The sequence below is a fragment of the Abramis brama genome (assembly GCF_963993115.1).
Source record: "Abramis brama genome assembly, chromosome: 15".
In the NCBI taxonomy this organism is placed as follows: domain Eukaryota; kingdom Metazoa; phylum Chordata; class Actinopteri; order Cypriniformes; family Leuciscidae; genus Abramis; species Abramis brama.
This window is the reverse complement of record NC_139977.1, coordinates 29718941-29791029: the sequence shown is the minus strand read 5'-3', so window position 1 is coordinate 29791029 and position 72089 is coordinate 29718941. Positions and strand designations below refer to the sequence as shown.

Sequence of the window (72089 nt, the reverse complement as noted above, 5' to 3'; positions counted from 1 at the left end):
GTAAAGAAACAAAAGTAGGCTGTTTGACCTAAATGGAGTGTATAAGGAAAAGGGTAGGCCTACTTTAATTAATAAACGCTTGTTATCAATTGTACATTTTTTTTTATTGTTTACTTACAATAATAACAAGTAGTAGCCTATTTTGACCTGAGAATAAACATGACATTCCAAAAACTGCTATAATCACATGGCATAGCTGACAAGTTAACTCTCCTTTACAATGTAATCTTTAAGCATCTACAATGTGATGTTTACATTTCATTCAGTATTACAAAGACAAAGTAAATGAAGTCACATGTTTCTAAATTAATTTTCGCTAAAATAACGTCGAAAGTAACATGTAAATAACGTTATTATATTCATCACCTGAGACATCAGAGCTAGTAGGCTATCTGACGACACATTAATAACCAGTTTAACCAGCAGTTGTTATACAACTGTAGTAGCCACAATTATGTAGCCTACCATTGTCTCACTACAGAGTCCATGTAATGTGCTTTGAAATCATAAACCATATAGTAGGCTATATATTTTCTAAAATAACGGCATGGTGAGTTTTTGTAATAGGAAACACACAGAGGTCACAAGTTAACACGGGCACATTGTTTTGATTCGGACAGCTGCATAAAAATCACGCCGAGAATGAAATCGTGAATTGACTCCAACGTTCTGCAAGTAGGCTAACGGGTATTATAATAGTGAGATAGCTCAACACGTTTATCACGGTGTTCTCACGGAGTGATCTCTTTTCTGCGCGCGTTCGAAACCCGTGGAAAGATGACCTTTTTTATTTATTTATTTTTTAGATCATAGCAATACTTTGTCATCTTTACAAGAATACGAAAGGCATGTAACGAGCAAGTCTGCGTTTATTAGACAGCTTAATATCGCGTCAGTTCGTGCTTTCAGAATCGACGAATCTGCTCACATCTGCAGCGGATGACCTGAACAGGAAGTTGGTCACCAGTTAACACGGTCACCAGTTAAACCGTAACACCGGCAAGCCACCTTTCAAAATAAAGTTCTCTATAGGTTAAATAACTAAGAGTGCAAAGTAAACTTCCAAACTATAATAAACACAATATTACGAATATTAAACTAATATTAAGAAATATAGTATAGTATAATATAGTTAATTACGATATCAGAATAATATATTAATACCCAAAACTAAATAAAATAACTGAGGGTTATTTACACTCCCACCAAATCATGAGTGACTACAAATCTCAAATTTTAAGCATGAATGATTTCTAACATTCTACTATGAACTGTATAAATCAAAGGATATGTCAGGGAGTTCAGGCTGCCTCTAGCAGCAGGACCAGCTTCTGCACTGGGCGATCAACTATTGAAGGTTTGTTCAGACGTTTACCATCCTTCCCCAGTTTTCTGTCTCCAAAACGTATCTTCACTCTTCTTACCAAGCCATCCTTGCTAACTACAGTCTCAATAACTTCTGCCAAGCGCCACTCATTCCTGGGCAGATCGTCTGCCTTCTCCAAGACTATATCTCCAACTTGCATGTTCCTTCTTGGTGTAAGCCAGCATTGTCTGGTTGCAATGTTAGACACATACTCCTTCTGCCAACGGCCCCAAAATTGCTCTGCTAAGTATTGGACATGGCGCCATCTCTTGCGAGCATATACGTCCTCTCTAACAAACTTGCCAGGGGGTGGTAGCGCTTGGGTAGTTTTCAAAGTGAGTAGGTGATTTGGGGTAAGGGGCTCAGGACCTTTAGGATCATTCAGATTGTCTACTGTGAGCGGTCGGTTATTTACAATGGCCATAGCCTCATAGAAGAAGGTCCGAAGGGAAGAATCATCAAGCCTTCCAGAAGATAAGGACAGAGTGGCATGAAGAACACCACTCACAGTTCTAATCTGTCTCTCCCAAACTCCTCCTGTGTGACTTGAATGGGGTGCGTTGAAGACAAAGTCACATTGTTTGTCTGCTAAGAACGCCACCAGATGATTGGTGTCAATCTCTTTCATGGCCTTAGCAAACTCATTCTTAGCTCCAATGAAATTACTGCCTTGGTCGCACCTTATTTGACGAACTGCTCCCCTGATAGCGATGAAACAACGCAGGCCGTTGATAAAGGCGTCCGTGGACATGTCATCCAGCATCTCAACATGGACGGCTCTGCAACAGAAACAGGTAAAGAGAAGTCCATACCTCTTGTATGATTTACGGCCTTGTCTGGTGATGAATGGACCAAAAACATCCATTCCGCAGTACGTGAATGGAGGGGATGGATCTATACGCTCTGAGGGCAGGTTGGCCATTTTTTGCTCTTCTGTGGGTCTGCGAAGCTTACGACATCTCACACACCGACGTACAAAGGAGGCTACAGTCCTGTTTACTCCTGTTATCCAAAATCCTCTTGATCTGATCTCATTTATAGTTAAGCCTTTTCCTTGATGTTCCGTTTTTTCATGACAATCAGCGATCAGAAGTTTTGTAAGATGGTGTTCCTTTGGAATTATTACTGGATATTTAATGGAGTTAGGGACAGAAGAATTACAAAGCCGTCCTCCCACCTTGAGCAATCCGTCATGGTCGACAAAGGCGTCTAGATTGCATAGTCTGTTGTTGCGTGGGAGTTGCTTGCCCTTACGGAGTAAGGCTATCTCTTCTGCATACATCTGACTCTGTAAGTCCTTGATGATGATGCACTTAGCATCCTCACGTTCTGCCACTGTACTATGGTCACTAGACTTGTCCTTCCTGACTCGACGAAGTAGACGTGCAACTGCTTGGATGACCTTGGACCATGAGGAGAACTTCGTGAGACGGTTGGATAAGCAGGAATACTGTACCGTTTGCGTGTTCAGTGACTGAGCCTTCTTGACCTCTGGGTCTCCAATTGGAAGTTGTGTGTTAACATCCACAGGGGTAGGCATTTGCCTTTCCCACAAGACATTCGGTCCTCTGAACCAGCTGGAAGTGACAAGATCATTGACACTCATACCTCGTGATGCATAGTCAGCTGGATTTTCATCTGAGGGAATGTATCGCCACTGTTGAGGAGTTGTACTGTGATGGATTCTCTGTACTCGATTTGCGACGAACGTGTGGAAGCGGCGAGCTTCATTGTTTATATAGCCTAACACCACTTGAGAGTCAGTCCAGAAATATGCCTCTGCATCTGCAAGGTTCATTTCTTCCTTTAACATATCATTCACTGCAACTGACACAACCGCAGCGGTCAACTCTAACCGAGGGATTGTTGTGACCTTAAGTGGGGCTACTCTAGATTTTGCCATGAGCAAAGCACAATGGACGTCACCTTGTTCGTTCTCAAGCCTAAGGTATGAGCACTGGCCATATCCTCTTGTGCTGGCGTCCGAGAAGTGATGAATTTCTCTCTTTGTGATTCTCTGAAATCCAGCAGGCACAATACAACGAGGCACCTTGATCTTCTCTAGGTTTTCAAGATCGGCCTTACAATGCTCCCACCTTGGTCGCAAACTATCAGGTAAAGGATCATCCCAGCCCACGCCATTTCTGCACATTTCTTGCAGAACAGCCTTTCCTTTGAGCAAGAATGGTGCAAGAAACCCTTGGGGGTCGAACAATGAGGCCACTATAGACAGTATGCCTCTACGGGTTGCTGGCTGGTCCTTTAGGTTGACACGGAATCTGAAGTTATCATGTTCCAGTTGCCAGTAGATGCCCAAGGCTCTTTCCAAAGGCTGGTCAGTGAGGGACAGATTGACAGCTGTAACATCCACAGCACACTCAGAGGGTGGTATGCTCTCCAAAACTGCCTTGTTGTTAGACACAAACTTATGCAATCTTAAACCTCCAAGTGCACAAACCTGGCGAGCTTCTCGCGCCGACTGGATGGCCTTCTCTACACATTCAACACTGGAGACTCCATCATCCATGTAGAAATCTCGCATAATGAATTGTGAACCTAGGGGGTACAGATGTTCACCTTCTCTTGCAAGATGTTTCAGTCCGTAGTTAGCGCATCCAGGGGACGACGAGGCACCGAATAGATGTACTCTCATGCGGAATGTTTGAGGTTGTGAGTCGAAATCTCCATTTCTCCACCATAGAAATCGTAAGTAATCTCGATCTGCTTCGTCAACATGGAACTGGTGAAACATCCTCTCTATATCACACATCAAGGCCACTGGATACCGTCTGAACCGCAAAAGAATGCCAGTCAGGCTGTTCATCAGGTCAGGGCCTGTAAGTAGATGATCGTTCAAGTTGGACCCCTTGTATCTGGCAGAGCAGTCGAAGACTACGCGTAATTTCCCTGGCTTCTTCGAGTGATACACCCCGTGATGAGGGATGTACCATTTTTCTCCTTCCTTTCCTTCATCAATGACTCTCTCTGCATCACCATTCTCTATTACGTCTTCCATGAACTTCACATAATGCTCTCTGTATTCCTGGTCCTTAATTAATCTCCGCTTTAGATGTTGAAGTCTCATGACAGCAAGAGGCTCATTATCTGGAAGATAGGGTCTTTTCTTGAATGGAAGGGGCATTTCCAAATGGCTGTCTTTGTTCATTTTGATGTTTTCTTCCAGTTTATTCAAGAACATAATGTCCTCTTGAGACACCACTCTTGAGTCTTCTTTAGTATCCTTGAAATCTGACTCCAGCACTTTGATAACGTCAGCTGGCGTTACAGAAGGAATCTCCTTAATAGATACTCTGTGACACATGCTAACACCGCTTTGTGACTCATAATGTGTCAAGGAAGGGCCCACGATGCTCCATCCGAGATCCGTGCGAACTGCATATGGCTCATTGTCAGCTCCAAGAATCACCTCTCTGGGTGCTAAAGCTCTGGGACAATTATATCCTAATAATAGACCAACCTCACAGTCTTGAAGCAGGGGAATTCTGTCTGCCAGAGGAGCAAGATGTTTCCAACACCTGGCAGTCTCACTGGTAGGGATGTGGGCACGATCCACAGGGATACATTCCTTAGTGTATGCAGGGGGAAGTTCTAGAATTACCGTAGAATTAAAACCTCTGACTCGAAGACCGGAAACTCTTTCACTTGATATCAACGAATCTCTTCCAACCATGGTAGTGAGCCTAAGTGTCACTGGGCATGATTCAACCTTTAGACTTTGACTTACTGCATATTCGACGAAGACAGTGTCACTTTGTGTGTCTAACAGAGCATAGACGAGTTTCTCCGAGGCTGGGTCATTTTGTGAGGACAACCACACTGGCACAATCATTGAGGTGTTAGTAGATGTGCATCCAGATTCTACACTTAAAGACGTTGTCACAACCCTTTCATGTGTGTTCTCTGGGCTTTGGGCAGGGGAGAACTTCACCCTTCTTTCGAAGCTGTCATCGTGTAAGCAGGTAGGATGTCTTCCCTTGCAGGTATCACAGCTATGTCTGGAACGACAGTCTCTGGCACTGTGACCGAGCTTCAAACATCCGTAGCACAGCTTAGTATCCTTTATGAACTGTCTCCGCTCTTCAAGAGACTTTACAGAGAATTTAGAGCAATCATGAATCTGATGTTCACCGTTTCGACAGAACAGACATGGTTTAGAGACTTTACTAGTGTGCTTCGGATTCTCATGTTGTGTGATTATCTTTGTGTGGAAGACATTAGCTTTGTTCTTACTAACCTTGAGGTTATGTTTATCCTTATTAGCTTCAGAAGTGTGAAGAGCATAGAAGGAAGTGACTGGGTTGCAGGCTACCTCGGCCTCAACTGACATGAAGTTAGCGAAATCATGGAAAGGTGGGAAATCTTGAGTCTCACTCAGTGTTTGTGTAGCTTGACGATTCCAGCGTGCAGCCGCCCAATCAGGAAGTTTACTGACGAGTTTTCTGTTTTCCTCACAATCATTCAGTATTTCCAGTCCCTTAACATGAGGCATAGCATCTTTACACGCATTCAGGAAATCGGAGAAATTTCGGAGTCCTTCAGCGTCCTTGGGCTGTATTCTGGGCCAGCATGCGAGTTTCTCTCGAAATGCTCTTTGTACAATGAACGGCTGTCCATAGCGATCCTGAAGTCTTTTCCATGCATCCTTGTAAGCTTCCTCATCATTTCTGTAAAACATCCCTTCTAGAGTTTTCCGAGCGGAACCAGTTACATACTTCTTCAAGTAGTATAGCTTGTCTGCTGAGGAGATGTGTCTTTTGTCGATGAGTGATTGAAAAGAAGCCTTCCATTCAATAAAGTGAATGGGGTCACCACTGAAGACTGTAGGCTCTGGCATAGGAAGTCTGTTCAGCGTTATACTGTCTTGAACAGCCTGTGCAAGGTAAGACACATCAGCATTGAGAGTTGGCGATGATGTTTTTTCATTGAGTGTTGGCTTAATTGAGGATGAATACACAGGTTCTTGTGTAGGAATGCTTACAGATTTCTGCAGCTCGTGATTCTGATTGGTAGAGGAAATTATTTCTTCCTTGTCATACACTTCTAGTCTGGCTCTAGCTGCTCTTACCTCCTTGACTGCGTGTGATCTTTCAAACTCACTCCTTTGAGCATCAAGTTCTCTTTTTTGCCTTTCTTCTAGAAGTTGTATTCTTTCCCTTTGTTCCTTTTCCTCCAATAGTGTTGCATATTCGGATTCCTTTGCTGCAAGCTCTGCTTCTGCCTCTATTCGTTTAGCCATCAGTATGGAATTCAGTGAAGGTTGACTTATGGGTGTACTTGACTTGGAGCTGATACGTGAGACTGTAGAACCATAGACGGAGCGAGCATAATCTCGATCAAGCAATTCACGAAGACGCCCCTTTACTCTTTCACCGTCTAGGTCTCCATCAACACCTGAGATCCTCTCATAAGCAATCTTTACTATATCCTTCGTCACAGCGTCACAGGCATCAATCCGTCTTCTTGTATCAGTAGGAGGAGTAACATAACTTCGAACTCTCATGTATGCGTTCATTACATTGTCTCTTTCATTTTCCAATGTGTCTATAAGTGTTGCTAGCTGACTCTCAGGAATGTCCGTTTTCAGCTGCCCTCTTGCCTTTCGAGCCTCAGCTTTCCATTGCTCATATGCGTGCATGAGCCTTCTCTCTGCCTTTTGTGACTCCTCTCTCTGATATGCAAGCATCTTTTCTGTTGGAATTCGTGCACGAGTAGAGCGACGTACTTCATCTGTTTTTACCCCATCAGAATGATCATCTATCTCATCTTCAGAATCTCTGCTTTGAGAAGGTAGGATTTTTAAAGCTTCCATTTCTTTCACAGGAGTGCACGATTTGGATCCATGGTCTGTCATCATTTACATCAGCAAATGGAATCAATAGGAAAAGCTCTTACTGTAACAGCCCGGTTGAATAAAAGAAATTCGCTCTCTCACTGATGTTGTCTGTTTATTGTCCGTAATGCCTTCACAATGCCATCAGAACACCTTCACAACACCGTAAGAGCTAAAACAGACAAATTAACATTATTGGACTTAGTAAATAATTCACATACATATAAATGAAGCAAAACAGTAGTCAATATAGCAACAAAATTACGAAATTAGTACTAACATTTACCATAAACAACTTAAATTACTCATAAATCAAACAAACACATATAAAACCAATCTTAAAGAGACGATATGCTATGTAACATTATACAAATGCAAAAAATATAAATGATGTATACCTTGTACTCCTTTCCAACCAGGTGCTAAACAAAAAAAATAAAATAAAATAAAATAGCGACTAGATGACTAAATTTACTTAAAAGGTGACCTTAAAAACTATAATTCAGATCCGTGAATCCGTGACCGCATGGTTCCGTGTCTCCGTCTGTCAGCAATCTGTATGCGCGGCGCGCTCTCTGTGCGCAAGCGATCTGTTCGCCTTTCCGGCAAGCCACCTTTCAAAATAAAGTTCTCTATAGGTTAAATAACTAAGAGTGCAAAGTAAACTTCCAAACTATAATAAACACAATATTACGAATATTAAACTAATATTAAGAAATATAGTAGGCTATAGTATAATATAGTTAATTACGATATCAGAATAATATATTAATACCCAAAACTAAATAAAATAACTGAGGGTTATTTACAAAAACTGCTTATGGTTTCACTTTCACCCAAACCATGCGATCCTGCTGATTTGCCTTAACACCAGAAAGACCCGGCCCTTCCTATCGGAGCCACACAACTCCTTGGCTGTTTCTCAATTCCAAGAACGCAAAGAACAGACTTGCGTTCTCTTTGAGACCGGTCTTGCCAGCCGACCTTGAAAGAACGAACTTGGAAGGACGCGAGAACACAGAACGCATCTTTATGAGAACTGAGATGTGCTGCGATCTTGCTGCTTAACTGACCATCTCGGCAAATAGCGATTCACGACCAAAGCGCAATAAATACAACACAACATCACAAACAAATGTCACAACCTATTAAACATTTCTTTCATATTATTATAGATATTGTTTTCATATAAGTTGAGAATATGTTGAGATTCTTTTTAATATGCTAATAAAAATACTGCCGCTTTCTTAAGGTCTTTATCACTTTATTAAAATTAAGCAAAAGAGACCGACAAATGTAAACTTTCACGAGCTGTCACGTATATCGAGCTTGCTGCGGGAATCTCTCAAGTGAGAACGAGAAGTTTGAAGCTTACAGCCTTCCGTACTTCGACTGCCCGCAGCGTCTTCTGGGATTTTTAACGGTTCGATTCTCTCAAGTCTGCATTTGATTAGTGTTGCTTTCGTCAACGAAAATTATGACGAAATATTGTCGTCAACGAACCGTTATCACCTGACGAAAACGAGACGAGACTAGACGTAAATGCATGGTCATGTGACGATGACTAAAATACATGTATAATGCAATATCGTTGACGAATAAAAACGAGACTAAATGTGGTTTAAAAAATAAAAACTATGCTAAAATGTCTCTTCATTTTCGTTGACCAAAACGAGACGAGACGAAATGTAACGTCACGACGAATGAGAGAGTTGTGCGTGAACCCATAGCTTTGTCGGCTTTAAATTCTGGATTGCGATCTGGTCACCCGATTATCAGCGAATTTAACCATATATTACTCCATTAGTTATTCTATTAAAATGTCTCATTGATATATTTGACACATTCATAATCATTACTTTTGCTGGTATTGTGACAGCTGTTATGTGCGTTATTGGCAGCGTCTCTTGTTACATGAACACGTCACCGCATCAGCGCCAGAACATGGAGATTTTATTTTAGAGTAGATATAATCGCACAACCTATTCGATATTTTATAATTAAATAAACTAATCGAATATCCAAAAATCGTGACTCATCCCTGCATGGAATATGTTTCTTTTCCCAAATCTTCACTCACGTCACGTCTCACCCATTTTCTAAAGGTATTATAAACGTTTCTTGGTTCGCTTTTAATTAGGCCTATTATATTCGTATTCTTTACTGTGGTAAAGTAGAAAAACGCTGTAGGACAGATAGCCTACATTTGTACTTGCATGTCAAATTCTTTTTAACACAGTTGTGCTTGTTATATTAGACATTGGGCGCGAGTTTAGTTGTAAAGCGCGTTTGACACGTGTGGGTGATTTTTAGTTTCACTTTCTCTGGCAGCGCAATCTCAAACACAGCCTAAATATCTCGCCCTTGTGGAGGATAAAATTCGCTCTTCAAACCAATTTACATCAAGTAGAAAACACGAAGATATCATAAAGAGATCGATATCTTCGTGTTTTCCTGCTCTTGTCCCACATCCCTCTCAAAGCGCAGAGCGTATCACGCGTCTTTGTGTGGAAATATAAAACGAGTTGTTTTTTTTTAATAACCCCCCAACCACCGCCGGTAGTTGGTCCATTACCGCGGTGGTAAAAAAACCTGCCACCGTCACAGCCCTAAATATAGGCCTACTAAATAGCCTATAATAAGATAGCCTTGTTTGAAATTCTATATTGACTGGGTTAAATAGAATCGCATTACTAAAAAGAGACTAAAATACAATTTTCATTGACTAAAACTAGACTAAAATGTCATCAGTTTTCGTCGACTAAAACTAGACTAAAATGTCATCAGTTTTCGTTGACTAAAACTAGACTAAAATGTCATCAGTTTTCGTCGACTAAAACTTGACTAGACTAAAAAGAGTATGAATGTGACTAAAACTAATAAAAACTAAAATGACAGCCTGACACAAAGACTAGACTAAAACTAAAATTAAAACAGGCCGCCAAAAACAACACTACATTTGATGCATCCTCGATGTCAAGGACACATCCGGGCACTTCATGCGTCCTCTGTACTTGCGTTCTTGAGTATTGGAATTGAACTTCGACGGTTGATGATGACGTAGTACGAGAACACAAGGACACAAGATCACTGAAGAACGCATATTGAGAAACAGCCCTTGTCTAAGCTCTTGTTCTATCCAGACTGGACTATTGTAATGCTCTCCTGGCAGCTCTTCCAGCATCAGTCAAACCTCTGCAACTGATCCAGATGCTGCAGCAAGACCTAAACTCACTGCTTCAGATCTATGTGTCTCCAGAAGCTTGTGTTCTGCAAGTGAACAGCGCCTTGTGGTGCCATCATCCCAAAGAGACATAAAATCACTTTCACTGACCTTTACCTGGACTGTTCCCTGCTGGTGGGATGACCTGCCCAACTCAACACATTTTCAAGAAACCGCTAAAGATCCATCTTTTCATAAACACTTGACACAATAATACTAAATCTTTGTTTTAATAAAAAAAAATTGCTATGTGTACTGTGCTACACTAACTGGGACTTGTCACTGCACTTGTTGCTTCTATTGTTCTCTTAATTTTTAAGTCACTTTGGATAAAATGTAATTGTAAATGTGTAAAATAAGTTATATTAGAGTATAAAGGTATACAGCAATTGCCTTTTAATGTGGATATTTTTACATGTTCTAAATTATATACTAAGATTGTATTTCCTATCATTCACATATCTCGATGTTCAGTGTTTGTTTAAACAGTAATACTGTGAATGTGCAGGTATTCTGTACTTATCCGTTTAGTTAATTTAACAGAAATTGACTGTACATTTGCTATTATTAAGTACTTAATTAGAGATTGGTCAAAGTTGTGAGATTGGTCAAAGTTGTGAAATTTAAAATGCAAAAATTAAAACTGTAAATATACAAACTTTGTATTTGAATTTATGTACTTAATGCATTTTTATAAATAACTTCATAGTTATTATACACAGAAAAACTATATATTAAAAGATAATTACTGTATAGACAGCATTATTATAAAATAACTTTATAAAACCCTAAATTTACTAGTTTAACCTGAAAGTTAAATGTTTTTAATGTAATTTAATTCATTTTGACTGTAAAGTCAATTCTGTATTTTTACGGTTTTTGCCTGTAATTTTGTGAAATGGTTATTTGCCGTAATTGAACGGAATCCGTCTGGAAACTTTGCTGCCAGAGATTTACATATATATGTGCATATAGGTGCATATATGTACCATAGGTACATGTATGCACGTATATATGTACACAGGGTGCGATTTGTGAAAAAAACAGAGGGGGGGATGTTTTGAAACATTTTTATTCATAAAAATAAATCATGAGAGCATGAACTTCATTCACTGCATTTGCTCCTCTGGACCCTTTTCATTGTTCCCAGCTAGCTAGCTAGAGTTTTCGCGCTGAAAAATTACATAAATATTTGTACTTGGTGACATTCTGAAAAGCAGTACATGGATCAAAGCTAATGGACAGGATCAGATAAATCAGAGCTTAGATTCTCTGCCCGAGCCGGAACTTGACCCGACCCGGGCCGGGCCCTTGATCCAGCACTTGTGTTACAAAATGCAACACGTCACGTGTCATGCTCAGCGTCTCCTCCACTCGCACGCATCACACCGGCCCGGGATAATAAACTTTAAAAATATTTATTTTGTTTAAAAAATATTCTATATTCTAAAACCTTGTTGAATTAAATTAGAGTTGTAGCCTACTAGGCCTACTCCTCCTAGGCCATCCAAAGTTCATTCTTGTTCATTTTCTGTGTTCATCATTGTTCACGTTTTTTTATTTATTTTTTTGCGTTTCTTCATTCGGATACATTTGCGATCCATTTCATTCTGAATAAACAAACAAGGCAGTTTACATGATTTGTCCTTGTTGCATTATTCATTAAGATAATAATTAATAAATGCACGCACAATTATCTGTGAACTTGATAAATGTTGCAGATATGTTTTACTATGCACAAACAAATGCCTTTCAACTTATGTGTGCAAAATTCAGAAGCAGTAAATGAATGTGCAGCAATTTGTACAGAGATTCTGTAGGCCTACTATATGTGTTGTAGCCATTAAATAAGCTCATTTAGTTTCATATTTGTTACAATATTATAATGTTATTTTTTTCCATCTATGTTGATTTATGAAAAGTGAACAGCACAAGTAAGATAGGATGTGCAGTAGCCTATATCGGGAGACTTGGAGTGGGTCAGACATGATTTTGACCACTTCATTAAGTTTTGTTTTGTAGAAAACCTTTCTTTAAAGTGAATTTCGTTTTGTATAAATTGTATCTTAATTTTAATACATTTTTCATCAACGAATTGCATGTATTTAATAAATAAGAAGCAAATATAGCAGACATAGGCTATAATCATAGAGGTGCGCCGCGGTCACTTGCAGTGCACGTTAACTGGAGCGCATCTCAACATAAATTAACCGAAACTAAGTGTATGCCTCAAAGAGAATATTAAGAAATATATCTAAAGAAAGCTTGAAATGTCTTTAAACTAAACAATTCAAAACGAAAAGAAATAGGCAACACTCTGATGTAATCCATGCATGTATCCATAGGCTATATGCGCATTCACTACGGAGATGGCGATCGTCAACTTCATCTTTGCTTCATCTCAACTTCCCTGTCGCCACCCCTGGGTTTAAATCGGGCTCGGGCTCATAATTACAGTTAATGTGTCGGGCCGGGCCGACAAAGTCAATTCGCCTCATTCGGGCTTCGAGTCTACCGCGCCGCGCGAAACGCCTTCGCGCCCAGGACCTCTAGACGCGCGTAAACGCGTCTTTACATTGACTTAACATTGAAGTCACTCAAGAGTGAGTGAGTAATCAAAAAACCTTTGCGTTTAGCCTCAACTGAGTAAAACACTGTATGTGTAACTTCGGCCATTCTTAGTGGTGTGACTGGGCTGCTTGTCATCATAGAAACAGATAATCAGACTGTGATGTTTATTCCCGCTTATGCTGAATATGCGGCGTAAAAAAAGACCTGCAACCGTCTCGCAAGTGTTGATAGGCTATTACTCGTGAGGTGTAACCAATCATATAGCGCCGTGGGCGGGACATTGAGCGAGTCTGCAGAGTGGTGATTACAGAGAGGCTGCGGAGCCAGTCAAAGTAGCGCATTTTAAAATAAAATGGACTTTAATCAAACCACGGATCCGTGATAAGTTTTGTGATCCTCCTCGCCACTAGTGAAGTAGCACTGATCACTTTGAGGGGGGGATAAATTTATCCCCACCGGGGATAAAAATAATTAAGCAGAGGCAGGGATACATTGACCAGAAAGGGGGAAATCCCACGCATCCCCCCCGGCAAATCGCACCCTGTATGTACACATATGTGTACATATATGTACACATGTGCATATATGCACATATAATATAGGAAAACGGCCAATTTTATGTCATATATATTAAAAACCTATATTAAAACATATATGTTTATATAGGTTAAGTCTCATTGTTCATGATTTCAGAGAAAATGAAAGTTATGGTTCTGTTTAAACAGGTTGTTACATGTCCCACAATGTGTAGGTGACGTGTAATGTGTATCAGTACAACTGAATTGCTCTTATTGTAAAACTTTAATGTTGCAATAATAAAGTATATTGTTAACACCGTAACCCTAACCCTTACAATAAGGTTCATTAGTTACCATTATTTAACAAACAGTATTAACAAACATCAACAAACCATGAGCAACATTTGTTACTGTATTCTGTTCATCTATGTTAACATTAGTTAATAAAAATACAGTCATTCATTGTTTGTTCATGTTAATCAGTGCATTAACTAATGTTGACAAGATTTGATTAATGTATTAGTAAATGTTGAAATTAACATTAACAAAGATTAATACATGCTGCATAAGTGCAGTTCATTATTAGTTCAAACTAATTATTGTAATAGTGAACCTTATTGTGAAGTGTTACCACACTGTTAGACAGTTCTTGTAATTTTACAGGAAATTCCTGGCTAATAGTTGCCGTAAATTTACTGTAAACAGTATACAGGACTGTTAAAACAATTTTGAGAGGTAGGTTAAATAATAAAATAACTGGTATTTGGATGGCTGATGGCTGATGACTCAGTATGTTCCAGTACTCACCATGATGAGTCTAGTTATTCAAAGCCAGTCCAGAGGAATGCCGGAAAATCGGCCACAGGGTAAGTGTTCCAGACAAGTGCATTTATAAAAACCATTCTTAAAAAATTATTATTATTAAATTATTAATGGTTAAATTAAATTATTATTTAGTTTATGAATAGTTCTCTAAAAGACAGCAGTGCATAGGCTAATTATTGACAGCTTTCCCAAATCATAAGTCTGCTACGCTACTACATATTGATAATTAGTGTACAGTATCTAGCAGTAATGTTAATCTAGTGCTAGTAATTTGTCCTGCATTAGTTATTAATTAGTTTTGCATGAATTGTGAATTTTTTTCATTATTTCTCTGGGAAGTATTGAAAAATAGTAGTTATTGATTAGTTAATAGTGAACTACCACTTAAATCTCTGTGCTATTACTTACTAATTCGTTAATCAGAGTTACTTGTTAGTTAATTGTAGTTACTAGATTGTTAATATTGTGTTACTCATTTGTTCCTGTGTAGTTATTCATTAACGAAGGATCCGTATTTTAAAGTGTTACCAAAAATGGTCATTGTTTTGTCACTGAATTTCTGTATGTTATGTTTGCATATCACTATTGCACAAGAGTGATAAAGGTCCCTCTCTCTGACTTGTATTTTCTTTTTAATCTCAATCTTAATGTACCACATCCATTCACACAAATGACATTGCTCTAACAACATTTAATGAAGAGAAAAATATTATTGCAGCATATGATACTTGCAAATGATTATAATACTCTTAAAATGGAAATCTTTGGACTCCCCTTGCTTCAAAACTTGGTTGAATTAAATGTTATACAAATGGAGAGTATACATTCTTTTGAGCCTAACATTCATTGCCGATTTCAACTTCATTGTCGAATTCGTGTGAATCCGTATGAATGCCCTACCCCTGACCCCTGACCCCGCACCTAAACCTACCCATAACTGAGGTTTAGACAAATCGTACAAATTCATACGAATTAGCCTCGTTGTACTCACTCGTACGAACTGGAACATGAAAGTTATGGTTCTGTTTAAACATGTTGTTACATACAGGTCATACAGGAAGTCATACAGGTTTTGAATGACATGAGGGTGAGTAAATGATGACAGAATCTTCATTTTTGGGTCAACTATCACTATAAGAAGGTTGGTTTAAGTAGACCTATAGTACACATTGTAGTTTCCATATTAATCCGTTATTTGTCATTAAAGGGACACCAGGCAAGTCTGAGTGTTTTTTCTCTACGTAGCTCCCCCTAGTTTTCTGGTAGTAAATGCTTTCAAACACTCTGTCGTAAAAACGAACTGTTGTCCCCCCCCCCCCCTCGCCACGAGCAACCCAGCTGATCAGCTGTCAACCCAGCTGAGCAGAGGAACAGGGTATTTCAAAACCAGTTAGGTCTACCGAGGCAAGTAAAGCAATATTTTCTTTCCAACTGATGGCGATTTTTTATTTTTTTTATTTTATTGTGTTGTCATGCATACTATTATTTTTACCGGGAACGAACAATATGAACGAGGCGAACTACTGCTTTGGTGTTTGTTTGTTTTTGGGAGAATGGGCATGAGCATAAATATATATATATATATATATATATATATATATATATATATATATCGGAGGCTAATATTTGTCTAAAGTTATATTAGTAAGGTCTATAAGTTAATCTGGTAGAATGACGGTTTACCTTTGCTTGTCTAAGAAAACATCAGAACGTATTTTCTAGCTTGATCATGATATGTGCAACATGTTTATTGCCTATTATCAGACGCGTTGACTTAGTGACATAAAATAAAAGTGTAAGTGACACAAATAAAACCGACAGAGGAACGGCCAAACAACTACAGAAATCAAACGTGTTTGCTAATGACAATGCTAACATCAAAGTTATAGTATCTAGCGTACTAGTAAGCCCGTAACAGACAGCGATCATAATAAAAACCTTTACAGACAATAGCAAACATCCTGAGGTCGCAATTACTTGAAATTTAAATATTAAACACAGTTTATTCCAAAGATACTTACAAGTGCAACAGCAGGATCAGCATCCGTTTTGCAGGCTTCTGTTTCTCTCAGTTCTCCCCATTCTGAAAAAGCCGGTCCGATATTTACTCGAGTCTGACTTCTTGCTCGGTCAGTCTCCCGTTTCCTCTTTCATTGGTCCTCCGACAAAGATTTCCTAACTTTCTGCATCTTTTTTACAGCCTCAGCCATAACTCAATCTATCATTGCCCTTTGCTTATAACTAGCCGGTGCTTGAATGGGGGCGTGTACGTGTGCAGTGCCGTCAAGCAATTCGTTACATCGCGAGACCTGATATCACGCGATACTTCCTGACGCCGACCCGCCGGCCCAAAGTTGCAAGTGAGTTTTTTCCGCCCTCGGGCACCAGGGGGGTGCGAAACCACCACCATTCAACTCGAAATAAGTAATATAACCATTCCACTGACTCCAAAGCTGTTCAGTTAAGGTTAAAAAGTTACCTAGAGCACCTTTAACTGGCAAGTAAATGTTGTAAGCTGTAGTTTGTTTCTTTCTTTTTTTAATTTTCTCATGAGGATCCTCCCCTTTTGATAAACTATAAAATGGCACTGAAACAGACACATTATTTCATTCTCCTCCTGATCAAAGATGGATCTGCAAATCTCAGTTTTTCTCCTGTTCATTCTCTTCACTGCAGGTACGAAGACAAATAGTGTTTGTGATGTTCTTGATTACAAATACAGATCATTAGATGTCCTCTGTCTCACTGCATCTCTGTTTTATTCCTAAAGGACATTCTCTCGACTGTTATCAGTGCTCGAGTTTGACGGGTTCTTGTGCAGGACAAACAGTTAAAACATGTCCCAGTGGATCTACTCAGTGCTTGAGTGCAACAGGAACAGATATGGCACAAGTTGGTAAGTCCAATATGATTGAAATCTTCTGTTATATTTTACTGATAAAGATGCTGCTGTTATTTACTTGTTTTTCCAGCAGAATGAAAAATTTCAGTCACAATATATTTATTCTACATAGATTTCTGATATTTAATTTGTTTTCTCTCAGATTGTTATGATTTGTTTTTTATTTATTTATTAAAATGAAATAAAGTTGTAAATACATTTTCCAGTTTAATTGGTCTTTCTGTCTCATTCATGATCTTTAGGGGGCATTAGTTCTACAGTGAAGTATAAAGATTGTGATGGTGCTGGTGCTGATGCCTGTCAAAGTCTGTCCTATAATTTCGGCATTCAAAGGATGACTTATTCCTGCTGTAGCACAAACCTGTGTAATGCTCAAGATGCAGGTATTTGTATTTTACTTCAATGATCATGTGCAAATAACTTCTGTAAAGTCAACACTCATTTTACTTCCAAATGACATTCAGCTTGTCTGTGGTGAACTGACTGAATGGAGCCACAAATGGAGTGTTGTTGCATTATATATTTTGTAAAATAAAATAAAATAATATTCGTTTTCCCTCTGTATATCCTGCCCCAACTGGAAAGAAATGTTACTATTGTGGTGAAGATCAGAGCTGCTCAAACACAGTGGACTGTTCAGGGACTGAAGATCGCTGCATTGAAATAACAGGTGAGGATCTGGAAACGGAAGAAGATTAAAGTCATTATCATTTAAACTCTCTTATAGGTTTAAACATTTGACACAGATCACATATATCAATGTCCAGCTTATACTGAATCAGCCTTTGTTTTCTCTCTTTTCATCAGTGACTTCTGGAAATCAGTCATTTGTAAAAGGCTGTGTCTCTAAATCTATTTGTGACGCCACAACATCAAGCGTTAACGGGAACTTCACATGTTGTGCGGGGAACCTGTGTAACGGGGCTCAGAGTGTCACCCAGAGCTTCCTGTTCCTCTGCTGTTCTCTGCTCTCCTACTTCATGATGCACTGAATACAGCAGATCTTCACATTCTACAATCACACACACTGTATTGAATACATGTATATAGCTTTTCTCTGTACTATCCTTCGTGTTCTGATGTGATTTTTTTGCTGTGAAATTCTAATGTGACAATTTATGAAATAACCTTGTTCCTGTGGTCATATTTAATTAAGCTTTTTTAAAGAAGTTCAAAAGTTCCAATAATATTTCATTTCCTAAAAAAATTAATGAATCAACTTTGTTCAGAAGAAAAATGTTTGATAATTATTTAATTATTTAAAGAAGGAAAAATGTATCATTTCTCTTTTTGTTCCCTTTACTTATTTTGCACTGTTCTTTCCTTTTTATCATTATCATTTTGTTCACAAAGCAGGTGACAATAAAGTACAAAAAACAGTAACTGTGTTGGCACCTGCTCTGAGAGAATTTGAATGACTCAAAAGTACGAATAAAAGTTCTACTTCTGATTAGGATCATGCAACATCCTAAAATATTTAAAGTCCCCATGAAATCAAAATGTAGTTTTTTTGGCTTTTAGTATGAATATGTTAGCCTTAAGGTTATCTATATGCTAGTGAGCTCCAAAACAATGACAAAATTTGCATTTAGAAGATACAAGCGTTCAAAACTTACATGCTCTCACTTCCGTCCAATATGGATAAATGATTTTGATGATGTAACCGAAGCTATAGACTGTTGAACTCTATAGAACATAGATTCTGCTCACACCGAAATTCCCAAGTAATCATATTATATCTAAACAAAATGTGGTCAAAAATCCACCATTCTAAAAGACTGGAGTCTACGGACAGTGTTGGGGAAAGTTACTTTGAAAAGTAATGCATTACAATATTGCGTTACTTAGTTACTTTTTTAGAAAAGTAATGCGTTACGTTACTTTTTGTGTTACTTTTTTTCACCTGGGCTGCGGCTTGTTTTTTCTCATAACAAAAAAGTTATATTTTTGGGAAAATGTAAAGACCCTTTCAAAGCAAAATTGAAATAATAAGCCTCAGGCTGAAGGAAATGCAGATTCATGCATGTGCAGAGGGCGCAGCTCAACCAAACCTTTCAGCTGCTGCCATTCTGGATTAAAGAATAATAATAATAGGATACAGGAGAAAAAAAGTTTAACACTTACTTTACCAATAAAAAAAAAAATCTATAGTCATTTTTGCTTATTGTTTAACTGGATCAACGAAGGTCAGAAGCTACATTGGTCAATATAGTGAGATTATATGCATAAAAATGTATGTTTTATTTAACATATTTAGTTATTGGAGGTTTGCATAGTATTCTGATTCTGCATTTCACTGATTTTATTCATTTTGAGGAATATTGTATCTTTTTTGTGCAAGTAAGATTGGTAAATGCAGGTTTACATTTAGTCTAGAACTACAATAACCATCAGGTTTACACACAACACGGCACTTCGATTTGTCTCAACATGGGGACAAGAGAGCTGTCAGTCAATAAATGATAAAACAAAGTAACTTGCGTTACTTATTTGAAAAAGTAACTCAGTTATTTTGTTGTAAATTTAAAAAGTAATGCATTACTTTACTAGTTACTTGAAAAAGTAATCTTATTACGTAACTCAAGTCCCAACACTGTCCACAGACATGCACAGATTTCACAAACAATACAAAATCAATGCAAATTCTGAAATAGCCCTAAGCCTATACTACACCGTGTCCTAACCAGACGTGACGCGGTGCGTGAGAAAATGTCAGTTTTTCTATGTTAATTCAAGGTTTTTTGTACTAACCAGCCGCAACGGCGGTTTGCGACAATTCTGTTTTATAAACAGTTTCTATTTCAAAGTATGACAATGAAAATCTCAGGTGCAGATTATGTGCTTTATTTAACGTAAAAATAATTTAATATAAGTTTGAATATAATTTTTCATAACATTTATAGACACTGAAAACCCACTGAAAACCCACTAATTGGCTGTGCTTTTTGATTGATTTTGTCCCGTCTCGTTTGGACAAACAAATTGCTTGACACTGGAAATCTTAACGCATCGCGTCTGGTTAGGACTGTTTAAATTTGCTTTTCAAGGCTGCAATTTCTGCCAGAGGTCAACTCAAGCAACAGAACTAATGAGCAGCATCATAAGCTGTTCATTTCCCCTGTTTTGTCTGAATGCCAGCGTATGATAACTGCCACACTCTGCCATACGTAAACGCTGCATGGGAGCTACTCGATATGTCCGGCCCTATCTTCCTGTTTCAGTGGAAATTACGTCAACACACTAATAACTCAGCACGTTTCAAGGCACTTCAAAGGGCTTTTAAATGAACATTCATGATTTCAAAGAAAATAAAGTAAAAATTAACCAGTTTTAATCATTTAGTTTTAGGTCATTGCAACTCGACAGAATTGATTTGCAAATGGAATGGAAAATAATCAAAACTTGTCAGCACCAACATGTGAGCACAAGCATGTGAGCTGTAAGGTTTAAATATGTACACAAATAAATGTATTTAATTTCCTCTTACCCAGCACTAACCTGTATTAACCTGCTCAGGGGTGTGTTTCCCAAAGCCAACTGTGGTTGCACACACTGTAAAGAGTGAACATGTGCAGGAGGTATTTCTACCTGATTCTAAAAAAAAAAAAAAAACTAATTTTGTTGTGATAACCTACTACTAACAGTTTGATGTCACATAAAACAAGGGGATATTGTTTTAACTGAGTTACATTGACCCAACATACAACTTCCATTAAAGCTCAGGATGTACACATTCAACACATACGCACCTGCTCCTTGCAGAATGATGAGAAATGTGATTTGGGGTTATCAAACAAGCTGCATCAAAGTGAAATCGCAAATTGACAGCACTACTTTTCACCACAATGGTAACCACACCATTTAATAACAGAAACTCCTCTAAATGTCCTACTGAACATTAAGCATTAACAATGTTTTTTTTAATTTAACATAAACTACCAACATATTTCCCTTTACTGAAAAACACATAAAATAACACTTAATACCTAAGTTTACTCTCCTAGTGTAGCTCCTTGCAAAGCATGATGGGAACTCGTGATACATGGCCCCATCCAACCTCCCCTCAATACGGTGCAGTCGTCCTGTCCCCTTTGCAGAAAAGCATCACCAAAGAATGATGTTTCCACCTCCATGCTTCACGGTTGGGATGGTGTTCTTGGGGTTGTACTCATCCTTCTTCCTCCAAACAAGGCGAGTGGAGTTTAGACCAAAAAGCTCTATTTTTGTCTCATCAGACCACATGACCTTCTCCCATTCCTCCTCTGGATCATCCAGATGGTCATTGGCAAACTTCAGACGGGCCTGGACATGCGCTGGCTTGAGCAGGGGGACCTTGCATGCACTGCAGGATTTTAATCCATGACAGCGTAGTGTGTTACTAATGGTTTTCTTTGAGACTGTGGTCCCAGCGCTCTTCAGGTCATTGACCAGGTCCTGCCGTGTAGTTCTGGGCTGATCCCTCACCTTCCTCATGATCATTGATGCCCCACGAGGTGAGATCTTGCATGGTTCCCCAGACCAAGGGAGATTGACCGTCATCTTGAACTTCTTCCATTTTTCTAATAATTGCGCCAACAGTTGTTGCCTTCTCACCAAGCTGCTTGCCTATTGTCCTGTAGGCCATCCCAGCCTTGTGCAGGTCTACAATTTTATCCCTGATGTTCTTACACAACTCTCTGGTCTTAGAGTCTGTTTGATTGAGTGTGTGGACAGGTGTCTTTTATACAGGTAACGAGTTCAAACAGGTGCAGTTAATACAGGTAATGAGTGGAGAACAGGAGGGCTTCTTAAAGAAAAACTAACAGGTCTGTGAGAGGCGGAATTCTTACTGGTTGGTAGGTAATCAAATAATTATGCCATGCAATAAAATGCAAATTAATTATTTAAAAATCATACAATGTGATTTTATGGATTTTTGTTTTAGATTCCGTCTCTCACAGTTGAAGTGTACCTATGATAAAAAATTACTTGAATAAACTACAAGTAATAAAAACATACACTCAAAATATGCATTTCTCAGTCCTTCGCAAGTCTCTGTGGCAACAGAAATAAGACAAATCCAATCAACATCATGAATAGCACATCATTGTGCACGTAAAGTAATATAAAACAACACTATTTAAACATTATGGAATATATAAAGGCAAAATTACCATGTGCGCCTCTCAAACCATGCAGATCAGGCAATTTCTTCTCAAACTACATGTCGTTTCTCTGCAACCATGTTCGTTCTGACCCAAATGACACAGCCCCGCTCCAAACTCTGAACCGGGTCATGTGACATCACGTTTTCTACGTAAATCTTACTTAAAGAACCCCTAACTTTAAACAACTCAAAGGGCATACATTATAAATATCGGCTTCTGAATATCACAGTTGTTTTTTAGATTGACTGAACTCAAATTGACATTAAATTTATAACAAAAACATAAATACACATCTCAACAAAACATGTCCTTTGACAGTTACAGTTAGGCTATACATTAAGTTGCTCAAGCAAGTGGCAAAACACTTAAAAGGGGTAGTTGATTATGATTTCACTTTACTAACTCTAGTTAGTGTATAATGTTGCTGTTTGAGCATAAACAACATCTACAAAGTTACAACTCTCAGAGTTCAAAGCTAAGGGAGTTTTTTTTTTTTAAAGAAATTGCTTTTAACGGACTACAACAAATGGATGGTAGGGACTGCACAAGCTTCCTCCCGTGTTAGTGACATCACAAACCTTAAAATTTACATAAACCCCGCCCCCGGGAATGCATTTATAGATTATCATGACAGAATATGCTAATCAATGACTAAAAGATAACTACACATAAGCTACTACATAAATTCATCAACTAACCATTCAGAAATGTCCTGATGCATTCTACATGTTGTTACTTCTTGAGTCTCTCCATCATTGACTGCGGTTTGAACATAAAAGGTTAAAAGTTTTTGAAATTTTAGTGCATGTATGTGTGAGGTAAAAGGACATGAGCTGTTGAGCTCCGCCCATTGTGCCGGAGTGGCAGTTCATTTGCATTTAAAGGGACAGACACAAAAATGGTGCATTTTTGCTCACCCTCAAAAAGTGACAATTTGCTATATAAAAATATCTGTGGGGTATTTTGCGCTAAAACTTCAGATACACACTCTGGGGACATCAAAAACTTATTTTACATCTTGTGAAAAGGGCATTATACCACCCATTTTAACATGTTGGCCTACCTTCTTGTGTTAGTCACAAACATTTACAACTGACAAAAACTCTCATGCCTTTTCTTTTGCATTTAAATCTTTATACAAGTAATCTTGCAGTTCATAAAGAACTTGTTTTTCCACCTCCACGAAGGGATGATTGTCTGAGTTTGATTAGGCTGTGCAATTATGGTGAAATTTAGGGAGGCACCGATACCGATACCAGTTTTTCTCAACTGCTTACATAAGACGTCACTAACTATGTTTACGCAAAGAAAGGCGTTTTTACATAATTTTGTGTGATACCAGTATCAGTATTGGGCCCGAAACTGCGCTTGTGTACATGCTCTGATTTTACTGATTTTACTGTACACCACGCAGCGTGTACAGTACTAAAGTGTCTGTGACAAAGAAACAGACAACAGAGTGAAAAGAGAGCAAAATGGATTATCAGAGAAGGATTTATATGAAGTAAATGTATATAATTAATAGAATGTTAAACAAATTAAATATTTACACTTATAGCTGGTGTGCGCACGCTGATAAGCAAAACGTGGAGTGGATTGAGTGCACAGCAGCAGAGACGCGCGAGTTTGTCGAGCACACAACCCCTTTTTCACAGACATTACAAGTTTGTAGTTCGGTCAGATATGTCAATAGCCAAGAAAGTAAATCAAGGCACATATTATGAATGTTAACTAATGATAAAGAGAGACCGCACACACTTCTGTTGAATGCACTTTGCTGATCATTAACTGCACATATGCGTCATTTGGATTAAAACTAAATCTAAAGAAAGAAAGGCACATCTAGACAGCGCTTGAATACTGAATTGAATTCTCTTTCATGTGTTCCTGCACTTGAACTGACATATTAACACAAAATTATGTAAAAATGCCTGTCTTTGCAAGTAACATAGTAAACGTGATGCCTTAAGTGAACGTAAACAGATATAATGTACATGTAACACTAACAGTATTGGATATGTGCAATCAGTCTCAAAGGAGCAGCTTAATAAACCTGCAGCTGTGTTTTTAATATTAATCAAACAACAAACGACAAATAAATCACTCGCTGCTCTTGACTGAATGACTTTTGTAAATTCATCTATATTTAAGTTATACAATGAAAACAATGCATTGTTGTTTTACATTTGATTACTGTATTCAAATGAAACAACTGTTACCTGAAAACCTGAATAGCACTTTTTTTCATTTAATCTTCTTGTTCTATTGAGCCCTGCTGAAGAAGCTCTAAATATGCCCTGTGCTATAAATAAAAGATAAAATATGATAGAGCAATAGAATGAACAGTGAAAGCAACAGAAGCTTGTACAATGCATCTTATTTACACATGCTTAAACACAGCATCAGAAATGAAGACCTAATGCTCCAAACATTAGTATAAAGCCTCTACTTCTGCAACAACAGCAGCTCAAAATGATTGAAAAAAATATCTTAAACAAAGACTGAAACAACTAATAAGCATTTTTAAGTAGCAGATCAAATATTGAGAAATAGCTGAATCCAATCTCAGTCGGAGGCATAGTCAGGTTTTTAAAGTTTTGTCCATTACTTGGACATACACAGAAAATATGACTCTTTGAATTGGTGTTGTTCAATTTGGATGCAGAGCAACTCAGAAGCAGAGAGAGAGAGAAAATAGTGTCTGGGCGAGAGAGAGGAACCAATGTTGAATGAGAGGAATAGTTGAAGGAGGAGAGGAGTAGTTGGATCAGGACAAGGGAGAAGAAGAGGTATGGGAGAGAAATGTGTGTTGTGTTTCCCCTTACACATGTGGAACATTTGAAAGCTTTTTCCCGCCATGGATTAGAAAATAAAAAAGGTAATTGTAACTTTTTTCCTCTCAATTCCTAGTTTAAAAAGTCACAATTGCCTTTATACTTTTTCATTCTGTGGTCAGAAAAAAAGCTTCCATATAGAAACCAAAGGCCATGGTTTGTTGTTGATCAATAGCAATTTCATGTTTTCATTTCAGTAAAAGCTTAATTTAAAGCTATTACTACTATTCCAGTACTACTGTTCCATCTATGCAGAATATGCGGTCTGTGTAGGGCACTAACTATGGGGGCACCATCCCACCCTCTATGGGGGCACCATCAATACCCCACACCACCCCCAGAAAGAGATTTCAAACAAGGGGGCAGTTGAAGTTCTGCATAGGGCTGCTCTGAGCAATTGTTAGTTTTTTTTTTCTACTGTACATTCTATAAAGTAGTGCCCCATTCACTTTTAGATAGTATGTTGCTAAGAATGCACATATTTAACACTTATTATAAAAACAATGGATTTCATATTGTCTGCAGGTGTAACTGAAACATGACAAGTAATGTAGTTTTCGTAATGCCATCAACTGTTAGTATTTTGACAGTCATTGCGCTATGATTGACGGATTTAGTTAAGGTTAAAGCGAGGTTAAAGCACGCAAGCAGACCATATACCGGGAAAAAGTGTACGTGCGTTGTGGACTGGCCTGTGATAACTGCGTTGGGCTGAAACTAGCAAAAAAACACTTGTGTCGCGCCTGGTGCCGCACTGCGCCAGGTGTATGATAGGGCCCTTAATGTTCATGTTGGATAGAAAACTAGTGCTCATGTTTTGACAGATTGATTCACTTTTGAATCAGGTTTGTTGTGTTTAAATAGAGTTAGTATATGTACTAACTATTTGGCCAACTATGTGATATAGGTGTCTTTAAGGGTACTTTAAGTTATTATAAACGCTTGTTAGCTTTTGTAAAAAAATAAAATAAAAAAAAACTGTGAATTAGTTCATTTCATCTATAAAGCAGTTCTCCAAAAAAAAAAAAAATTGTCCAGCTCTGTTCAGTTCTCATACAACATCTCCAGCCCCACAGAGATGGTCTTCAGTCCCATCAGCTTTGCCCTGGTGCCCTGCCCTGCCGGTTCCACCCTGGCCGTGGAAAATGATCAAACTCCAAAAAATAAATAAAAATTAAAACTGAAAGCAGCATTTATCGGGGTTCAAGCAGTTAAGGCCTTTAAGCACAAAAGCATCAAAAGTTATTAAGTTTTATTTAGCAAGCATGTAACCACTGACATAATAGATGGAAAATACCATTTACAGCCAATACAGGCAATGTACCATAGGAAATATATGGTTTTAAAGCTTTTTATCATATATAGCGCCACCTATGGTCCGATCTCCATAGAATTTTGCATGCTTGTTAATGATGTTATGTCACATATGCTCACCAGTTTTTGTGAAGTTCTGATTTTTCCTTTAGGATTTATAGGCTTTTGAGTGTATTTTGTCACGCCCCTTTTCTAAATGACCCTGTTACAGCCACCCAAATGCAAAAGTTCAACTTTTTTTCGATAATTATTGATCTAGAGAGTCCAGAGAATTGTCCTAGACTGGTTTGGTTCCGATCGGGCGAAAAACCAGGGACTAGTTCGCAAAAGTAGGTTTTGGACAAAATTCGACATAGGGGAAAATACCCATTTTGTCCGCCTTGAGCCAGGGATTACAGTGGTGTAAGACACTTGAGTCTAGGACAAACGGTCTAAGAGCTATGAGCGATGTTGTACTTTTGGTTGCTGTAGCGCCACCTATGGGCCAATCGGGGTCATACTCTGATAGGTTGTCCCCAAATTGAGGCCTACCATCTGGCCAGGTTTCAAGTCTCTAGGCCTTACGGTTTGGCCTGCACGATGCGTTTTACAAATCCTTACAATTACAATAGGGTTTCAGCATTTCATGCTTGAACCCCTAATAAATGCTACAAACAAGAATATATTTGTTGCTGTCGGCGGAAACCTCGTATCTCTATATTTCATCTTTTTTAAAATCTTTTTGTTTTTTTTTAAATGAATGCTATTAGTCATCCTTTACGTCTGTAACAAATATTTAATCAATGGAAAGGATTTAAAGGGTTAGAGACTAAGCCTTGCAACATTGAATCCTCAAACTGTCGGTCAAACCTCATAACTCCATAACTCTATCATGAATGAAGTGCTGCGCACAGTTTGGACCGTGTCTGCTTTTTTGCAGTGCAAAGGTAATAAAGAACCGTTTGTTTGAGTACAGCGTTTTCTTTACACAAGAAACACATTGTGTCTAAAAAGGCTAATGTTGTTTGCTTTTAAAGGGCGGAGAAGAGTACTGTTTTAAATATCCTGTGCATAGCGCTTCATCTTTTATATCATGAGATTTTGGCCAAATGTATTCAACAACAAGAAAAACTGAGCGCCCATTTAGCTACAATAAACTTTATAACCTGTAAGTTGATGAAAAAATAATGCACACTGACAGTGCACTGGCTGTTCCAGTGATGGACGAAACATATCTCTGTCATTCGCAGGTCAAAAAAATCAATATTATAATGACACACGCAAGACTAAAACCACAATAAATATCAATTTGGACAACTTTGTGTTTAAAAAAATACGAGGTTTCCGCCCGACAGCAATGATAAGTAAATTTGTTTTATCATCACCAACAACATCATAGCTACCTAGATGACCATTCCTTTGTTGTGACCTTGTTGAGAGGTGTCCTGTTCAATCCAGTCCAATTGTGTTTCCCTTCCCATTCTACCATACAGCCTGAGACTTCCCTGCGTGCTAGTTCCTGGCAGCTGAACCGGTTCGGCACCCTTGAGCCTAAAGCAGTGTTTCCCAACTCTGTTCCTGGAGGCACACCAACAGTACATTTTCGAACTCTTACTAGTCACTGGCATCAGATATCTGGGTCATTGTGCCCTTGTCTGGTCTTCACCATAACCATCAAAAATGTAAGAGTGTGCTTTTTTGTTGCATAAAATTAAACTAAAAATTTAATTTCATCCACATATTATATGCCTCAGAGCAACTATTTTTTCTGCAGCACTCATTGTTTTGTCACTACAAAACGTATTTGTGTATGTTATGTTTGCATATCACTATTGCACAAGAGTGATAAAGGTCCCTCTCGCTGCCTTGTATTTTCTTTTTAATCTCAATCTTAATGTACCACATCCATTCACACAAATGACATTGCTCAAACAACATTTAATGAAGAGAAAAATATTATTGCAGCATATGATCCTTGCAAATAATTATAATACTCTTAAAATGGAAATCTTTGGACTCCCCTTGCATCAAAACTTGGTTGAATTAAATGTTATACAAATGGAGAGTATACATTCTTTTGAGCCTAACATTCACTGTCGATTTCAACTTCATTGTCGAATTTGTGTGAATCCGTACGAATGTCCTACCCCTGACCCCTGACCCCGCACCTAAACCTACCCATAACTGAGGTTTAGACAAATCGCACAAATTCATACAAATTAGCCACCTTGTACTCACTCGTACGAATTGGGAGATAGCGTTGCGCATCTTTATGTAAAGTTCTTAAACTTTTTCTCTATGCTTGGTTAATGTTTGCCCACTTTTTTTAGTTCTTAAATTTGTTCATTCATTCTGATGTTATCCATCATTTGCTATTATTCTTGCTTTTGTAGGCTACTCCTTGCTTTTTTGTGTTAGCCTAAAATAAGATGACGATGAATAAAGAAAAATAAATAAAGAGAAATAGTATATTTTACCTAGGCTCCAGCATCCCCGATCAGACAAGCTGCTTGGAAAATGCATGGATATTATATTTTTACTGTTTTGAACCAGACAAAAAAATCATTCATATAATATTTTCCTCAAGAGATAATTACTATTCAGCTAATTTTAGTCATGTGCTTGAGATTGTGATGATCATGATAACTCCCCTCATCGTTCATGATTTCAGAGAACATGAAAGTTGTGGTTCCCTTTCAGTCGAGAACGTTTGATATAGTCGACGTCGACTGAATGGGACTACGTCCTCCATTCCCTCCTTCAGGGAACGGTGGGTTGCATACGCAACCAGGACGTTCTGTTTAAACATGTTATTACATACAGGTCATACAGGTTTTGAATGACATGAGGGTGAGTAAATGATGACAGAATCTTCATTTTTGGGTAAACTATCACTATAAGAAGGTTGGTTTAAGTAGACCTATAGTACACATTGTAGTTTTCATATTAATCCGTTATTTGTCATTAACTGGCAAGTAAATGTTGTAAGCTGAAGTTTGTTTGTTTCTTTTTTTAATTTTCTCATGAAGATCCTCCCCTTTTGATAAACTATAAAATGACACTGAAACAGACACATTATTTCACTCTCCTCCTGATCAAAGATGGATCTGCAAATCTCAGTTTTTCTCCTGTTCATTCTCTTCACTGCAGGTACGAAGACAAATAGTGTTTGTGATGTTCTTGATTACAAATACAGATCATTAGATGTCCTCTGTCTCACTGCATCTCTGTTTTATTCCTAAAGGACATTCTCTCGACTGTTATCAGTGCTCGAGTTTGACGGGTTCTTGTGCAGGACAAACAATTAAAACATGTCCCATTGGATCTACTCAGTGCTCGAGTACAACAGCAATGGCACAAGTTGGTAAGTCCAATATGATTGAAATTTACTGTTATATTTTACTGATAAAGATGCTGCTATTATTTACTTGTTTTTCCAGCAGAATTTAAAATTTCAGTCACAACATATTCTACACAGATTTCTGATATTTAATTTGTTTTCTCTCAGATTGTTATGATTTGTTTTTAAAAAATTGTTTAAAATGAAATAAAGTTGTAAATACATTTTCCAGTTTAATTGGTCTTTCTGTCTCATTCATGATCTTTAGGGGGCATTAGTTCTACAGGGAAGTCTAAAGATTGTGATGGTGCTGGTGCTGCTGCTTGTCAAAGTGTTTCCATAAATCTCGGCATTGTAAGGTCGACTTCTACCTGCTGTAGCACAAACCTGTGTAATGCTCAAGATGCAGGTATTTGTATTTTACTTCAATGATCACGTGCAAATAACTTCTGTAAAGTTTTTTACTTTTTTTACTTACTCATTTTACTTCCAAATGACATTCAACTTCTCTGTGGTGAACTGACTAAATGGAGCCGCTAAAGGAGTGTTGTTGCATTAGATATTGCATATATTATTATATATCCCTCTGTAGATCCCGTCCCAACTGGAAAGAAGTGTTACTATTGTGATGATAAGAGCTGCTCAAACACAGTGAGCTGTTCAGGGACTGAAGATCGCTGCATTAAAGCAACAGGTGAGGATCTGGAAACGGAAGAAGATTAAAGTCATTATCATTTAAACTCTCTTAGGTTTAAACATTTGACACAGATCACATATACCAATGTCCAGCTTAGACTGAACCAACCTTTGTTTTCTTTCTTTTCATCAGGGACTATTGAAGGTCAGTCAGCTGTTGTAAAAGGCTGTGCGTCTAAATCAGTTTGTGACGCCACATCATCAGTTAGAGGTATTGAAAGCCTCTCATGTTGTGAGGGGAACCTGTGTAACGGGGCTCAGAGTGTCACCCAGAGCTTCCTGTTCCTCTGCTGTTCTCTGCTCTCCTACTTCATGATGCACTGAATACAGCAGATCTTCACATTCTACAATCAGACACACTGTATTGAACACATGTATATAGCTTGTGTTTTCTCTGTCCTTGCTGTTCTGATGTGATTTTTTTGCTGTGAAATTCTAATGTGACAATTTATGAAATAAAACTACTACACCTTGTTCCTGTGGTCATATTTAATAAAGCTTTTTTAAAGAAGTTCAAAAGTTCCAATAATATTTAATTTCTTACAAAAATAAATAAATCAACTTTGTTCAGAAGAAAAATGTATGATAATTATTTAATTATTTAAAGAAGGAAAAATGTATCGTTTCCCTTTTTGTTCCCTTTACTTATTTTGCATTGTTCTTTCCTTTTATCATTATCATTATGTTCACAAAGCAGGTGACAATAAAGTACAAAAAACAGTAACTGTGTTGGCACCTGCTCTGAGAGAATTTGAATGACTCAAAAGTACGAATAAAAGTTCTACTTCTGATTAGGATCATGCAACATCCTAAAATATTTAAAGTCCCCATGAAATCAAAATGTAGGTTTTTTGGCTTTTAGTATGAATATGTTAGCCTTAAGGTTATCTATAAGCTAGTGAGCTCCAAAACAATGCCAAAATTTGCATTTAGAAGATATAAGCGTTCAAAAATTATATGCTCTCACTTCCGTCCAATATGGATAAATGATTTTGATGACATCGCTCTGCACTTCAGACAGATTTTCTGTTCAATCAAATGCTCTCTAGAATATGAAGCTCCGCCCCTACACTATAAATAGACACTGTTGCTGTGGCTGAAATCAATCACTTGATAACTTCACACAATTACTATTTTCTTCATGGTGAATGGCACATAGTGCACTATATAGGGGGTAGGGAACGATTTAGACTGTTTAAATATGTGAAATGCTTTCCATTGGGGCAAATGAAGTCTGGTTTCACGTTAGTGTCATATATATATAGTATAGTATAGTATAGTATATAGTATATAGTATATTGAAGATATGAAATAATCATGGAACAATGAAGAGCTATCCTTAATTACAACTTGAGTCATATGGATTCATGCATTAATTGTTTCTGGCAAATACTGGAAAAACTGGAAGAGAGGGCAACTCTCTGAGAGAATAAAGGACATTAACATTTGAACTCACTCTTGTGCACCATTTGATACGCAAGTCTCACCTTAGAATCATCTTAATCTACATCTTTTTCCCTCTTCCCCCATTCCTTCTCTCTCATGCTGAGATCACCAAAATTCACCCAAGAATCTATATGCTTTAATGTGAAAAATTATCATACAGTATTACAAATGTTTGGTATCATTTGAAATGTCTCAGTGCGACTGGTACAAAGGTCTCATTCCCACAGAAGTAAACCAAAAAGTTAATAAGGTGTGGAGAGTTTAGAGATATCTTGTCAACTGCTGTGGGTGTGAGTCTGGAACGGTGATTAATGCAAATTCCCACTGTGAACTCATGTTTACATTTGAAAAGAGGTTTCTGCCTTGGTCTGAGTATTTAGGGAGATGCTGAAGAAGGCTCGGCGCAATGTGTAGCTCAAATTAGACCATGATGCTGAGAGTGGCCAAGATTCTAACTTACATTCGAGGTCGTGATAAAATGGAGTCAGATATAAAATGGAGTCAGATAAAAGTTTAAATGGAATTAAATTACTTTGCCACGCGGGAAGACAGTAACGCTCAGAGACCTTCACCCGTCTTATTGGAAACCCCCATTTGGACCGATAAGCGGGCTTACAATACTCACAGACAGCAACATGGTGCCGGCCCAGATCCAGGCCACCTCTCATACATGAGTAATCCACATGTACCAGATGTAGCCCGGATCTGGACCGACACTGTTGCTGTCTGGTCTAGGTGCTCTCTTAGGCGTGTTACTTGTGTTCCCACAGCAATGCTGGCATTTTAATCTAATAAATGTTGACTAATAGATGTTGTTTTTGAAATCATGCTTGAGTGTTCATTGCCGCTGTTTTGATTGGCGAAACATTCTCTTTTGGCTCGTGCACACAGTCTTCACATGGAAGAGCGCGTCAATCTATCGCTTAATGCCATTGTGGAGACTCTAATCTTTCCAATGAAATCACCAAACAAAATGCACACAAATGTGTCCCTGCTCTTTATATACATCTTTGATTTTAATGAGGGAAAAAAACAATACAAGGGTGGATTAGAACCTTGAAACCTCTAAAAAAAGCTCTTCCACTATACCATTATAGAATACGAATGTTAGATGCGAATCTATTGGGCTTTTCACACTTGAAATAGTTAACCTGGGTCAATCTTAACCCCGGGTTAACTGAATCCTGGGTTACCTGGGGTTTAGAATGACCCAGGGTTAATTATTTCAAAAAGCCCTATGGTGTACAAGTTTGGCACTGCAATGCGGGGTTAACTCTGCAAAAGTTAAAAAAAGTTTTTTTAAAAACTCCGGAGCACGGTTTCATAACTCCGGGTAAAAAGCGGTGCTATCCCCTCTTCTAAATTACAAGAGTGAAACGTTCCTTACCCAGGGTTAAAAGCGGTGTTTAGAGCATCAATAACCTGGGGTTAAGCGCAGTGTGAAAAGCCCTTTTAAGTGTGTGTGTGCATTGGCTTCTGTAGTCTTTTCTTACCTATTGTGATGTATATCTGAGTGAAACTGCCTCTGGAACAAGAAAAAATATTTAGGACTGGAATTTTATGAACATTTCATGATAACTGCATCAAACAGCAGTTTCAAGGAGCCATTAAAAAGAGAGAGAGAGAGAGAGAGAGCGAGAGAGAGAGAGAGAGAGAGAGAGAGAGAGAATCAGTCTAAAGACAAGTCTGTAATGATTTGGAAGGTTTTTAAAAACATAAAAATATTATAACTTTTGGGAGAAAACAAAATAAAAATGTATAAAACAATCTATTGCTAAACAAGAACAGGAGAATCAAACATGCAAGCAAACGATTGTCTATGACAAATTAATGCTGGGAAACGTCACTCCTGTCTTGTATCTTCCCAAGTTTCTCAGTCATCCAGTACATACTTGCCTACTAATTTCTAGGTGTGGAGCCTTCCTTCTATCTTAACATATATTTGTTCTTTTTATTTCATTCCCATGTTTTTTTCCTTTCTCATATTTGTTTGTCTTGATAAATAGTTTGAATAGTTCCTTAACTTATTTCACCCATTTTAATCCATGAAGGGAACTCCGCTGTATATTGGTGTGCAAAGAGAATAGAAATCAATCTTGGCCTGATTTTTCAATAACTTCCCATCATCGCCACCCCACCTTAAGCATTCTTATGCAAATTTAAGTCTTAACTGTAAGGTTTATACAACAAAGATGTACCATAATTAAATATATTTTGTCAATTCCTCTTACTCATCTTTGGCTGTTAGTAAATGCATGTACTCATTACTCATCTTTGGCTGGTTAGTGCATTCATCCTAATTGAAATCAAACATGAACTAATGTGGTGCTTCTGGTTAAAAACTTTGAACACCAGTTTGTGTATAAACAGATTGTCCAAGCAAAAATGAACATTAATTTACTCCCCCTCAGGTCTTTGTATTTTTATGTCACTATAGTTCAAGATTAATCTATTCAAATCTATGTGATAAACAAGTTAAGGTCAAAAGTAGTCAAAAAGTAGTCAATTATATAACCTAATATGTGTAATGTAATAGTTATGTAACTAACCACACAGTTTTCATCAAGTAATTTGTATTCAGTAATGGACTACAATAGAAGTAATCTACCCAGCACCGACTCTGGTATAGTTACTGTTGTATTGAGAATACTGTACAGTAGCCTATGTATATTTCAGAGGTGTCCAATCCGTTCTGCCCTAACACACCTGCCTGAATTTTCCGGTAATCCTGTAATCCTTAAGGCCATTGCACACAAAGTCCGAAATTCGCATCCGAAATTTTCGCACGTTAAAAAAAAAATTCGACCTCACGTTATGTCAATCACGCTTGCACACTGTCTACGAAACTTTCGTCCGTAAAAAAAAAAAATTCGGATTGGGTTCGATTTTCTGCGTTTTTCGCATCCACAGCCAGTGTTTTGAGAGGTTTTTTGAAAATTCAGAGCCAACGACAAAATCCAGAATGACGTCTGACAAGTTGATACACTATTCGTCTCACAGCACAAGTACTGTATGAAAAACAAAATGCGGATTACAAAGACACTGAATAAAATATAACCTGTATACAGCTGTTCTGTCTGCCAGCGCTTCCGCCGGTGTGTGTGTGTGTGTGTGTGTGTCCGTCCATAGACATACTGTCAGTCTCTGTTCAGGATCGATTGGTTCACGGAAATTGGTGGTCTTCTTTTTAATATGTGGTATCGCTAGCAAAGCATCAAACTGTTCCACTGACATTCTGAGGTAAATTTTGAATCGTTTGGGATAATTTCGCAACTCCTTGATAAGGAGGTGAAACTCTCCTTCCTCTCAGCGCAATCTCAGGATTGGATGGACCCAATATTTCCTCTTTCTTTTTTTCTTTCTCTTTTTAAGAAGAAAGAGGGCAACAAATTCATCCTCACTGCTTGACGAATCCATTTTGTATTTTTTGCGTTTTTTTCCGCAAAGGTTTAATAAATACGCATCGGACTCAGTGTGCAAGGTTTCTGTGTGTGACGAATTTTAAGGCTGACGAACACGAAAAAACGCATACGAAAATTTCGAACTCAGTGTGCAATGGCCTTTACAGATAACATTTGGGTGTTTTAAAAATCGTCTACCCTTTATTAATTTGATTAACGTTACGTATAAAATGTAGTCGTAGTAGTGGATTTGAAAGTTTGCTGAAATGATTAGCAATATGTCATAAGTGCTCTTGAGCCAGTGATGTGCAGGCTAGGTAACTGTTAGCATACAATACATGTGCTAACTTTATATCAAATAAGTGACCTTTGCATTATGTCTAATATTTATTACACAGCAAATTAACCAATCAGAAGATGGACCATTTTCCACCGACCACCGTGTTCAGTCTCACCAGATTTAATTTATTCAGGTAAGCATTGCAGTAAAACTCACTAAATCAATTAATCAATTAATTCATATCAAATCAAGCATTCTAAACAACTTAAGTTTTTATTTTTGCATTCTTTTGATCTATTATTAGGCCAAGGAGTCCGACCTGACCAGGAAGGTGCCTAATAAGCATAGCCTATCAGCGCACAGGTAGGTTAACTACTGAGGGAAAGAAAAAGATCATCACATGTGGATTTCTTGCATCATGTATCTTACTGTGTATTTGTCTCAAACAGCTGTCCCTTCACTGCAAACAAGTTGAAATTGGCTAGCCTAAATCCCTGATTGCAGTTAAGCCTACGAATCTCAGCATTTTTGGAGAGAATTAAGGAAATGTTAGTATTAAAATTTAATCTGGCATAATTTAGTTTACAGTTCAACTGAAATGTTAGAATGTGCTGACAAAAGGGTGTTACTTACAAATATATATATTCTGAATTATAGTATGATGGAGATTAAAAACAATTTGATGCTTGTGTAATTTTCTCCTCTCTCTCTCTCCCTATTATATTTTTATATAGTGTTGGAACTGCGATCTTCTCTGAAGAAGAACTGAGCACATTTGTGTTGGTGGACACGTTTGCATCCAGGAAACAGGACTGATGCATATGTCACACTTTTCTGGAAACACTTCAGGAGTTTCAAAGTCGTGATCTGATTGGTTGAATTCTACAGGATGTTCGGGAGATGTGAGTGTCGTGTTCTTTATCGGTTCGCCTGGAAACAAATGCCGTGACACCAAAACCCCTCGTGGAAGAAGAATGCTATTGTGCTTACAACTGTGACAATGAGGGCTTACCAGGATCAACTAAGCGCTGGATTTTCAAAAGTATTTGAAGTTCGCAGCTCCATTGTTGCCGTAAACTTGCTTAACGTTCTTGAATGAATAATTTATTAGATGCAGCCAGTCTGTTATTGTAGGGACATCAGCATCATATATTATCACGCCCCTAAACATGACGCAGAACAAAACGAACTGTGATTGGTTGCGTTACATGTCAGTCAAACGTCCTCTTGGGTGGTCCTTGGTCAAGAAAAGCTGCAATAGAGTCTAGGGATAGGTCTGGCTAAACAAGACTAAGTTCTGAACAGGATAAGTTAATTTAGGTTTAGGTTCATTTATGTATTTTTCCCAAAGGTGAACAAAATGCTTATTCCCAAAGATTGGCTTATTAAAGACTGATTTTATGATCACTTTTACTTAAATGCTGTGAAAAAGATGGAGGAGTACAGACATTGATAATAATAATGAGAACTGTTTCTTGAGCATCAAATCATCGTATAAGAATGATTTCTGAAGGATCATGTGACACTGAAAACTTGGAGTAATGATGCTGAAAATTCAGCTTTGATCACATGAATAAAATAATATTTTTTAAATATTCAAATAGAAAACAGCTGTTTTACATTGTAATAATATTTCACAATATTTACTGTTTTTACTGTACTTTTGTATCAAATAAAATATTTGGTGAGCATAAGAGATTTCTTTCAAAAACATTAAAATGCTTAATATTTTCTAAACTTGGCCACCAATGTACATCAAGCCAAAAATGTTTTGGAAATAAGTGAAATTATTTTGAAGGTGGGGAAGTGTGTCATGTTACCTAATGAGATTGAGAAAATAACTGTTTTATCCTATGTTGGACATTTCCTTTTTGACTGCTTTAAATTGTATTGTTTTTTTCTGGATTGAATTTAATTGTTGATATGTCAGTCATTATAATAAATAAGATAATCAACCACAGACTTTATTTTGTCAAATGCTTATTTTGTTTAGGATTTAGGATTTTAGATACCTTTCTTAACACAGTGTGTGTAGCCAAGGATAGCACATAATGTGTGTTACACATGTTTACACATCTTTTACACATCTTTATGTTAACCTTTCTGACACATTTAGTGTGTTAAACTCATTAACACAGTGAATGAGTTGAAATTAACACAAAACTAGTAGTCCTGGAGCTCACCCACAAATGTGTTAAAATTTAACACAGGTTGTGTCATTTTTGACACATTCTTTCTAAGAGTGTACGTGTGAAAAGAAACCTGCTTTAGATGTATTATGTTCAGGACAAACGTAATAGCACTGCAATTGGCTATATTAGGTTAAGGACCAACGTAATAGCACTGCTTATATGTTGGCATGTAACGTAATTGCGATTTGCAAAATAGTTTCCTCAGAACGTATTTCATGTGATACAGGGTTGCATAAATGAAGAATACTTTTAGGAAACGGTCCAGAAAGAGGAAGTACCTCTATCATAAGTTTGTGTGTCAGATCCTTTTCTGTTAACCTGTCATTATCCCATGATGGCCCATCCCTTTTTCAAGGCTATAAAATGGGCACTGAAACATTATTTCATTTGCCTCCTAATCAAAGATGGATCTGCAACTCTCAGTTTTTCTTCTGTTTGTTCTATTCACTGGAGGTACAAAGACAAATTGCTTTTTTTTATATCCCATCCAAATCGAGATCATTGGATCTCTCTCACTGTCTCTCTTGTTTTATTTCTAAAGGACACTCTATCAGGTGTTATGAGTGCACGAGTGTGACAGGTTCTTGTGCAGAACAACAGGTAACAACGTGCCCTGAACTTTCCATGACGTGCATCAGTTCAACAGCAGTAGCACTAATTGGTAAGTACAGCAGTGGAAATGTATATGGATATTTAAGTGTGTGTGTGTGTGTGTGTGTGTGTGTGTGTGTGTGTATATATAAGATTTATGTTTGCAAGCGTAGAAATTTCTATACAAATTTCTGCTACTTAATTCATTTTCACACAGATTGTTATGCAAGTAATATAATTTGTAATGAAAAATGAAAATTAAAAGCAAATTTAGTCTTTTCTCTTGACTTCTGTTTTGCAGCTGTGATTAGAAAGACAAACACTTTTTCTGTTTTAAATAAATTGCATACATGCAGTCATCATTCCTGTATCATTTGTTTTTTAGAAGGCAATCCTTTTAAAGCAAAGTTTAAAGGTTGTATTCCATCAAATTCCTGTCTGTACCCAAGCATCAGCAGTGCAGTTGCCTCTCTTTTCTGCTGTAACACAGACCTTTGTAATGCCAAAGATGCAGGTATTGTACTTTACTGACCATATGCAAATGACTATCTTTTTTTAAAAGTCAACTTTCATTTGACTTCCGTAGAACATTCAATCAGAAAAGCAAATGTAGGAATTGATTGAATGGAGTGGCTTAAGTGTTGTTTCATTAGATGTCTTATTTTGTACAGAGCTTTCTGGAGATTCCAGTCCTAACATCTTCACTGTCCCCAGTATCCCCAGCCCCAACCCCCCCATCCCCAATCCCCCCATCCCCAATGGAAAGAGATGTTACCATTGTATTGTAAGGGCAGAGCTGCTTAAACATAATGGACTGTTCAGGGAGTCAAGACCGCTGTATTAAAGGAACAGGTGAGAATCTGGAAAAATAATATTAAAGTCATTATTTTCATTTCTTCATCGTTGGTGGGTCTTATTTTTGAACATTTGATACAGTTCACATACCAATGGCCAGCTTAGACGGTGGTTTTTATGTTACTTTCATTCACAACTCAACTTCTGTTTTCTTTCTTTTCTTAAGTGAATTTCAATGGTCAGTCATTTCCTATAAATGGCTGTGCCAATAAAGCGGTTTGTGAAAGTGTTGCAAGCTTCTCGTGTTGTGAGGGGAACCTGTGTAACGGGGCTCAGAGTGTCACCCAGAGCTTCTTGTTCCTCTGCTGTTCTCTCCTACTTCATGATGCACTGAATACAGCAGATCTTCACATTCTACAATCAGACACGCTGTACTGAATATATATTTATTCGCTGTACTATATAGTGTTCTGATGTAATAAACAGAAAAGTGGACATTCAAAATGCAATAATAGTTTAAAAAAAAGTGCATTTTTTTTTTCTTTAAAAAAAAATACAATAAATCTGTTTCTTCTGGACAATGATGATGATTTATTTATTTATTTATTTATTTTTTAAAATTGTAAGTAATTACTTACAAATTTTAGATGGTTACTGATTCCAAATGATATGACAAAAAATTTTGTTAATAATGTAGATTACTCATTTTAGGTTATGTATTCTGACTACTTTGATTACTTTTGACCCAACTCGCTTATCAAATTGATTTGAATATGAATATTGTATATTGATATAAATTTACAGAGCGAAAGAAAATATATTTCATTCTTATATATTCTTACATTCTTATATAAAATATAAGATAAATATCTTATATATAATCTTATAAAATATATTCAACATTTTGGCCCAGTATTAGACAGGGCTTAGATTAAGCATGATTAGGCCTTAGTTCAATAGGGCATTTATAGCTTTTATAAACGTGCCTTAAAAAAATAATTACCGGTGTGCATCATGAGACATATTTTACAATATATTTTAGGATGTTCCAGTGCGACTTGCTTTCAGCTAAGACCGCTCAAACATGCATTTTAGTCTGGGACTATAGGCCTTGTCTGTCGTATAAGTGCATTAAATATTACATTACGTTAGGGTTTCCCAGACTAGGATTTGCAAGTTTAATGAAAAGCTATTTAGTAATTAAGTCATAACATTTTTAAATTAACATGTCAAAAGAAAACATTTACTAAAAAAATTTAAATATTTGTTTACCTGCATGTCATGTGACCATTAACCGACATCAGAGAACCGTGAACTTAATTGTATTATTATTATTGACTTCATTTTATTATTGCCCTAACTTATTAACTTAAAATCTAAGGGCTTACTTCAAGTAAATATATTAGGTCAAAGAGGTTCAGCTGACAAAAAAGTTGGGGAATCCCTGCATTGTAAATATGAAAAGACGTGAATTTGTACACTTTAACATGTTCTACAGACAAAAGCCTTCCAGTGACATAGCAATACATTATTAAATGAGAGCGATAATTCAAATAATAATTGTGTTTGTCAGGAGCTGATTTGATATGCAATGTTGTAATGTTGAGAAAACACTTCTAAAAAGTGAAAAGATTTCAGTAAATCCAGTAATCAAATATTGTGTGGGTCTCAGTTTTCAGTGATCGGCTTATGACTAGCAGCGGGTCTGTGTGTGAACTGTGAATTCCACAAACCTGGCCTTTCAAGACCTTCTGAATGGATAAAAGTATAGGCTTTTATAAAGGAGAATTTAAAAGATAAGAAATAAGTAGAATCGATGAATTATGAATAAATTACTGTTATTTTATGTTAGAATAAAGAATAACATTAGAACATAATAACATCAATGGAAAAATAACTGTAGTCTGATTACGAGTATTTTAAAACGTAATAAAAGTACTTAACTTTGGGAATCTGACAACGTAATCCAGATGATATGTAATCAGTTACTATCCAGCACTGATCATTATTTAATTATTCAAAGGTTTTACAGGACTTTGTACGGACAATATTTACATTTCCACAATCAGGATTTTCCTGGCCGATAACAATAACTGATAATTCTTTTTTATTTGAAAGCTGATAACCGATATATTGGGCGATAAGTCTAAATCCAAATTTTTATATAATTTTTGAGTGCCTGATTACAAAAACAAAAGTCTCATGTCCTAATCACACAATTATAATGATGTTATGTAGCCTATATGACATGTTGCACTAACTATATTTTCCTTTTCAAAGTGATTCCAGTCATATTTCAAGCAATTCAAAACCATCATGTTGAACAGTGTGCATCTGAAGTGTCTCAGCTGAAGGAAATAATCAATTATTTATCGGCTTTAATATATCGGCCAAATTTTCTTATCAGGCCGATAACGATAATATTAAAAATAAAAATATATTGGTGGCTGATATATTGTGCATCCCTATTGGTTCTGTTTCTGTTTACCTGTGTTTCCTGTCATTGTTAACTGAGCTATAGTTTCCTAGTGTGTGCCAGTTTGTTTCCATAGTTACTGATTAGTTTCACCTGCATTTCATTTAGCTCAGTTTGTTTGCCTGTGTATATTTAGGGTGTTTCTCAAATGGAAGACTGCATCCTACCGAGACTGCGTCCTTCTTAGTCCAGTCCTTCTGAGGCTTGTAGGCTAGACGACTCCTCAGCAATTAAATGCTAGAATGAGACGGTCTAGTAAGTGTGCATGCCTATGTCACACATGTTCACGCCCCCACTTTCACTGCACAAAAATACTATTAAAACGTAATTTTGGAAAATTCTTTTGTATTACAAATCTTTATATTAACTGGCTTTTTATTAATGCAATAGAGTGAATGACAGCCCTCTGCAGTCTCCCAGTGGCTTACATTATTGGCAGTTTAGTGTTAGTGATTAATTTACTGCAAAACAAAAGATAACATCTATTTTTTATGTCCGAAATCATTTTTGTCTTACATTTCAAAATAAACTACGACAAGCTCAATACCAACTCCGTCCGTTTATTTTTGTGAATTTAAATATGTGCAAAGGATTGTGGGTGATTTAAGGCCACGAAGGATACATCCAATGCATACTTCAAAACTGTCCGAATGAAGGATGAGAAAGGAAGGCTGCCAAGGATCCTTCAAATTTAGATGGCCTTCAGCAATGTTTGATGACGTAGCGGCTGAGATATGCAGCCTTCAGTTTGAGAATCACCCATTGATCTCAGTTCTTTGTTTTGTGTTGTTTATGCTGCCATGTATTTTTCCCGTGATCTTCTTCATTGTGGATTATCTTTTTTGTTCAAAAAAAAAAGTGATGCAATTAAATCCCTTTCTCATTTTTGCCTTACCCACTGTGACAGTTAAAGTGCCTCTATTATGCTATTTTAAAGTTTCCTAATGTTGTTTTGGAGTCTCGTACAACAGGTTTACATGCATCAAAGGTCAAAAAACTGTTTCATTTTCTCATAATATTCATTTGCACATCACCACATTTTCAGTGATTCTCAAACGACTCGTCAGATGAATCAATCTCTCTAAATCCCTCCTTTCCGCGAGCTACTCTGCTCTGATTGGCCAGACGGCTCAGTCTGTTGTGATTGGTTTACTGCGTACAGCGCGCGTGTTGAAAACAAAAACAGCCATTGCCATAACAACGTCAGCTCTGCGTGTCCTGAGGATTCCTATCCGTTCCACCTGCACGATCCGTTCTACGCATGCGTAGAAAACGCCATTGTCAGTTTGAAATACTCTGACTTGTTTGTAGTTCTTTCTTCATGTAAGTGCACAGATAGTCTAGGCAGAAATGCATATTATGTTCCTTATTGTCTTCTGTAAACAACATTGAAGGGATTATTTTCCTCATTTAGATTATATAGATATATATTAGCCTATATAGACCCATACTAATACAAAATTACTCAACTTAAAAGTTAACTGCTTTTAATTAAAAAAAAAAACGACACAAACTGTCTTTGACAATACTACTGACCTCAGACCAAAACACGGCAAGTTAAGTAAGTTAAGCCTAATACCATACAGCAATGAATCGAAAAAGGAGAGTATGGAGGAAACTGATCATGTATGTTCATGTAACTCACAACTCCTTTATTATTTTGGATTGGCAACCACGTAAACACATCGTAATGCATAGCATAGTAAGCTACATTTAAAAGCATAAAAATAGTCCAAAACACAATACAACTAACACAATATCAAAAACACAATACAACTAACGTTACACAAATATGCCGCAAGTTGTGCCGCCTGCGTGAAACGGATCGTGCAGGTGGAACGGATCGTGTACCGACAACTGTAATCTAAACACAGTGACGTCGATTTTAGCATATCAATCCGAGCGCAAGTCCGATGATGAAACATTGGAAGAACTATTAATTCAACCCGAACCTCCATCGCAAGGACGACTCGAGCAGGACCTTTCTCAGAGATGCACTACTCATGTACATTGGTACATTGAGATGTTGCAACTGTAATTCCTCACCATCAGCATTAACAAGTGCATGTCCATCAACAAACCGATTATTTTACTTGTAGGCCTACTTATTTATTTACAGAGTATTTTTCTAATATATTGCGGTGAACACGTGGAAACTGTATCAATAATAGTGCATAACATTAGCCGAGCTCAAGCGTGAATGACTGATGTAACATAAACGTTGGTAAAACAAATCTTGCTTCAACTACTTCAAAGTAGTGAGAACGCCAGACAATCTGCATTAATAGACAGTTGTAGGTAATAGTTGCCCACAACTGATTAGCAGAAGTATTTCAGTAAGACTTAGCAGTTAGCAGGAGACCAACACAATATAAAACTCAAAACTAAGTATTTTGAACACCATCAATTTTAAGAGCAAGCGGTTTGCGAATCCTGCATTGAACTCCATGATTTGAGAAGCAGTCGTCAGTAAAATAAAGGGAACACAGCAAACGTTTAGGATTATACTGCTGTGGTATCATGATAAAGATGAATTTGAAAGATGAACCACCGATTCTTCACATGCTCATCCTTGAGCAGTGAAAAAAAAACTGGCTTTGCCTTACTACACTAAAACAACCATTATTTTTACCATGTCTTTTAACTTATGTTTCATATACTAGTTTAACCGAAGCTATAGATTTTGAAATTAAACATTTCTCGTTTTTAGTTAATTTATATGAAATTCTTTTTTAAGGACATACATTAATTACTTAATTACTTAATTAATTAATCTAGCAAGCCGAATCCTATTTCACAAGACCCTTACTAAACCAATCTTTGAGAGAGAGAGAGAGCACTTGCTGATTTATAACTGATTAACCTGGATATTGGATATATGGATAAAAGAAAAAGACAAACACCAGAAAATATTGTTCTGTGATATAATAATTTAATTACAGCCATACATTCCCTTGACGTGTCAAATTAAATTATATTTTGCTTGTATCAAAATAAAACATTCAACAACTTGAGATAGACATTTGATATGATATATTAGCCTAGCTATAGAATATACAATTCAATTACAATACAAAAGCTGTCTGTCTTTCTGTAAAGCTGTGTGTACTGTTAAAAGTGCTATAGCCTACAAATATATTACTTGATGGCATAAAACTAACTACCAGCTTAAAATTGCAGCGGGATTTAGCATGCTACATAAAGCTACCACATAAAGCTAAACCTACGGAGCTGGTGTGTGTGTTCACTCTTAACTTCCCATTGGAATTAATTGAAAACGCTTGCTCTGCTCCGCTATGAAATAAAATGCTCCGCTAGCATTTTACTTACAAATTAGTGTTTTAAAAGCGAGATGCAAAACAGGGGAAAATTCCACACGTCAAGTAACCGGTGGAAAAATTTCCTCACCGTCACATCCCGTCAACTGTCTGGTTAACAACATTATTTAAAATAGGCATAGCCTATCTTCTTTTGTGTTCAACAGAAGAAGAAACTCATACAGGTTTGGAACAACTTGAGGGTGAGTAAGTCATAACAAAATTTTCATTTTGGGGTGAACTATCCCTTTAATGAGATCAGTGTCGTATTTTGTGAAACTAATTAGTATTAATACAGAAAAGACCGATCCACAACGCTTTTAAGAACCGATAGGCTATCGAATAGACCAAAACAACAATAATAATAGGCAAATAATAATAAATTGACCATATTGAGAGCCATTCAATTCAACATTTCTGCTGCTGATAAATAAATGTTATACGGTAACATTAGTTCACTCTACTTGCAACTTCCTTTTTCTTTTTGAAACTGGAAAATGTTTCAAAGTCCTTTAAATAAAGTTTAAAATGGCATTTAGCATCATTTATCAGCAGGTGGCAGCAGAAGATCTTGTGTGGGCCCAGACCTAGTTTTGCATTTGCTTACATCAAACACGAAGGCTGGAGACTACAGCTCAATGCAAAATTATTTTGCCGTTTGATTGTGTTGTATTAATATGTTGATGTTGTATTAATAATCTATTAGCTGCATTTGTATGTTAAAAAAGAATGTTATTATTGCTTGTAAAAACTTAAAACTCACCTGTACCAGACTAATAAGAGGGTTTATCATTAAAAGGTAAACTGCAAAAAGCTGAACAACTGAAGGAAATGTGATTCAGTTCATCTTAAACTCCACTGATCATTGACAGAGCTTATTGTGTTTATTATTTGTTTTGAATGTCAGTCGGGTAGTTTGGCTGGGACCAAACAGTGGTGCAGTACGACAGGTGGGACAGGATCATAGTGTTCAGAAAGACATGAGCACATTAAAATGTTAGACCGTTCCTGATCATTCTGAAACAGTTCATACTGGCCTTCATTTTTCTTGAGATGTTTTTAATATGACTTTTAAAATTTAGCTGAGAATCTATAATATTTTTCTTGTTCTACCTGATCGATGAGTTCACCATTCATTTTAATGTTAAGGTCATTTATTATCCGCGTTCTTGTTATAGAAAAACACATAGATTTAGTTTCCCTCAGATTAAGTGTTAAACATGATTTGTTTAGCCAATTAAACACATTCTCAAGGCTTTTGGTCAGTGTACTGCCGATAACAACAGGGCTTTTGCAGGACACATAAACCACAGTGTCATCGGCATACATCTGAAGGCCAACTTCAGGACACACTTCAGGCAGCTTGTTTACATACTGAAGAGAACAGGCCCCATGTATGGTTCCCTGAGGGATTCCGGTCTTAATTTTACATGGGGCAGATTTTACATGATCAATAACTACACATTGTTCTCGGCCCTGTAAGTATGACTCGAACCATGATAATGCCTGGTGTGACGTATTATAAGATGACAGCTTTGAGATAAGACAGCTATGGTTTACTGTATCAAATGCCCTCTTTAAGTCCAGGAATACTGCACCCACGATATACTGCACCCCTTTCCTTTATCAAGCGGCTGCACAATATGTAAGGGATAATGTATAGCGAGGCGGTTGTTATAGCAAATAACATCAACATGTATCAGCCTGAAGGGGTTGTTATTCGCTATAACAACCGCCTCGTTATACATTATCCCGCTTATTACATGGCTACCTACCAAAATAAGTAAATAATTTGACACAAATTATTGATTTAAAAAGGAGTTTATTGATTTAAAAACGATTGTATTGCTTCCGCTAAAGAAAATAGTCCGTTCCGCGTCCATACATAGTTCCCACAGACCAATTAATGTCACGTAACCTCCCCGGAGACGCCATCTTTGAGGGCATAAACTGCTGTGTTTACAAAGTTTTACAAGCAATCTTCGAATATTTCTTTCTGTTTATAATGTTACGAAAATCATGAAGAGACAAAGTGACAGAGATTATAAAGAGACTTTATTTAAGTCACAGATCTTTTACAGTGCAGATCTTTTTACAGAAGCAATGCTCTGTTTGTGAACATTATTTTGGCCCACCATAGAACTATTATTATCTATTTAATACATTTGCGTTGCCCACGAGAGCCTCGGACGTGACGACACCGATCCCCCTCGTAATAAAGTAATCTAAATAATGAAACTCACAAGTTACCAGCATACACAAGATAGTACTGAGTAAATTACGTCTGTCAACAACACATTATACAGGCATGAAAACTCCTCACCTTTCGGCAAAATTCGCAGTTTTAAAACCAAAATGGGTCACCTACGTAATTTGTGCAGATCCGATGAGAAAATATTTGTGGGGTTGTGGGGTGGTGGGGTGGTGGGGGGTTGTCGTGGCCAGCATCTACCCGCTATATCTCTATAGTTACCATAAACTTCGCAGCTTTAAAAAAAACAATCATCATTCCTAATGCCGAAACCTGACAGCCAATCAGAGTCAGAGTAGGGCAGAATTCTTTTCAAAGTATTTTACACACCGCGAGTCTGACAACTGAACACACTGCCGAACAAAGAACCGCTTGTCGGAAAGCAAGCCTGAGGTAAGTTAGCTTACAATGTTAACTGTACTGTCAGATAAAGACAGCGATGTTGCCAATGTCATTATTTTTAATTTTGACATAGAAGAGGGCGGGATAATATCGCGAGCGGGCACGGGCGCCGTGAGTGCTGAGCGAGCAGGAACGAGTAGTGAGTTGTCGTCGAAAAAGATGGATAATGCAAAAAAGCTGTCGGGTGCTAAAAATAGAAAAAGAAAGAGGGGAAAGGAGATGGCATGTCAATTAATGCGACAGCAGCTAAATAAGTGGATGGTGAAAGGCTGCAGGTACTTTTTTTGTTTGTTTTTTGTTTTAACGGTCCATAAAACTCGTACATCGGTGGCCCATTCGTTTTGTTTTGCTTAATTGGCGGCGCTGGGTTAGTGCGTAATTAGTGTGTAATGCATTGGTAAAAAAAAAAAATGCATGACACCCCATGAAACACGAAGATCAGCGGCCCATTGGTTCTTTTCTTGATTGACACTGGGCTAGCCCAATCACATCTTTAATGTGAAGTATAGAAATATACGCTTTCAAGTATAGAAATAGTACAAAACTAATTATGAAAGTTTCCTTTATTTTTCAGTGCATTTGTTTTACAATATTGCTATTACTATCATGGGATTAATATTATAACTATTATTATGTAGTAGTAATGTAGACAGACACTGTAACTAAAAGAGTTTTGAATTTTTCTTTGTTTAATTTGCACCAGATTGATGAATTTAACATTAAAAAGCACAACATTTTCTTACGGGGGAGCATGCCCCCGAACCCTCCTAGAGAGACAGAGGTCCACTCACCACAGTGATCCAAAAATCATGTGACAAACACTGGTATTACTATGCCAATGCAGCTTACAGCTTTTTTGGGGAGATATATATGTAAATTGATTGGATTTTTTGCTGCCGCATCCTTCTCACCTTTTTTACCCCTGACCTGTTTTCATGCCTGATTATAAGATACGCACCTGACATAAAGTGCTCTGAGCAAATTCTTGCGTGTTTTGAGGGAGTTTCTTTCCTGTTTATCATCGCCAGCCGTTGTTGTTCTGACAAAAGCTTATCTTCTCACATTTATGAAGTCTAATGACGGGTAGGGCTGTCATTTTTTATTCGATATTCGAATATACATTCGAACATGAGGTGAAATATCCGTAATCGAACTATAAATAAACTATCCGGGTTTTAAATTGGCGTGTAATAGCGCATTTTTACACCGTAACATTGGTTGAATCAATGCCATTCTCCCCCTCTTCTGCGCGGTTTGGAGCACAGATTTTAACTAATTTGCGTGCATCAGCAAGCCGCAATCAATATGCGGGAGATTCCCGGAACTGGTAGATCTATTCACGGGTTTCAAGTGACGTCACACAGCGGTGTGGTCGCCATTTGTAGGACCGAATCCAAACGTTCCGTCTATCTGCTGTGCTGTAAGCTGCAATAACAGCAAATCTCAAAGAAATGAGAAATCAACGTTTTACAATATCCCCAAAAACCCTGAGCGTCGTCAGAGATGGATTGCTGCTATAAAGAGGGATCACTGGACACCTACAGAACACTCCAGACTCTGCAGTGAGCACTTTATTTCAGGTAAATAATTGCTAGGTTAACGTTAGTTGTTCTAACATTAGCACTAGTTCCTTACCAATCAGCCTTTGCATTCAAATTGAATTAATGAGTAGCTAGCTAACATTTCCAGACAAAATAGGTCATCTGTGTCTCTGCTAACGTTAAGTTAACTATATCCACTGTTAGATAGTAACTAATTCTGAGTAGGTAACGTTAATTGGTGTCTCATCTTCTACCACTGCAGGCAAAAAAAGTGAAAATCCTCTGAACCCGATTATGTGCCAAGTATTTTTGGCTACCTGTCACCTGAGCAACGACAAAGAAGAATAAATTGCTATAAAAAATATGAGCAGACACAGGCTGTTAAAAGGAAGAGATGTACCAGTGATGTGTCAGTGTCACCCCATGATAACCTTACTGACATTGAAATTGACAACACTGAACACTCTAAAGAACCTATCCATACTGAGAGCCGTGTAGCATGCACTGATGAAGCCTGTCGAGAAACTGTGAAGAAACTGACAGAAGAGTGTAGCAGACTGAGGGCTGAGGTTCATCAGCTTAGGGACAGGGCAAGCAAGTTATCTTTCCAGCAGGAGGTGTTCAGAGAAAATGATGAGATGGTCCAGGACTTAACTGGACTTCCATCCTATTCCAAGATGATGGTCGTCTTCACCTTCTTGTCAGGATTCCTAAAGGCGGGACCTGGGCTGACTCCTTTTCACTGCTTTTTAATGACTCTAATGAGAATGAGATTGAATCTACCTCTCCACTTTTTTACATATATATTTCACATGTCAAAGCCCACTGTAAGCCGAATTTTTAACAGTACATTAAATGTCATGAACAGTAGGTTGTCTTCATTCATAGTGTGGCCCAGCAAGGAGCAGATTCTAATCAGTTTACCTATGTGTTTCAAAAACAGCAATTACAGAAATTGTACTTCCATAATAGATTGTTTTGAAATTTTCATTGAGAAGCCTAAGAACATGAGAGCGCGAGCACAAACATATTCACAGTACAAACATCATAATACTGTTAAGTATTTGATCTCAATAACACCACAGGGAGTCATATCATTTGTTTCTACTGGTTGGGGGGGGCGAACAAGTGATAAGCATCTGACTGAAAACTGCGGCTACCTGGAAAACCTGTCACCTGGTGATGTCGTCTTGGGAGATCGAGGGTTTACCATAGGAGATGCTGCGGGCTTGTAGTGCTCATCTAAAATTACCTGCCTTCACTAAAGGGAAACAGCAACTGCACCCAAGTGAACTTGAAACTACAAGGGGACTAGCAGCTGTTCGGATCCATGTGGAACGCGTCATTGGTCTTGTAAGAAACAAGTACACAATTTTGCAAGGCACAATACCCATCTCTCTTTGCCAGACTACAATTCCAGGAGAACTTACATCTCTGGACAAGATGGTCAAAGTCTGCTGTGCTTTGTGTAATATTTGCCCATCTGTTGTGCCCTCAGAATAGAGAGTAACATTGTGTTCCCAGTGTAACACATAATAATATGAATTGTTGTTTGTTTTTATACAATTCTGTTTTATATTTGCAATAAAAAAACAGGTTTCAGTAAACTACATTGTTTTTATTCTATTCATTGTTAATTATTCATAATAATCAAATAATTCATAAAATAAGGTATATTACAACTTCATTAAGTCATGGTAAAAAAAAATGTATATACTTCAGTAACTGTCAAATATTATTTTAGTTTGTAATGCACAAGTTTCATGGAGATTATGTTGAAAGGACGCTGATGTAAATAAGGGGTGAAACTGATTAATCAAAAAACTTTTGTAAATATATACACGTCAAATAACTACACGTTTTCTTCTGCACTCCACACATTTCCATGTCTTCGGTACCCTGCTCAATTTAAGGCAAGACTTGTGAAAGTGCTTCTGCGTACATTGTCCAGATGTGCAGGTGATGTCATCTGTGTCACAAGGTTTACCACAGTAGCATCCCATTTCAGATGGCTGTTCAGTGGTTGTAGTGTGTGTGGGAGTATGGCGTGGAGCTGTATACCATTTTCCCAGCAGCTCTGGTAGTACTCTATTCTTGATGAATTCAACCACTTCGAGGTAAGCATTGTGGAAGAAAACAGGATCATACTTGATCCGCTGGATGAAAAACTCCTGCGGTGTCCATACAATAAAGTCACAGTAACTCACCATGGAAACATGCATCTGAACTTGCACTTGATACATGAACTTGTGGTCAGTCTTAAGCTCCATTGTCCCATCCTCTCCTATGCATAGACAGAATGATGAATCTCTGCAGCTTTCGTTGAGTGAACGGTCCCTGCTGTTGAATGGGCATTTTATCTCACCAAATCCGAACTTTTGTACCGACTTAAAAATAAAATGATGCTCTACTGAGTCGAAAGCTTTATAAAAATCCAGGAAAAGAATAAAACTATTATGTTCCACCAAGTTTTTATAATCAAATAAGTCTAAAACTAATCTAATGTTATTCATTATGTGTCGGTCTCTCATAAATCCAGACTGAGTCTCATCTATAACGCTATCCAAACAATCTTTAATTCTTTTAGCAAATATTATGGCAAAAATTTTATAATCGTTGTTAAGGAGTGTGATGGGTCGCCAATTGTCCAAATTGGTAAGATCTTTCTTTGGTTTAGGAATTAGTGTGATGATACCCTGCGTTAACGTAGGAGGTAAAGCTTCTTTATCAATACTCTCTTTAAAAACATTTGTTAAAAAAGGAGAAAGTTCATTAGCAAATAATTTGTACAGCTCAGCTGTGAGTCCATCACATCCTGGGGATTTATTGTTTTTCAAGCTCTTGATTGCACTTTGTACCTCATGAGTTAAAATTCCATCACAACACATTCTATCACTTTCGGAAATAGCTTTAACATTATTAACTGAGTCCAGAAACAAATTCGACATCTGCTCTGTACATTTTGAACTATACAGATTTTTATAAAAATTGGCACTGAAATTGGCTATATCCCTTGGATCTTTTATAATTTTGCCATCAACACATAATTTCTCAATTGTTGTAAGGGTAAAATTTCGTTTTTCAAGCTTAAAGAAATATGCCGAATTGAGTTCACCTTCTTCAAGCCATTTTTTCCTGGATCTTATATAAGCACCCCTAGCCTTCAATAAATATAAATCATCTAATTTAGTTTGCAGAGCTGCAAGTTCAGATTTCTCCTCCAAAGACAGACAACTAAAGTTACGGGTTTGAGATAATTTCATGATCAGGCTGTCCTCAAGAACTCTTCTCTTTTTAGCTAAGACTGCTCCAATGTTTCTTAAGTAAACTCCAATTTCAAATTTTAGAAGCTCCCAATTGGTACAAAAAGAATTTTGAATTGTGGCTGCTTTCCAATATTGAGCAATTAATTCTTTAATTTTATCATTTACATCTGGTAATTCTAAGAGTGAACTGTTCAGTTTCCACAAAGAGGCTTTGCTATGGCCTGGTGCATAATCTGCCGTTAAAGGGGTATTAATAAAGATAGTTTTATGGTCGGTCAAAGGGGTATATTGAATGCCAACATTTAAATCAAAATTGGACATACATTTTGATATGAGCCAATAATCAATTTGAGATTGACTAGACCCACTTTTGTTGGCCCAGGTAAACTCCACATTGTTAGGGTATCTTTCTCTCCAAATGTCCACCAATTCAAACTTATTTATTAATCCTAACAATGCAGGGCTAAGACACGCAGTTCCCTTTGGCGGATATCTATCCAAATAATTATTTAAAGATACATTAAAGTCCCCTCCTAGTATAAAAAAAGCATTAGGGAATTTATTCGACCAGTGTGTGAGTTTCTTATCTAACTTATCATAGAAACATTTATTATCCTGAGAAGTATTGTACCCATATATATTTCCCAGAATTATTGTTTGTTGGTTAAGTGAAATCACTAATAAATGAAAGTGGCCCAAACTATCTGAATCTGAACCTAATATATCCCCATTAAACGTATTTCTCAAAATGCTTACTCCAGCAGAGCGTTCAGTGCCATGTGAACTCCAAATATCACTACCCCACTGAGATTTCCACCATTTGTAATCATCTTTAGTAGAATGACACTCCTGAAGAAAACAAAAATCTGACTTGTGTTTTTTAGCAAACAAAAAAAGAGCTTTCCTTTTGACACTATCCCTGAGCCCTCTGGCGTTAAAAGATACTAGTGACAATGACATAAAAAACGAACAATATGAAAGAGAAAATAAATCAAGCTAAGTAACTGAATGAACCACTTGTTCAACTAACTTTCCTCAAAAAGTGCAAACAACCACAAGAAAAAAATTGCACACCCGGTACTTAAGTATTCATATTTAAGTTCAGAAAAAAAAGAAAAAAAATTAAATATAAATTTCTGTTTCAAGTAGTAACCATTTCAAAGCATAAAAATAAAAATAAATAAATAAATAAATAAAAGTATTAAAAAGCCTTCAATAAAATAATATTTATCTGTGTATAAGGGAGATTGGAGCTATTGATATAAAGTAATCTATTGCTTAAAACCATAAGAAAAAAGCATCCATTCCCCTTCAAAAAAAAAAAAAAAGAAAAGAAAAAGAAAAAAGATCCTAAGCAGATCGCACGTTAATCATTGAAAGAAACGGTTGCATATGAATAAACGTTACTACTAAGTAGGTTTGTTGGCTAAATCTTTAGCAGATAGTCTTTTACCCTCGATAACAGCGAAGGGACCGTGAAAGCCAGCCCTCTTCCCTTCCCTCCTCGCCTTCTCTACTGTCGGCCACAGAAGAGTCCTTGCATCCTTATCTTTCTGCGAGAGATCCTCGAAGACCTTAATCTTCTTCTCCCTGAGCAAGTCGGAGGTTTTGGCGTCTTTCCAAACTGTGTCCCGCTGGGAACGCGATGAGAAAAGGACAATTATGCGACGGGAGGACTTTTCCGCAGCAGAACGAGGGCCCAGTCGATGAGCGATGTCAATTCCGAGGTGCAAATCAGCCGCGATGCTTGGGAAAACCTGGCTAAAGAGGTCGATGATCATCTGCTTCACGTTCTCTCCTGATTTCTCCGGAATACCAGCGACACGCAGATTCCACCTTCTCTTGTAAGCATCCAAATCGTTACACCTATCACGAAGTTCGACGTTTTCTTTCTCCAGTTTTCCGATTTTCCTTTGCATCTCGTCAGATTTTTAATTTAAACACTTCACCTGTTCACCGTGGAATTCGAGAGAGCTGATTATCTGTTTAATAGAGTTCGAGTTCTCAATCACCGTCTTTTCAACTCCTTGAATTCGGCGCAAAGTTTCTTCGTGCATGGCCTCCATTCTCTGCATGAATCTCATTAGCATAGTATCACTCACCACTGGACTATCAGAACTCGGTTTGCTTTTTTTAGCAGGAAAAGTTTTAGCTTTTTTTGATCAGGTGTATCAGGTAAAGGCACGGAACTGTCAGACTGTCCAGCAACTGTCTCCATATCAGTGCATAGAGTTCTCCTTGCATAGCCTAACTGTGCATAGCGAGACGAGTTTCTTCTTTCTCTTCCATATTCTCAAGTCAGTGCAGTAGCAAAAGCACGTGCGAGCACGTCGATAACTAGGCTATAGCTTGGAGAAAAAAGTGCGTCTGCAAAGATTAATAAAACATTTACAAAGAAAAAAAGACTGTTAAAGTGCGGCTATTCAAAATGATTTCTGAACATGACCATTTTAAAAGTAAAAACCGGGATTTGAGCAAAAGTTTTTAAGAGCTACTGCAAAACCGTCTTGTCGACGCCATCTTGGCCCCTCCAACACGCTTGTTTTAAATACTTCCGCACATGCTTGGATGACGAAACTTTGTGTATTTACTAGTTGCCATATCAACACTATATAGAAAAAAAAAATTCGCCAATTTTTTTTTTTTTTTTTTTGGAAGATATCCATAGACATTTATTAAACCATAGCAAAAGTAAATTTCTTACTTAAGTTAATTTTTCATCTCTATTTTTTGTGTTTATTTAAAATAAGACAAATCTGATATTATTATAATCTCTAAGATGTTATTTAACAGTTGAGATAGTTATTTAATGCTTCGCTAACTAGCAGAAGACACTAGCAAGGTTTAAATCCCAGTTGTGCAGGCGAGGGCATGTTGTAACACTGCGTTACAATGTGCCACTATTAGAAATATGCTATTATATTCTATACTTTTATTAATTTTATTGAGAAAACGTGAGAAAAAGGTGAATAAAGACTGAGAGTCAATGTTCAGAAAATACTAATTATTTATTTGTTTTGAACTATGTTGTATAGCTGTGTTTTCATGTGTTCGTAGTCAAAACTCAAAAATGAGTTTCTATTTAATTATTAAAAATTGCCATTATTTTATATGAAAAAGTTTTTTAATTGTATTTTATTCAGAAAATATTTTAGTTTGTTTTGTATATTTCTTTTATTAGATCAGATAACTTTTTAAGCCGTCATATGATCATGTTACAATGTACCTCACCTATGGGGCATGTTGTCACATTTCACTTCCGTTCTTTCGGGGTATATCAAGAAAAAAGTATATACTGTATTAATAAAACAAAAACACATAATTGTAGTAGACATGTGGGAAATGAATGTGGGAAAAAATAAATACTCTGAACCATAAGTAGATTTACACAAACTGAGAAAGTCAAAAAGCGTTACTTTGTGCCCCGCTCTCCCCTACATTAAGTTGCTCAAGCAAGTGGCAAAACACTTAACTGGCAAGTAAATGTTGTAAGCTGTAGTTTGTTTCTTTTCTTTTTTTAATTTTCTCATGAAGATCCTCCCCTTTTGTTACACTATATAATAGCACTGAAACAGACACCTTGTTTCATTCTCCTCCTGATCAAAGATGGATCTGCAAATCTCAGTTTTTCTCCTGTTCATTCTCTTCACTGCAGGTACAAAGACAAATAGTGTTTGTGATGTTCTTGATTACAAATACAGATCATTAGATGTCCTCTGTCTCACTGCATCTCTGTTTTATTCCTAAAGGACATTCTCTCGACTGTTATGAGTGCAAGAGTTCGACGGCTTCTTGTGCAGGACAAACGGTTAAAACATGTCCCACTGGATCTACTCAGTGCTCGAGTACAACAGCAGTGGCACAAGCTGGTAAGTCCAATATGATTGAAATTTACTGTTATATTTTACTGATAAAGATGCTGCTATTATTTACTTGTTTTTCCGGCAGAATTTAAAATTTCAGTCACAATATATTCTACATAGTTTTCTGATATTTAATTTGTTTTCTCTCAGATTGTTATGATTTGTTTTTAAAAAATGGTTTAAAATGAAATAAAGTTGTAAATACATTTTCCAGTTTAATTGGTATTTCTGTCTCATTCATGTTCTTTAGGGGGCATTAGTTCTACAGTGAAGACTAAAGATTGTGCTGCTGCCTGTCAAAGTTTTTCCACGAATTTCGGCATTCTAAGGTCGACAACTTCCTGCTGTGGCACAAGCCTGTGTAATGCTCAAGATGCAGGTATTTGTATTTTACTTCAATGATCATGTGCAAATAACTTCTGTAAAGTCAACACTCACTTTACTTCCAAAATGACATTCAGCTTCTCTGTGGTGAACTGACTGAATGGAGCCGCTAAAGGAGTGTTGTTGCATTAGATATTGCATCTATTATTATATATCCCTCTGTAGATCCCGTCCCAACTGGAAAGAAATGTTACTATTGTGATGATGGAAAGAGCTGCTCAAACACAGTGGACTGTTCAGGGACTGAAGATCGCTGCATTAAAGCAACAGGTGAGGATCTGGAAACGGAAGAAGATTAAAGTCATTATCATTTAAACTCTCTTATAGGTCTAAACATTTGACACAGATCACATATACCAATGTCCAGCTTAGACTGAACCAACCTTTGTTTTCTTTCTTTTCATCAGGGACTATTGGAGGTCAGTCAGCTGTTGTAAAAGGCTGTGCGTCTAAATCTTTTTGTGACGCCACATCATCAGTTAGTAGTGTTGAGGGCATCTCATGTTGTGAGGGGAACCTGTGTAACGGGGCTCAGAGTGTCACCCAGAGCTTCCTGTTCCTCTGCTGTTCTCTGCTCTCCTACTTCATGATGCACTGAATACAGCAGATCTTCACATTCTACAATCAGACACACTGTATTGAATACATGTATATAGCTTGTGTTTTCTCTGTACTATCCTTGGTGTTCTGATGTGATTTTTTTTGCTGTGAAATTCTAATGTGACAATTTATGAAATAAAACTACTACACCTTGTTCCTGTGGTCATATTTAATAAAGCTTTTTTAAAGAAGTTCAAAAGTTCCAATAATATTTCATTTCTTACAAAAATAAATAAATCAACTTTGTTCAGAAGAAAAATGTATGATAATTATTTTATTATTTTATTATTTAAAGAAGGAAAAATGTATCGTTTTCCTTTTTGTTCCCTTTACTTATTTTGCACTGTTCTTTCCTTTTATCTTTATCATTATGTTCACAAAGCAGGTGACAATAAAGTACAAAAAAACAGTAACTGTGTTGGCACCTGCTCTGAGAGAATTTGAATGACTCAAAAGTACGAATAAAAGTTCTACTTCTGATTAGGATCATGCAACATCCTAAAATATTTAAAGTCCCCATGAAATCAAAATGTAGGTTTTTTGGCTTTTAGTATGAATATGTTAGCCTTAAGGTTATCTATAAGCTAGTGAGCTCCAAAACAATGCCAAAATTTGCATTTAGAAGATATAAGCGTTCAAAATTATATGCTCTCACTTTCGTCCAATATGGATAAATGATTTTGATGACATCTGCACTTCAGACAGATTTTCTGTTCAATCAAATGCTCTCTAGAATATGAAGCTCCGCCCCTACACTATAAATAGACACTGTTGCTGTGGTTGAAATCGATCACTTGATAACTTCACACAATTACTATTTTCTTCATGGTGAATGGCACATAGTGCACTATATAGGGGGTAGGGAATGATTTAGACTGTTTAAATATGTGAAATGCTTTCCATTGGGGCAAATGAAGTTTGGTTTCACGTTAGTGTCACGCAAACCACCGCAACTAGCACAAACGATAGTACAGAGTGGATCATATGCGCGAGTCAGCGCAGACCACAAAAAATAATGGCCACATTTGAATTCTGCACTATTTTAGAAAAGGGGAGGAGCTGCCAGTGGCAGTGTGGTGAAGAGATGAGTCCCACCTAAGGATCCACCCAAGCAATCCGATTGGTTCAAAGCATGTTTTATGGGTAATCGCTTTAGTGCCTGAGGTTACAAATCAGACAAAATCAATTTATTATATAAGTAGTTAAGTTATAACGACCATAAATGTCTTTTAACTTAAATGTTTCGTATACTAGTATGTAACCGAAGCTATAGATTGTTGAACACTATAGAACATAGATTCTGCTCCCACCGACATTCCCAAGTAATCATATTATATCTAAACAAAATGTGGTCAAAAATCCACCATGCTAAAAGACTGGACAGAGTCTACGGAGGGTGTTGGGGAAAGTTTGGGGTAAAAAGTTGATCTGCTCATAGGGAAAGTTTTTTTTATTATGTAAATCTTAAATATACTATACTATACTATACTATACTATATACTATATAGTATAGTATAGTATATAGTATATTGAAGATATGAAATAATCATTGAACAATGAAGAGCTATCCTTAATTACAACTTGAGTCATATGGATTCATGCATTAATTGTTTCTGGCAAATACTTGTAAGACTGGAAAAACTGGAAGAGAGGGCAACTCTCTGAGAGAATAAAGGACATTAACATTTGAACTCACTCTTGTGCACCATTTGATACGCAAGTCTCACCTTAGAATCATCTTAATCTACATCTTTTTCCCTCTTCCCCCATTCCTTCTCTCTCATGCTGAGATCACCAAAATTCACCCAAGAATCTATATGGTTTAATGTGAATAATTATCATACAGTATTACAAATGTTTGGTATTTGAAATGTCTCACTGCGACTGGTACAAAGGTCTCATTCCCACAGAAGTAAACTAAAAAGGTAATAAGGTGTGGAGAGTTTAGAGATATCTTGTCAACTGCTGTGGGTGTGAGTCTGGAACGGTGATTAATGCAAATTCCCACTGTGAACTCATGTTTACATTTGAAAAGAGGTTTCTGCCTTGGTCTGAGTATTTAGGGAGATGCTGAAGAAGGCTCGGCGCAATGTGTAGCTCAAATTAGACCATGATGCTGAGAGTGGCCAAGACTCTCAGCATCATGTATTTTCTGATGTCAGGTTCGCATCTTTTCTCTTTATTCCAGAGCATTTGATGCTTTGTATTTATTATCTTTGAAATGATTATGAAATTGGCATGATCCATTTACCTGACATAATAAATTGTTACATTTGATTTTATTCTGACTGACTCTGAAATTGTTTTCGCAAGTAGATTAAACGGATTTGTATGTTACCGCAAGTTTTGTGTCAGATTAGTGACAACTAATATTTTGCACTAATTCAAGCGTACGTGTTTTGCAAAGACAAGAAGTGAATTTCCATTTAGGGCAGCAAAAGTGCTGCTTGACCAACCTAAATCTGGGTGTGTCTTACCTCTGTTTTAATTTAATGTTACTTTAGATAATTGTACGTGGGAAACCGTGGCATGGCCAATCCAAAGCTATTATAAGACAAGTCAAGTTGGTTGACTTATATCTGTAGTAGTGGCCATACCTCTACTGAAGTAAATGCTACTTTATTTTCATGTGTATGCAATCACAGGGCTATACCAAAGTATCTTTGATTGTGTAAGCGTGAATGCGACCGATTTCAGGTATATAGCAATTACCTCTGTTTAGTGACCAAAGCTGGCGAGATTGTGATCGTGAGACCCATGTTAAACAAGGTGTGAGGACCTCTGAGCGACATAGCTTCTTAATATGAATGGGTAAAATATAAGTAAAGAGTTAAATAGAACAATCAAATGTATTTTTAAACTATTATATAATTGACCAATAACCAATTGGCAATCTAACTTACATTCGAGGTCGTGATAAAATGGAGTCAGATATAAAATGGAGTCAGATAAAAGTTTAAATGGAATTAAATTACTTTGCCATGCGGGAAGACAGTAACGCTCAGAGACCTTCACCCGTCTTATTGGAAACCCCCATTTGGACCGATAAGCGGGCTTACAATACTCACAGACAGCAACATGGTGCCGGCCCAGATCCAGCCCACCTCTCATACGTGAGTAATCCACATGTACCAGATGTGGCCCGGATCTGGACCGACACTGTTGCTGTCTGGTCTAGGTGCTCTCTTAGGCGCGTTAGTTGTGTTCCCACAGCAATGCTGGCATTTTAATCTAATAAATGTTGACTAATAGATGTTGTTTTTGAAATCATGCTTGAGTGTTCATTGCCGCTGTTTTGATTGGCGAAACATTCTCTTTTGGCTCGTGCACACAGTCTTTACATGGAAGAGCGCGTCAATCTATCGCTTAATGCCATTGTGGAGACTCTAATCTTTCCAATGAAATCACCAAACAAAATGCACACAAATGTGTCCCTGCTCTTTATTATTATATAAGTAGTTAAGTTATAACGACCATAAATGTCTTTTAACTTAAATGTTTCGTATACTAGTATGTAACCGAAGCTATAGATTGTTGAACACTATAGAACATAGATTCTGCTCACACCAACATTCCCAAGTAATCATATTATATCTAAACAAAATGTGGTCAAAAATCCACCATGCTAAAAGACTGGACAGAGTCTACGGAGGGTGTTGGGGAAAGTTTGGGGTAAAAAGTTGATCTGCTCATAGGGAAAGTTTTTTTTATTATGTAAATCTTAAATATACTATACTATATATATATATATATGCATGTACTCATTACTCATCTTTGGCTGGTTAGTGCATGTATTCATCCTAATTGAAATCAAACATGAACTTATGTGGTGCTTCTGGTTAAAAACTTTGAACACCAGTTTGTGTATAAACAGATTGTCCAAGCAAAAATGAACATTCATTTACTCCCCCTCAGGTCTTTGTATTTTTATGTCACTATAGTTCAAGATTAATCTATTCAAATCTATGTGATAAACAAGTTAAGGTCAAAAGTAGTCAAAAGTCAATTATATAACCTAAAATGTGTAATGTAATAGTTATGTAACTAACCACACAGTTTTCATCAAGTAATTTGTATTCAGTAATGGACTACAATAGAAGTAATCTACCCAGCACCGACTCTGGTATAGTTACTGTTGTATTGAGAATACTGTACAGTATGTATAATTCAGAGGTGTCCAATCCGTTCTGCCCTAACACACCTGCCTGAATTTTCCGGTAATCCTGAAATCATTAGGGTTAGGTTTACAGAGATGTGACTCATTTATGCAACCCTGTATCACATGAAATACGTTCTGGGGAAACTATTTTGCAAATCGCAATTACGTTACATGCCAACATATAAGCAGTGCTATTACGTTGGTCCTTAACCTAATATAGCCAATCTATTGCAGTGCTATTACGTTTGTCCTGAACATAATACATCTAAAGCAGGTTTCTTTTCACACGTAATCACAAAAACGAACGTTTGCATCAAGTGAAAGCATCAGGCACAACATAATAAGCTGTTTTAAATTTAAAATGTTCAATGCCTTATCGCGCTGATGTGACCGAACCCGAACATAATTTCTAAATATCTGTCCGAACCCGGCCCGGTCCGTCGGGTGACCACCTGCTTATAAGCCCAAGGGGGGACAAGGGGTAGGCTATGTATGTTTCTGAGGGACAATGTGGGACACGTGCCCCCCATGGGCAGACTCACTGTGGATAGTGGTTTACCCATTTCTAGCACATACCACCTTACATCATGGTATATTAATAATGCCCTATTCCCCTTAACATGTGTAATTGCTGATGTATGCTCATGAATAGGCCAACCAATGTGTATTTTTTTCTAAATAAAGATTCATAATATTTTGAACATTCAATGAATTGACAGCTAATAAATGGATTTTACACGCAAAATTTCGCTAAGCAATGGTAAACGTGACCGCACCTAGATTGTAACTTAGTGCTACTCGATTTACAACACACAAAATGTTTTCTGTAAAGGCCATTGCACACTGAGTCCGAAATTTTCGTATGCGTTTTTTCGTGTTCGTCAGCCTTAAAATTCGTCACGCACAGAAACCTTGCACACTGAGTCCGATGCGTATTTATTAAACCTTTGCGGAAAAAAACGCAAAAAATACAAAATGGATTCCTCAAGCAGTGAGGATGAATTTGTTGCCCTCTTTCTTCTTAAAAAGAGAAAGAAAAAAAGAAAGAGGAAATATTGGGTCCATCCAATCCTGAGATTGTGCTGAGAGGAAGGAGAGTTTCACCCCAGCAAGCAATTTTGCGTATAATAGACGTCTAATAGCCGTCAAAACATAGCCCAGACGTCTAGGCTAAAACGAGTCTAATTTTGGGCTGTCAGTGAAAATCTAATAGACGTCTAAACATAGCCCAAGAATAGACAATTAGACAGCTATTGAATGACTATATTTATACGTCTAATAGACGTCTAACCATAGCCCAAAAATAGACTAGTCATCAATTAGACAGCTATTAAACGACTACCGGTACATATATACGTCTAATAGACAGGCAATATGGGTCTAGGCTAAAACAAGGCTGATTTTGGGCTGTCAGTGAAAATCTAATAGACGTCTAACCATAGCCCAAGAATAGACTAGTCATCAATTACACTACATATACATGTAATAGACAACAAAATGAGACATAAGGATTCTTTTCACTCAAATATAACAGGTTCTCATAAAGGATAATCCATCCAAACTAATTGATTATAAAGGGATTTATTTAGAACAATTATATTAACAACTTAGACAACATTCAAACATAAAAATGAACAAATAAAATATTGGAAAATATGTAAAACAACTTAAGATACTAAAATTTTTAAGAATTAATTGTTAGCTTTATATCCATAACCACCACCCCCTGCTCTCCCTGGTGCTTGTTTAAAATGACCAGAAATTGCATTTTTTATTTCCCATTCAGTCGCCGAAGGAAAGTTGGTCATCACTGCGTCTGCCAAATAAGAAAAAGAAAAAAAATATTGCTCAAGAAAAGCATTGTTGACAATCATTTTTAACTAATTACAGTCATTCACTTTTGCTAGGATGCACACTAGAGCTGGCCAATATAGAGAATATAGAGGAATATAGATTGAGACTATATAATTTATATCAATATAGACAATAATTTATATCAATATTATTAATTAATAAATTAATATAAATAATTGTAAATTTTTGCCTGCATAATGGTGATGCACTAATTATATATATATATATATACACACACACACACACACACACACACACACACACACACATACATACATATACATACATATATAGACACATATATTTTAGGGGTGTAACGATACACGTATTGAACCATTCTGTACGAGGCTTTCGGTTCGATTTCAGTACGGATTTTTAAGAAGAAATGTTTGTTAGACAATTTTTCCTGCTGACCAAAATTTTTTAATTACAAATGTAGGCACGTCAAAAAGCGCGCTCATAATGTAAGAGAAATCATAACAAATCGTGACAACAATCGTGCTCTTTCAGGTAGTGACCATATAGACCTGCATTATATGACCGACTGACAGACAAGAACAGTTTGACTTAAAAATATCAAAATTGAAACTACTTCAGAAACAAAGACCTCTTAAATTCTTAACATCTTAAATTCCCTTAAGGTAAGCTAAAACATACCAAAATTTAATTTCAAAGTGAACTATCTCTATAAATCATTCTTTATCACTTACTCATATAACTCTAATGAACATAAAAAGATACTTATAGGGGTAGTTCACTTAAAAAAAAAAATCATGTAAGCATTTACTCACTTTCACTTGGTTTCAAACCTGTATGGCTTTCTTCTGTTGAACACACACACAAAAAATATATTTTGAAGAATGTTGGTAACAAGACATTTAATGGTAGTCAGTGACAAGTGTTCTGTATATTCAATTGCTGTACTTTGTTGACTGATTGCTGCAATAAACAGTGTCTTTAAATCGGATAAAGTGGATTACATCACTCCAGTTCTGAGGTTTTTACACTGGCTATCTGTCTGTCAAAGAATTCATATCAAAATACTACAGCTGGTTATTAAATTAATTAACATTTTAAGGCCAAAGTCAATTTCTAATCTTCTGATGCATTATGAACCATCCAGAGCAGACCTCTCAGGTCATCTGGGACAGTAGCCAGCTACTTTTATATCCCCAAAGTCAAAACAAAACATGGAGAAGCAGCATTCAGTTTTTATGCACCATATCTGAAACAAATTCACTGAAAACTGAATGTATGCTGCATATTTTAATTCTTTTAAATCAAGTTTAAAGACTTTACTGTTTGCCACTACCTTTTATTAATTGGAAAGGAATTTTTATAATATCTTTTCATGTTGCACTATGTTGCTGTCAAGTTTTATGTAAAGTACTTTGAAAATTTGCATTAAATCAAAAACTATTATTTCTTACTCTAATCTAAAAACAAAAATATATTGGCATCTTTAATAATAATAAAAAAAATAGTAATGATAATATTCATAGTTTCATGCCACCTTGAATTTAGATACATTTTAGATTAAGGGCACACAGTTGCAATAACACGTGTGCAGGTAACGTTAACTTGTTGGAGAAAAATAGTACTCTGCAATGGTAGCCTATAATGTTAAAATGTCACGGTTTCTACACATTTTAACAACTAACTAATTTAAACAATGAACATAACAAAAATAACACGCATACTTACAAGAGCGAAGTTGAAATTTGAAGGTTTTCAGAGTGTTGCTCGCCCGTTGCTCTCTGACAGCATCCTCGTGTAAAATAAAATTGAAAATGGCAGAAATGTTTATCGCGAGATCTGGCTAAAGTGATCTAGTCGCGCAATGCCAGTAGTCCCAGTAGTCATGTCTCAGTAGTGTCGATTGAGAAATGCCATTGCATTTGATTTAATTTGAAATGATAGACAGTCATATCGTAGATTGTGTATATGTTATGTTTATGTGTGACAGCATACATTAAGCTGTGTGAGCGAAAACATTTTTAAGACTAATATTCTTATACTAGCTCGCTGGTCTGAATCAGGGCTATAGCCAAGCCGTCCGTAGACCAGATTGCTTTGATTTCGCCAGGTGGGCTAAAGCAGACCGCATATAGCCCGTCCAATTCGGAGCTAAATAGTGACTACAGATCGACCATGTCGTGAAATGACACATTGAACCTTGTAGATATCATTACCAATGCGAACGTGATGAAATATAAACCATTTCATGCACTGCCTGGCAAAAAAAACTACAATTAATCAGTTTTGACTAAAAGTGGGCTACAATAGCCGGGTCTGAATACGAGCTAAATCGTGGCTACGCACAGCCTACACATATAACATGTAAAATAAAGCAAACCAAACAACTTGTAATCACAGTTGACTTTGCTTACATGATGGAATATCATAAATCTCACAAGTTATTTTGGAAAAAAATACATTTATCCAGATTAAATGTTATTTGGGCTAAAAGTGGGTTAGGCTACACATAGCCGGACTATATCGGGTCTATATTTAACCCAGACGTTGAAATGACGGCTATTGCTTGCTGGGAGGCTTCAGTGCTTTTAAATGCCTTGAGAGCTTCGCCGGTGTATGGAGAGGGATTGTGGACGAGGTAGATATAAATATCAGCAAACTTTAGTGGAGTCAGCAGTTCGTTTGGCAGTAAATAAGGATCTATACCTAAAGTATCTATTTTATTTAAATACCGTTGCTTTTCGTCTGTAGTGAGGTGTGCTATTTTAGTGTGCAACATCTTTCCAATCACACCAGGGAGAGGCTACTCAATTTAACTCAAAGGTCCTAAAGATGGCGGCCACAACAAAAAAAAATCACGTGACTGAAACCCATGAATAGATAAACTCATCTTTCAGGCATTAGGCCGACCAGGTTGACACATTTCAGCGTGAGAAATCGGGGGTGTGGCGTGTGAAACCAATCCAACAGAACGGCCAGCCTGAGCGGACATGCAATTACGACCCGAACTCATCTAAAAAGTAGTGTTGAGAAATATTTTGGGTTCTACACCGAAGATGGTAAAGTAACCGTTAAAGCAACGCGCTGTATAGCAACGCGCTGTTTTTTATGGCAACGGTGTGTTATAGTTCGCAGCGGTCTGTTATCAAGAAATAACAGAGCGCATTCTACATTGGAATTCAGCCAAGCCATGTAATAATTGCCAATAATGCGCAGATGGCTGATTCAGTGGAATGGTTCTGTCTGAAACCATACTGTTGAGGGTGTATATACTGATGTGTTTCTAAATATTGAGTTAGCTGTTCTGAAACTATTTTTTCTAGTATTTTTGACATTACTGGAAGTGGAACTAGACTTATTGGTCGATAGTAACAGTGCCTTTTTCCAAGTATCTGGAAATATTCCAGTTTTAATAGAGACATTTATAATGTGGGTCAAAGGTTGAATGATAATTTGAGCATATTTTTTGAGGAAAGTTGCGTCTATGTTGTACTTGTCTTTGGATAAATTGGTATTCAGGTCTGAAATAGCTTTCAATACAATGCCTGATCCACTTCTCTAATTTTAAAGGAATTCTCATTTGCTGATGACAATACGTTTAAGTTGCTACTATTGGGCTCGCCATCTAAAAAATTAGAAGCAAGATCTTGTACGGAATTAATAAAAAAAATGTATTAAAAGCATTAGCAACTTGGACAGAGTCTAATATGTTTTTTCCTTCACATTTTAGTTCATATGAATTATTTGTATTTGCATTAGGTTTAATTAGACTGTTTATTTGTTTCCACATTGCTTTACAATTTCCTTTAGCTTCAGTTAGAATTTTCATATAATAGTTTGCTTTTAAGTTGTGCAATTCTTTTACTACTTGATTTCGTAAACCTTTAAATAACATCAGATCTGTGTCATATCTGGTTTTTAGAGCAAAATCTCTTTTTTTAATTAACTGTCGTACTGCATCACTTACCCATGGAAGCTGTACTTTTCTTTGTGGCCTTTTACATTGTTTTAAGAACTTATTTAAAATGTTACTCATTGTAGAAGTAAATATATCACAACACTCGTTCACTTGACTATGTTGTGAGACTTCATCCCAATTAGTGTTTGCTAACTCATTCTCAAATTTAATAAGATCCTTGCGGGGAATTATTAACTTGGTTGCCTTTCGGTCATATTTATATTCATTTAGACGTTTTTTTGAGAGTTTTTCTGGAAATTAATATCATGTTATGATTTGATAAGCCACACACCAGATTGTATGTTTTTAAGACTCTTTCCGGATTATTTGAGAAAGCTAAATCTATTGCTGTCTGTGATGGTTTTGTCAAGCGAGTGGGTCCATTTACAAATTGATGAAAGTCATATTTTGATGTTAGTTCTTTGAGTTGTTTCCTACTGGATTTATTTAACCAATTAACATTAGTATCTCCATAAATAAGCACCTCACTCTTCAGTTTAAAAGATTTGAGAATTTTTTCCAAATTTTGATAAAAAGTTTGTAGGCAACTACATGGTGGATTATACACCACAAGGATGTTAAACATCATGCGTGAGGATAGAGCCACATTTACACATAGACTTTCAATTGATAGAGATTCATCTAATTGGACTTCCTTGGTCTTAAAGGAGTCTTTAATGTAAACCAGAACTCCTCCTCCTCTACCAGTAACCCTGTCCTTTCTTTAGCACTTATATCCAGGCACATCTATCATTGAGGTGGGGATTTTGTCATGCATCCATGCACAAATAATCAAGATTTTTTGTGCACACAGGCATACAGGTGGATACAGGCTTCTAATATTTAAATGCCCTCCCAAAATACCCTTAGGCTTTACTGTAGGATCCCAGATTATTTTCGCATGATTTACTGTCTGGAAAAATAAATATTGTCTCTGCTTTATTATTGCTTGTGACTGCAGATTTTTATATTGTCAATAGTGTCCCTGTGTGTTCGCTTATACTTGACTTTATGAGTTGTATTGACTTTACTCTTAGTATAGTCAGTCTTACGGTTAGGAGCGCCTCTGGATCCTTGCACACTAGATAGAAGGATCTAGATGCATTACTAGATAGACCTCACTGTTATTCTAATAATATAATTTGTAATTTAAATATTTGAAAAATTTAAATTTAAAGCATTTTCACTAGTGGCCTCAGACTTTTGGACCTCACTGTATAAATATCAGATCGGATCATAAGCCAATCAGGACACGGTACGTTTACACCTGTCCACATCAAGTGGCTTCTGTATCTGGATAACAGATTGGATCTCGCATTCCCGCGAGAAAAAAAAAAAAAAAAAAAAAAAAGGATGGCTCCAGTGCAGAGTCGACCTGAAGTGGGGTTTTTTTTTAAAAAAAACAGTTTTCAGTCGGGGTACATTTTACAAATCTCGCAAAATGAGGAGGATGAAGAGGCTGCAAGTAGGCTACTAATAATGTGAATAGATGCCATAATGGAAACGGTACAGAGAAACGTATGGGAAAAATGTCTTTACAGAAAATGAATGGTTCTGCAACTTTCGGGTGTGAACTGCGAAGGCAAACATTTCTGTAAATTTGCAATGTAGCCAACATGTACTTCGCACTCAACTGTATCACAAAACCACACAGCTCTCAGTTCCGGAGAGAGGAGAGGGAATAATGACAGTGGGCGGGTTTTGTGTGACGTCCACCTGTGAATGCAGACACGATGGCTGGATTGCGTTTACATTACACTGAGATCCAATGTTTTGAATCCCAACAGGAGTGCCAAATTTCGACTCCCTGACAAATTATTAGCCCCCTAGTTGAACCCCACTAACCCCACTGCAAATCCTAAATTTAGTACCATAAATAATCCGAAAACCTAGTGATAATCTGGCGAGGTTCAGAATTCAGCACAACACCTGGATGTGATTTTTTTTCAGCTTTTTGTTAAAAATGTATAGCTTTTTTTTATGAGATGATGAAAGAGAGGGCATGCAGCTAGAATAAAATGTTTTGTTGTTGTTGTTGTTTAAAAGCAGAGGCTCTTCTTTATTTTGACATTTTTTGTTCAGATGTTCATACAACAAAACATTCTGTGGGCCATGAAAGTATTGTGAAAGTGATCAAAAATGCTACCGTTGAGAGTGTCATCAGCAGCACCTGGGGCCGGATTCACAACATTCTTAAGAATAAAATTCCTCTTAACTTCCTTTCTTCTTCTAAAATTTCCCTTTCATTTTCTACCTTAGGAAAAAGGATATGAATATTTTGCATTCTCAAACTTCTTCCTTATTAAGAAGATTTTCATGAATCCAGCCCCAGCCTGTTCTTTGGGTAGGTCAACTAGAATGTCTCTTTACACAACATTCAATGCTTCTAAAATCAAGATGTTGTTCTAAGGTTGTGTTCACACTTGTAGTTCAGTTCTCTTGGTTCGGACCAAAAAAAGAAAATTATACATTAGTCCTGGTTCACTTTTAATACTGAACCTAGATACAAAACAAAAAACAAGAAAAGGCTTTTTTGACGTATATTTTGCGACAGAACTTGTCGAACATCCAAACCAATGCTGTGCTCTGGGCTAAATGCTCTCGCTATGTATGACTCAGCCTGGTTTCTCTCAAGGTTTTTTTCTCCTTTCTGTCTCTTGATGAAGTTTTAGTTCCTTGCCACTGTCGCCTCATGGCTTCGACATCAACATCGCCTCTGACTGGAACATTTTTTTTAGACTTGTTCATCATATTCTATCCTCGAGTGGAGGCCCTCCTGTCAGGTGTAAAAAATATATATATATTTTTTTCTTTGAAAATGTAATTAGGTAATTAATTTTTCAGTTGAAATTGAACTCAGACTCGAGTAAAGTACAAATACCCCAAAATAATACTTCCATGTTATGTCAAACAGTGTTGAATCATTTTAAATGTATTGTATTATTTAAGCTGGACGATGACATTGTTTTCTCCAGAGCTGCTGTATAGATAAATGAACTAAATTTATAACTAATATTTTTTACAACGGAGATGAATCAACACTGAACTGACTTCAGCTGAGCAATGACAGTATTTTCTTCTAGAGCTACTGTGTTTTCCTGTTATCACTGTAAAGTTGCTTTGAAACAATCTGTATTGTAAAAAGCACTATATAAATAAAGGTGACTTGACTTGACTTGACTTGACTTGACGAACATATGATGGTATACGATGGAGCTGAGGACTCATGAAGAGCTTAAAGGAGTCAAATCAGCGTCAGGAACCCCTCCGTCACACATACAAATGAAGATCTGCTGCAAGAATACTTTACTTCTTAAAGGGCATCATTATGATATTTCAAAGGGTCCTGATTTCATTTTGGAGATCTCAGGTCTCTTACAACAGGTTTACATGCATCAGAGGTAAAAAAAATAATAAAAAAACACTTTAATTTTCTCATTGCACATCACCATGTTTTTCAATGATTCTTAAACGACTTGACGGATGAATCAATCTCTCTAAATCTTTCCTTTCCACAAGCCTACTGTGCTCTGATTGGCCAGATGGCCAGGTCTGTTGTGATTGGTCTACCAGTCACAGCACGTGTCGGAAGCTAAACGCCCATTACGGTAACTGAATTTCAGCTCCTGAGGCTTCCTAAAGCTCAGCGATGGTACACACTGTAAAGACAGTAACAACGGAGTCAAATTTCCCATATCAATCCGAGCGCGGGTCTGATGATGTAACAAGAAGAACTAGTTATTGAACCCGAACCTCCATCGCAAGGACGACTTGAGCAGGACATTTCTCAGTGATACGCTACTCAGTTTGAAGTACATTAAGAGATGTTTTAACTGTAATTCCTCACCATCAGCATTAACAAGTATATGTCCATCAACACACCGGTGTATGTTTCTAATTTCCTGCTGTGCACATGCGGAACTGTATCATTAACAGCACATACGTTAGCTGAGCATTAATGTGAATGACTGATGTAACATCAAAGTTTGTAAAACAAATCTTGCTCCATCTTTTATCATTAATCAAATTAGTAAGAAAGACAGACAATCTGCATTAATAGATACAGTTTTAGGTAATAGTGGCACACAGCTGATTAGCAGAAACATTTTATTAAGACAGTAATAACGTGAGTTTGCCGGTTAGCCGGAGACCTACACAATTTAAAACACAAAATAAAGTATTTTGCACACCCGGTAGAAAATATATAGGCTACATCAATAATTAATTATACAGGTTGTGATTCTGAGGATCAACTGGTCCAAATAAACTGGGTACTGACCAGTCTTTCAAGAGCAAGCGTTTTGTAAATGAGAAGCAGTCTCATTTTGAGAATTTGAGAAGCAGTCGTCAGTAAAATGACGTGTTTGAGGGCGGGTCAAGCTGTTCGCGGGTGGACAAGGTACAACATAGGCGGGCATTATGCAAATGTATTTTCTAGAGATGTAGAACCGTAACAAAGTGGGATTCGAATTACAGACGACTCGTTTTGGTGTTCATGCAGAGTCAACTCTTTCTTTTGAGAGACAATAACTTTATTTATCGTGCACTTTCATTTTAACTTTGCAGATTGTTTACATTCAGAGAGAGCTATATTACACACTGCATGAAAGGTAATATTCGAAAAACCATAATGGGGCACTTTAATACAACACGTAAATCAACATAGTGAAGCATGAGCATGAGCCCCGTCTGATTGGTCGTGGCGGCGGTGTTGCAACAATCTATAGAGATATTCTCAATGTTTCTCAGAAAACAAGTTATAAGTTTATTT

The 72089-nt window shown here is 37.0% G+C and overlaps 3 protein-coding genes and 1 long non-coding RNA gene across 5 annotated transcripts; all 4 read left to right on the top strand.

The window, feature by feature from the left end:
- Positions 1-15515: 15515 nt before the first annotated feature.
- On the top strand, positions 15516-31288 carry LOC311097770 (uncharacterized protein). Of its 2 annotated transcripts, XM_084137623.1 has the most exons (6): positions 15516-15551; positions 16838-17030; positions 29775-29894; positions 30139-30279; positions 30463-30564; positions 30700-31071. In XM_084137623.1, exons 2-6 carry the CDS (start codon positions 16982-16984, stop codon positions 30888-30890), a joined length of 603 nt encoding a protein of 200 aa, XP_083993749.1. In that variant the 5' UTR covers positions 15516-15551; positions 16838-16981; the 3' UTR covers positions 30891-31071. The 2 variants fall into 2 exon arrangements, with proteins under 2 accessions (XP_083993749.1, XP_083993748.1); XM_084137622.1 differs by lacking the exons at positions 15516-15551; positions 16838-17030 and adding an exon at positions 29406-29680 and having other exon boundaries at positions 30700-31288.
- A 4529-nt stretch (positions 31289-35817) lies between these two features.
- LOC311096745 lies at positions 35818-36628 on the top strand. The gene is made up of 4 exons (XR_014609083.1): positions 35818-35886; positions 35998-36056; positions 36143-36241; positions 36428-36628. It is a non-coding gene; the product is annotated as an uncharacterized lncRNA (long non-coding RNA).
- A 1581-nt stretch (positions 36629-38209) lies between these two features.
- Positions 38210-39855, top strand: LOC311097297 (phospholipase A2 inhibitor and Ly6/PLAUR domain-containing protein-like). The gene is made up of 5 exons (XM_084136890.1): positions 38210-38338; positions 38427-38546; positions 38862-38990; positions 39148-39328; positions 39498-39855. Exons 1-4 carry the CDS (start codon positions 38290-38292, stop codon positions 39318-39320), a joined length of 471 nt encoding a protein of 156 aa, XP_083993016.1. The 5' UTR covers positions 38210-38289; the 3' UTR covers positions 39321-39328; positions 39498-39855.
- A 16137-nt stretch (positions 39856-55992) lies between these two features.
- On the top strand, positions 55993-57556 carry LOC311097296 (urokinase plasminogen activator surface receptor-like). The gene is made up of 5 exons (XM_084136889.1): positions 55993-56179; positions 56274-56393; positions 56638-56766; positions 56937-57041; positions 57179-57556. The coding sequence occupies exons 1-5, from the start codon at positions 56131-56133 to the stop codon at positions 57367-57369; spliced, it is 594 nt and encodes a 197-aa protein (XP_083993015.1). The 5' UTR covers positions 55993-56130; the 3' UTR covers positions 57370-57556.
- Positions 57557-72089: the final 14533 nt, after the last annotated feature.

Excerpts from the sequence above, each read along its gene's own strand:
- LOC311097297 (XM_084136890.1), top strand. The coding sequence starts at position 38,290 with ATGGATCTGCAACTCTCAGTTTTTCTTCTGTTTGTTCTATTCACTGGA. Across the intron at positions 38,339-38,426 it reads GTTTGTTCTATTCACTGGAG|GACACTCTATCAGGTGTTAT; the intron begins GTACAAAGACAA and ends TTATTTCTAAAG. Across the intron at positions 38,547-38,861 it reads AACAGCAGTAGCACTAATTG|AAGGCAATCCTTTTAAAGCA; the intron begins GTAAGTACAGCA and ends TTTGTTTTTTAG.
- LOC311097296 (XM_084136889.1), top strand. The coding sequence starts at position 56,131 with ATGGATCTGCAAATCTCAGTTTTTCTCCTGTTCATTCTCTTCACTGCA. Across the intron at positions 56,180-56,273 it reads GTTCATTCTCTTCACTGCAG|GACATTCTCTCGACTGTTAT; the intron begins GTACAAAGACAA and ends TTATTCCTAAAG. Across the intron at positions 57,042-57,178 it reads TCGCTGCATTAAAGCAACAG|GGACTATTGGAGGTCAGTCA; the intron begins GTGAGGATCTGG and ends TCTTTTCATCAG.
- LOC311097770 (XM_084137622.1), top strand. The coding sequence starts at position 29,632 with ATGGATCTGCAAATCTCAGTTTTTCTCCTGTTCATTCTCTTCACTGCA. Across the intron at positions 30,280-30,462 it reads GTGTAATGCTCAAGATGCAG|ATCCCGTCCCAACTGGAAAG; the intron begins GTATTTGTATTT and ends ATCCCTCTGTAG. Across the intron at positions 30,565-30,699 it reads TCGCTGCATTAAAGCAACAG|GGACTATTGAAGGTCAGTCA; the intron begins GTGAGGATCTGG and ends TCTTTTCATCAG.